The 72,089-nt window shown below is 43.3% G+C and overlaps 2 protein-coding genes across 3 annotated transcripts; one reads left to right on the top strand and one right to left on the bottom strand.

Annotated features, from left to right (window-relative positions):
* Positions 1-32,785: 32,785 nt before the first annotated feature.
* On the bottom strand, positions 32,786-60,732 carry tsc1b (TSC complex subunit 1b). Of its 2 annotated transcripts, none has more exons than XM_052052022.1 (22): positions 60,449-60,732; positions 50,108-50,328; positions 49,910-50,013; positions 49,422-49,574; positions 48,704-48,848; positions 48,363-48,517; positions 48,198-48,271; positions 47,929-48,107; positions 46,376-46,494; positions 46,042-46,207; positions 45,761-45,882; positions 45,364-45,451; positions 44,675-44,782; positions 43,840-44,479; positions 43,068-43,111; positions 42,071-42,237; positions 41,498-41,680; positions 41,305-41,415; positions 40,653-40,775; positions 40,339-40,541; positions 40,000-40,170; positions 32,786-34,409 (listed from the first exon to the last, which is right to left on the bottom strand). In XM_052052022.1, the coding sequence occupies exons 2-22, from the start codon at positions 50,214-50,216 to the stop codon at positions 33,731-33,733; spliced, it is 3,843 nt and encodes a 1,280-aa protein (XP_051907982.1). In that variant the 5' UTR covers positions 50,217-50,328; positions 60,449-60,732; the 3' UTR covers positions 32,786-33,730. The 2 variants fall into 2 exon arrangements, with proteins under 2 accessions (XP_051907982.1, XP_051907983.1); XM_052052023.1 differs by having other exon boundaries at positions 32,786-34,406.
* A 988-nt stretch (positions 60,733-61,720) lies between these two features.
* On the top strand, positions 61,721-68,477 carry gfi1b (growth factor independent 1B transcription repressor). The gene is made up of 7 exons (XM_052050146.1): positions 61,721-62,122; positions 62,386-62,468; positions 62,690-62,863; positions 63,446-63,666; positions 64,172-64,309; positions 66,182-66,347; positions 66,731-68,477. Exons 2-7 carry the CDS (start codon positions 62,393-62,395, stop codon positions 66,907-66,909), a joined length of 954 nt encoding a protein of 317 aa, XP_051906106.1. The 5' UTR covers positions 61,721-62,122; positions 62,386-62,392; the 3' UTR covers positions 66,910-68,477.
* The last annotated feature ends 3,612 nt before the right edge of the window (positions 68,478-72,089 follow it).

Raw genomic sequence — 72,089 nt, 5'->3', positions numbered from 1 at the left:
TTACTGTGGCATCTCCTCCCCACTGATGAGTAATCAGCGCGAGCATGACTGAGGAGTCACAGGGTGGGATGGCCAGACAGTGAGTTGGGCCTGGAGGTGGGACAGCAGCAGCTGCGGGGCTCAGACATGCAACAGCAGCCAAGTTCTCCCCCCCCCCCCACGCGCCCTCACAAACACACACCCACCCCCCACCCCCACCACACCGTATCTTGTCTGGTGAACATGACGATTAACATACGAGGCAAAGCCTCCTTCATTGTTCCGAAAAGTTCGATCAAAGTCTAGTTCAGGGGTGATCAACCCGCGGCTGCCGGGCTTTCACACGACAAGCGTCATAAACACCTCGGCAGTGACGATGCCATTCAAGCAAAGGTTCTAAATACACAGAACGTACTACGTCAATCATCAATCCAGTTACTTGAGTGACATAGAGGGCAACCAATCAGATGACTGCATCACAGCTCAAACAACGGCGCTAAGCGCTAAGCTAGTCAGCGAATGACCTCTGATTTTAAGGCAGGGGTGCCCGATACGCCAATCACAATCAAGCGGGAGCCAGCCAACTGGTCCCAAGTCAACCACAAGGGGTGGGAAAAGGAAATGGGTAGGAAAAACAGATTTGTTTGTTTGTGTCTTTAGCTTTAGTCCATTTTCGGCCAGTTCCGACTGTTGCTCATCGTGGCGTGCGTGTATATGTGAGCGAGTGCACAGGTGGGCACCCGCGTGCGTGTGAGCGTGTGTGTGTGTGCTTGCACATGCGCGATCGGGTCGATTGTGGAAAGTTGATCTTCTACAAAAGTCGATCTTTGGGCAAAAAAGTGTGCGTGTGCGCACACACGCGAGGAAGAGTATTATGTAGCTCTTTGCAGGAACACAGTAAAAAAATTGGCTCTTAGTCTCTGACTGGTTGGCCACCCATGGTCTAGTTTACTAATATCTATCCTTCGGTGTGCTGGATGAGAGGCCAAGTACAGTTAGCAGACTAGTTGGCAGGAAATCGCAGGGCCCGCATCGACACACAAGTCATACATAGGGAGAATTTACATCAGAGATGACCAATTCATTTTACAAAAGAGCCCAAATCAGGAAAAAGGAACCCTTGCCGAGGGCCAAGCCAACACGCAAGCCTCAACTTTAGTCCTACTATTTTCAATTTACTTCGAACAACTGGGGTCACAGGTGTGCTGGAGTCTATCTTAGCTATCTTCGGGCAGCAGGTGGGGGGTACGCCCTCAACTGGTTGCCAGCCAATCGCAGGGCGCGCAGAGACAAACAACCATTTGCGCTCACGCTGTAGACGTCGAGTGGTAGATCTTGCTTGCATCTCGTTTTTACCGGCGTCAACATGTGCGCACATAAAATAAAAAGTGTTACTTTCAAAATAAAAGCAACACATGTCACGATGGCCATTTAAGGCCATCTTTTGCATACCTCCTCTCTAACAGCAACTGTCTTCCCTCACCAAATCTATCAACCTCCTTTGAGGTCTTGCCTGGCAGCTACATATTTTTTTCAAATAATATAAACATTTTTTTTCTCAAAACACCCAAGCTTGCAGTTTGACAAATGTAATTTCTGGTTGGAAAGCTCAAACGGCATTGTTGTGCAACTTTCACAGAATTAAGTGACAAATAATTGCAAAGTGGAGGAAAAAAAAGTGAAACACATTTGAAAGGCGAGGAAATCAGTGCCAAACAGAGCTATTGCAGTTGACAACGTGCATCAATATATAAGCTTACAAGTGTGTATATATAAAAATAAATAAATGAATAAATAAATCTTGCTCAATTCGTCGACATAACAATACAAGAAATGGCACAGTCTCGATTTCCGACAGACTTTATCTACACTGAGTCACAGTCCCCCACACGTTTTCTGTCACACTTGATTTGTTGTTAATTTGCAGCGCCCCCACCCCCCCAGCCCCTCCCATTCAGGAGCAGAGACAAAAGCTCAAGGCACGGAACCTTCGTGTCTGTTGTGTGCCCACACCTCCAGCTACGTGACTCACACCTTCGCATACGCATCCAGCATCGGCGGGCTCCCATGAGCTGTAATGATCCCTCTGACACACATTGGGGCGCATCATTCCACAGCACACCATATCTTTGCAGCAGCTCAGGGCCCCTAAACCTCATTGCCAAGATGTTTTCGTCTCTGCGCCCGCGTGTGTGTGTGAGTGTGTGTGCGTGTGCGTGTCTGTGTGTGTCCGTGGCCATGGAAGTGAAGAGTGGGCAGCTTCCTTGGGAATTTTAAGAGTCAAGCCCCTCTAAATCTTCTTGTTTCAACTTGAGAAAATCAATAGGATAAATATCCTGTTTGCCTCCCTTGTACTTAGCGGCACCTGCAGCTCGCTCTGGTAACAGAGCAGAGAATCTCGCTCTAACCTCAGGCTATGTTTAAAATAATCCCCAACCTCCACCTTTTTAAAGCTCTGAACGACCAAGGATATCAGGTGCATACCCCCCCACACTTCCCCATCCCCAAGTCAAAAACCGTCTTGTGTAAACATTTGCCACGCGATAGGCCGAGCAGCGCCACTGGCTAAGTCTTGCGATCGACCTGCGCCTTGTGTGATTAGGCTGCCGAAGCTGAGCGCAAACCAGACACAGATCGAAGAAAGTACAATCTCAATATGGATGGGAGCTGTGCCGGCCACATCCTGCTGCTTTCATTGATTTTCTTTCTTTTTCTTGCCCTCAATTATATAATAGAATCACTGTTGCGGATTTGAACGCACATCACAGTATTGTGAGCATGCCCTATAAATCAAGAAAGCTTTTTTGACTCATATGAAATGGGGGTTTCATCGACTGCTTTGGCAGGCCCTCCGGAGAGATGTGCGCTACGACATAATGCTCCAAGTGTCTGACTTGTTTGATCTTTTCTTGCTTAAGGTGACTGACCATAAAGACAAAGCGGCACTCGAATATGAAAATTGCATTCCTGCAAGTGTTCGATTCAAGCTGGCGCAACTAAAAGGTAAGTGACTCAGCAATCAATTTGCTCTCTATGCAGTTGACTCTTTGGATTGGAAGTCATCCATTGGCAACAATGTCAATACAATGTCAATACAACACAAAGAATGATTCGTTTTTTGGTCTACTTTGAAGATTTGAGTCCACTCCAAGATCAAACTGACCACCTTTTGATTGCTATTTTGACAATGGAGCAGGGTACTGGCAGAAAAATACGTATAGAGACACTGAAAATTAGGAGATACATTTTGGAGTTTGAAGAAACAAAATAAACTGCTAAACAATTTAACATTGGCCATCACCATGAAAAAAGTGCTGCTAAGGAGTTCTCCAGAAAAGTTTTAGAGCCCTATTTTTGTGCCGCGTGCAAGTCTAGTGCAAAGTGCAGGAGAACCTTGTGCAAAGCTGGAATTTCCTTTCTTTTGGTATTTCTGTAAATAGGCGCAGGTTGAGATTGTGGGAAGCAACACAATGGAATTGTTTGCCATCCAATGGAGGAGGCTCCCCTCATTCCCAATAAATTGAGCGCACGAGAGGTGTGTAGGCTACAGGGCGGAAGGACTCAAAAATGATAATTGATTCAATTAATTGATACTGATTCCAAGGGACTTTGGTACACCGCCGTCATATTTATCAATGAAATACGATGACAGCCACCACACATGTCGCAGAGATCAGAATCTGTCGATTCCATCCATCCATCGATTTTCTACTGCTTATTGCACAGGTGCCAAACTCAAGGCCCGGGGGCCAGATCCAGCCCGCCAGGTCATTTTATGTGGCCCTCGAAAGCTTGCTCAAATCTGGACCGAAATATCAATTTGTCATGAGTGATACATAACGTGAGATTTTTCATTTTGTGACCTTGTTTATACTCACTTGAACAATAATTGAGCACACTATTATAACTGACTTGACTTATTTCAAAACTAGTCATCTTATTTTGTTGTGTACAAGTGATAATTTTGTGGTCATAACGGCCCTCTGAGGGAAGGTGTAACTCCAAACTAGCCAGTAACTAAAATGAGTTTGACACCCCTGGCTTATCGAGTCAGGTTGCGGGGACAAGAGCTTTAGCATGGAAGCCTAGACTTCCCTCTCCCCAGCCACTTGTTCCAGCTCTTCCCGGGGAATCCCGAGACATTCCCAGGCTAGCTGGGAGACATAGTCTCTTCAACGTGTCCTGGGTCATTCCTGGGGCCTTTTGCCAATGGGACCTCACTAGGAAGCCGTCCAGGAGGCATCCTAATCAGTTGCCTGAGCCACCTCATCTGGCTCCTATTGACGTGGAAGAGAAGTGGCTCGACACCTTATCTCTAGGGGAAAGCATGGACACCCTGTCCAACTAACTCCACCTTATTCAAATCCACCAAAATCCCACAACACCACCTGTGCCACAACTTAGACCTGCTTTTAGCTGTTCCAAATTCCAACCTACTTTCTGTCACCAAATTGTCAGGTGTGCCGGGGGCATGCTAAAACATTCCACCAATCCATTTTCTTTAGCCCTTATTGTCACGAGGATCGCAGGTGGGCTGAAGCTGAATTTGGGATAAACACCCTCAACTGAAATAAACCACGTTCTCGCATTGCTACTAAGTAACAGAAGCAGACTGATTTCAGGTGATACCCAGGTGACACGTTTTTGAAAAGTCATCATCTGAGAGACTATTAAAGATAGTGACAATACATAGTGTGTATATTAATAAGAAAGCCTATAAACGTGAATGGAGTGTATATAACCAATCGTTCTCAGCCATACCGTAATGCGCCTCCCCCAAGTCCATTTAATGTGGACAAGCTGATCTCCGACAGCTTGACTGACTGCATGTCATTGTAACCCCAAGTATTTCATGCACTACAGACCTGGTAAATTGACCCATGGCACTCTGCTCATACTAACATCACAACCTCATTTTCAATCATCCCACGATTGCCGCAAACGGGAGCAGCGTCATTATCGGAGTGCCATCAGACACCTGAGGGAGAGACGAGCGCGGCGACGAGGCGGCGGCTGAGGATGTCTGAAGGACGGATGTTAACGTTGACGGGAAGGAGGGTAACCCGAGCCGCGATGCTAATCTTACTACGCTGTGACATTTTGGGGGATAATTGTAGCGTCGGCTGAGCTCAGGTGAGATGTCGGCGATTCCTGGGAGATAAGCCCTGTCGTTCACATCGGTTTGCTCGTCTTCCTCTCAAATGTCCTGCCCCCGCTGCTTCGTATTAATCGCTTTTTCCTCTCTTATATCCTTGCCTTACTACATATGAATATTCCCCGAAACGCCTGACATACCCACAGTGAAATGCAGTGGGGAAGGGTCGTGGGCGCAACTTTAGCCGGCGTAATGAGGCCTAATCCCCGCTGACTTTGGCTTGTTTAAACAGCTCCTGGCTGAGCTGCTCAGTAATAGAGTAATTAACCCCTACGCCACCTCCTGCCCAGCAGCTCTGGTCTTCACCATCGAGCCCATCTAGAGTCTTCCCTTTCATTGCCGCACCGTTTTCTTGCCACCACATGTAAAATGACAAATCAGTGGATCAAGTCCCCCCCCCAGACAGACAGACAGATATCGATTAGGGCTGCACAATATATCGAAAACTGATAGTCATCGCAATAGTGGACTCTGCAATATACATATCGCGAAAATGTTCCATTTTCTTTCATCTGGAAATGTCTGCTATCATCCGATTTTGACCAATCAGGGCATTATTAACACTAAATAACATGTCCGGATGATCCAGTTACAATGCTTTAAAACAAGACCGGTCTGAAGCAGCAGGATCGTTCAGAATCGGCATGGGTCTGCGCTCACTTATTCCAACACGCTGCACCTCCTGTTAGCTGTCAAGCCAGTGATTGATTGTTTTTCTGGTCAGAAATACTTACGTGTTGAGTGTTTTTTTTTCTTGCCTTGTGTAGAAACACACAGGGCAGCACGGCACACAATGGCATTCGGTTCAAGGTTCAAGGGTCATTATAAGCACTGCGAACAACTTAAGGCAGACAGGTGCGAAACATATCTCCCTCCGCCAGTGATCTGATTTCCAGACAATCATACACGGCAGATTCTTTGTATTTGCTTTTGGTGGGCTCACGAAAACAATCAGCACAATCAAACAGACATCCCATCAAGCCGCTCTTCGAAAAACCCTCGCGTGTTCATGTCCCAACTCTTGCCGTCTCCAGCTGGCTTCATGCGGGGAGGTGCTGGGGGTGGGGGGGTGTTTGAAGTCAGCAGCCAGCGCACATTACAGCAGATGAAATGCTATCACGCACGGCCGATGAATGCTTTGTGTCATTAAGAGAATAAGGCAAACAGGGAGCCGAGCACGCTCAGAACCTTCCTGCTTGCGCGCCTTTCTGAGGGAAGGCAAGATTAAGGGGATGTTCAGAGGCTCTCGTCTGTCAAGACTTCAAAGATGCCATCGACACTCCTTGTTTCTGCCCGTGCAGCAACCAAATCGCACACACTATGCTGCCTCTGTGGCTGTCAAAGCTCCTCTGACATCCCCTTCATCAGGTATACGGGCTTTAATCCAGACACAGATAAATAAATCAACAGAGAGGGGTCCCGCACTTTGCAGCACCTCCTGGTGGCGGGGCATCCGCACAGCCAAAAAGGGCTCGAGGAGTCATTCGTTGTCTACTAGGGCACAACAAAAGACGAGATTTAGCCAAGATTTTTGTTCGCGTGGATTCAGCCCGGCTGGGTTGTCAAGATATGAGCTCGCAAGATTGGGCTGCGAGTCCTCCGGCACGTCTGAATGGAATTTGCCTATCGGTCGGTGCATGTGACATTTGCAAATGGAGGACCATGGGAAGCAATCTGAGCCAGCAATGGCGAAGCGCACCAAAAGAAGCGTCGGCGTGTACCCAATTACGACGGCTTTAACTCTTAGAGAAAGGAGCGGCGAAGAACGACAGCAAGCTGAAGACGCAGAGTGACGTTGGAGCTGTCGAGGTGCCATTCTGTCGGCCCTTTTCATTTTATTTTAACAGCACAAGCGAGGCAGACAGAGATCACCGCAACAGAAATGCGTTGTCTGAACTGAGAGGAGAGATCTGTTGATCCATTGTTCTGTTTGTTTGTTTTGAAGAGCGGTCTTGCAGCACACGCGGCACATTCCTTTCAGAATACAAAAGATGCCTTAGAGGCAACACAAGTGAAGTTTTATGCTGATGACTGACTGCGTGACAAACATCGGGTGAAAAACTTCCAAGTCCTTTCAGCGGGGTACCTGGATTATTTGTAAAAGTTAAAGACAAAAAGGAGGTTTAAAGACGGACAGAACACACACACACACACACACACACGCACACGCGCCCACACATCTAATTTATATCCTATAAGAAGAATGTGAGGTGCCCATGGGGCGCGTGTTAGTTGTGAAAAATTAAAGCAGACGGATTCAAACTGTCCAATTTCCACATCAAACAAACGCCGGGCTCCGTGCTCCTGGAGAGGCTGCCTCATTTCTAACACCTAGCTTCAGAAAGAGAGACCCCCCCCCACCTCCCCCTTCCCACCAACACCGTTCCATAAGCACCACCTCATCCTCCCCCTGCTGCTTCATCCTGAGTCCACCGCCGGTGCCACTTTTTTCCCCCTCTTTCTTCTCCTTTTTTTTTTTTTTAACTGATACTCTCCCTTTCCTCAATAACCCCGCTCTCTAATTCCCCTAAGCACTGTACCGGTTACACTAGCCACTGTCTCTCCCCTGCCTAATTATACCCTTGTGAGTCTATTAATCAACTTGTGAATTATTTAAGAAGGAGAGCTCCTCTGCCTGTAACTGGTTTTGACACTGCGAGAAGGGGAGACAGAAGAGAAGAGAGGCGGCGGGTGAGGGTGACGTGGAGGCTCAAGCGATGGGGAGCTGAATGATGGATACGAAGCGGGGAAACGGCAAGGTGTGTGAGAAAAAGCAAAAAAAAAAAGAAATAAAATAGCAATCGGGGCCTTCCTGCATATGTCCCCCGAGGACGGGGCTGGCTGGTGCCTCACCCAGACGAGACAAAACCTCCCCATCAGCATTCACCCTTGTTTGTTTTGTTGCCGTTGTTGTTTTTCCCCCATGCCACCCTCGATTTCAATGCATAACTTTTCATGATAAACAGGCATTCATGAATATATGGAGTGCAACTGTGAGGGAAGGAGCAAGGGGAAGATGGAGGCTGAGGTAAAGGAGGGGGGGCAGCGGGGGTTATCTAGACAGCACAATGCCTCCGCACGCACACACACACACATCAGACTTTTACTGTTTGACAGGAGGCTGCATTTCCCCGGAGCAGTATGGCCACGGTGATGATGATGATGTTTGTGAGCATGCTTCAGCCCTTTCTTCCTCTGGTCCCTCCCGCTGCAGACGCTCGTCATCAGTCGAGAGGAAGGCACGGCCAGACTAATGATTCCCATTGACACCCGTCATAAGTAGCAGCGGCAGGAAAAAAAAAACCTGACAAAGTGAGATCATCAGTATTTCCTGAATTTTTGGTGGTCTCCGACAGACCACAGGTGAAACGCTCACTGACCAAAACATCGCGACGAGTCAAATCAGTGTTGTGGTTTGACTCAAATTCCTGAACCAGAAGTAGGGAAGAATCTCTGTACTCGTTAGTTAGAATGCGCATCCCCACGAAGGCAGAAGCAACATGACAGACTGTCAACCAGATGACATATTCACCGTACAAGGCATGTAAAAAACGAATGCGAGAAGAGTCGCTCCAAGAAAGAGGCGGTCTCGGAGCATTTTTGAAGATGTTATTTGAAGGTAAAGTCATCGCACTCCTTCGAAAATATGTTTTCATAAAATTAGCAGGAAAGTTTGAGTTTGCTTGAATGGAGTTGAGCATGAAGGTGTAGCTAGCATTGCACACTTTCTCTTCCTGATGCGATGACCATTCAAAAACGCACAATGGCTCGGCATCAAACTTGAGTGTGCGGGTTCCAAACTTTTCTGGAAATAATCTCGAGAAAATGCATCATACGTCTTGTAGTAAAATTGTGACCCGATTCGGGGTTTTTTTTTTGTTGATTTATTGACTTTGAGTGATCCGCCATCTTTTCTCCTGAATCTAGGAAAACACATTGCCGGTGATTTCTGTCATTCTCTCTCAAAACTCCAAAGCACCCACTTCGGTTGAAAAGCAGATGCACGCCAGCGACTCTGAAGAGCAATCGAGTGATGACAATGGAGAGATATATCTCGGTTTACTCCCCTCGGCTTTACTGCATTTTATATCAAGTCACATTTCATGTTGAAACGTCAACTTGTCTGAGTTTGCTTACACCGTGTTTCGTTTGGAGCAGATAATATACAGTACCTTTAAAATGATTTCATATACTGCATAGTACCTCCAGTATGTAACTTTTAAGAAGGGAGAGGCAGACTGAAAGCAGAACATCTTTCTTCTGCAATTTGGCGCACATGGGCGTCTTAACTTATTCAGAACCAGCCAATTCTGGAACAAGTCTGAAAAGACGTTTAAAAACGTCTTTGGGAGTGAATGAGTTAATGAACCCAAGGGGGGCCTTGCACGCTTGTGTCCCGCACGTGTTGTTTGATGAACATGTGCACGAGGCGGATCTCATTTGGCTTGAGCGGCGCTGATTTGGGGACTGAGAGGCCACGAACGTCCACATGGCTCCATCTCTGCAGGATGTTTCTTAAATGAATTAAAAGTTGCTTAAGGCAGGCTGCACAAGTGGATGCCCGGGGCTCGGCTGCGACTGGCGCATTCCTCCATTCCCTCATTTGCTTGAACTAAGTGTCCATGACTTGAGGAGCTCCGGTTGACACCAAGAACGCTTTCCCCAAAATCCTTCAATGTATTCTCTTCGAGCTACACGCTTCAATCGTTGGAGTGCACGGACTGGGGATTCTATTGCAAGCCCTCAATGGTTCTGTGGGTTATACCTTCGAGCGGGAACTCCTCTGAAAAGTTAAAAACCGTATTACCGTAATGGCCTGAATATAAGATGGTGTTTTTTTGCACTGAATAAGACTGAAAAAATGGTGGTCGTCTTATATTCGGGGTCTAGACGTTATGCCCATTCACGACGCTAGATGGTGCCAGATATCATTGAAGCGAATGCTGAACTTGACTCCCCAGGCCAAAGTGAACCCCTGTCATGAAGAGAAACAAATAAAAATAGCGGTAGTACGAAGAAGAAAAATAAAAAATAGCGGTAAGAAGGAAAAGAGCAGAAAATAATAGAAGAGATAATGGAAAATGACGATCTGTCGTGACAATATGGAGAAAAGTGGGTCAAAGATCGGCCAGGTTAACCGGCAGCTGAGAAGAAGTTATGATGTCATTTACAAATGTGATTGCTCTTTAGTTTACATATTTAAATGTTCAGATATTAAGATTTGAATGCGGAAAAATAACATGCTTTTTCTCTCAAATATATTGTTATAATCATTTGTTTCAGATGTACTGTAATTATTTTCTGTATAAAAATTAATTTGGTGTTCAAAAAGTCTTTTTTCAAACTTGATTCTTGAAAAAGAGGGGGTCGTCTTATAATCAGGGCCGTCTTCTATTCGGGCCAATATGGTATGTTCTGACACCGTCAAGATGGCGACTTGCTGTCGACATGTGCGGCCCCTGACTACATTTTTGCCAAAAATGCTCCATTGTGCCACGATTTAAAAATGCTTAAAATGTGAGGGAACAGTATTTCCAATTCACTTTGCCTTGCAGCAGCAAAAAAAAAAAAAAAAGCTTTTCAAGTAAATTCCCAAATTAGTCAAGAAAGACATGAACTCTGCAGAAGAGAGAAAGATTTGTAGCAAAAAAGAATATTAATCAGGCAGGAGCAGAGGAGACTCTTGTGGGAAAGATGAGTCACTTTTGTTAGCCATTATACAATCATTTCTGACTTCACACAAACACTTAGATTACTATTATTATGTTCCAATTAAACTCAATAGAAAAGTCGGGCTTTTCAAACTCTTCTGAGAAATCTGCATACCGACTTTCAGGGAGGGGGGTGGGGGGGAGAAACAAAACAAAGGGAAAAATTAAAATATATTATCATCTTTTAAAAGTCCTTTCAAAAATAAACAAGACAAACCCAAACAAAACATAACAAAAAAGCCCCACTCTGTGCCTTCCGCTTTCTTTCCCCATCACTCGCCTCTCTGAGGAGGCGAAAGCTGAGCGAGCGTATTTGCATATAAACTGTGAGAGGCAGGGATTGTCATCCGCGGCGCATTAGATGCAAGAATGCGAAGGGAGAGGATTTTCATGTGCAAATTTTTAGCCCTCGCCAACTCCGAGCATTATTATTTCATCAGTGCCTAAGACGCAAACCCCTTCGTTCCCCGAACGCCGCCATCATCCCCACGGACACTTCAAGATTCTCACCAAATCCCGCCCGTCACGCCTCGTCCCCAGAAGGCCGCACTACTGAGTAGCTGTTTACTCCGGGGCCTACCGTTGCTGGAGGTGTCAGTCGGCGCCGCGACAACGATGAGAGCTCGACAAGAAGAAAGCACGGAAAGAGGACACGGACGGGTTGTGACCGGAAATGGCGTTTCTTGCGTGAACGGATTCCAGAAACCTGCCAGGATGGATGGAAGCTTGCCGGCTTTCAAGTTTAAAAGGGAGATTATAGCCAATTAGCAGTCCTTCTGAAAACCCTTTAGTGCCTGGGGAATTGCGGCTGATCCCAAATGTGGGACAGCTGTGAGCAACAAAAGAACAGTGGCGGGCCTTGCTTTTGAAAACACACAGACACACACACACACACACACACACACACACACACGCACACGTCAAGCACAACACTTTCAAAACACTCATATTCCATGCAGCTCTGCATAATCGCTCATGCAAACAAGCGGGGGGAAAAAAATCCCCTCGCCGATAGCAATCGCAGCAAATGATCTCTAACGCAACATTAAAAAAAATGAACGCGTGTAACTACAAGATGCAAATAGACAAACGTTCACCACGCGATGGCAACGTTCCCAAAGAGACAAAGGCAGAACAGACGGAGAGGTGAGGATGTTTTAAAAAAGGTGACAGTGAATCCTTTGGTGGGGTGGGGAATGTATTTCAGCTCTTTTAAATCAATTTGTTAGCTTCGTGTGCATTACGGAAAGCGCCGAGTGTTTTCCCCCCCTCCCGTAAAGTGCCATCTTAAATTTCTTTGTCTGACAAGCTTCGGCATTGCTCTGCGCACGGGAGGCAGAGCGAGAGGTGAAGCAAAAGGTTCAAAGCCCAGATGGGAGCAGCGCCCGTGTACGCCCTCAACCTTGCGCATTACCTCACTCACTCTCATGTCAAACACAAGGCAGCAAGAGGAGGAACACAAGTCGATTTATACCGGGACCCACATTACCAGTGTCTCTCGATGATTTCCTTCTTCCTCTTTATCTTTTCTCTTCCCGCGTTTCATACCACTCCGTTTCCATCTGTGTACCTTTCTGTCATGTTCGCCGTGCACCTGCGCGACACCCCGCCGCCCTGCCATCATCCTCCCTCCTCATCCTTTATCCCGCCGCACACATTAGCGGAAAAAAAGCTTTCTGACAACTATTTCAACTTGTGGGAAAGGAGATTCAGATCCTCCATTTGCGCTGAACAACTTCTCCTACAAAGGAAATGTCGGATAGCGTCAAGATAAATGACTGAAAACGATGTTTTGGTTCAACAGTTTAACAGCTGTTAAAAGATGAGACTTTCACTAAAGCGCTGGAAAACTGGTTAGGGGGAAGCGAGGGAAAAAAAAGCTTCACGTCAAACTGTGTGGAATCGTGGTTTTATCTCAGTGGCTTGTGTTGAGTATTTGCTGAAAATGTACGATGAAGAAATAAGTGGCTACAAATGGGCTTGGCGAGAGGTCTGTTTTCCTAGATGAAAGGTTCGTGAGATACAGTGGCGGATGCTGGTCTGTCAAGGAGGGGAAGCTCAATTTCATGCTACATCATAAAATGTGTCCGTTTATTTATACGTGGATTCTACTCTCCGTTCCTTTTCAAGAAAATGATCTGTGACCGTGTCATACCAACAAGGCGTCTTTTCCAGAGACTTAACTAGTGTCCTCCAACTACAGCAACTACAATAAAACCCACCAGAAATGAAAGATTAAATTGTCGCCAGTTGTTTTCAACAAAGAGAGTGTCGCTCAGGTGATTAGAAGAGCTCTCCAGTTCAACTCAGAACATACAGAATGAGAATTGAAAAATGCTTCCCCGATGCCGACGCCAAAAGATCGGTGATTGGCTCATTTTGCTGTCAATCAAAAAGATATTCCGCCTCAGACAGATCATCCAATCATCATGCAGAAAAGCTCAGCGTCCGGGTCAGCCGAAACACACCCATTGTCCTTAGACAACCCAGAGACGCTGAGCGTCCGATGGGCGGGACAAAACCGCCATTCATCCAATGACTCGTCTCATTTCAATACATTGGGACAACCTACACTGAACTCTCTCGACGCCCAGCGTCCGAGTTGTAGATGCTGAGCATCCACAGTTTAACCCTCGTAGTGCACCGCTTGCAAGAAATGTAAAATGATGTCTTTGAGTCAAAGGCAAAGGCATTCAGAAAAACACGAGAGAGCTGAAACTTATGGAGAGGTTCTAAAATGCCCTAAATTTTATGACGTCACCGGCTGATAATTCTCAGGCATTGCAGCAATAATAAAAAAAACGTTTTGATACCTTAATCTTCACAATTTACATATTTTGCACCATAGAGATCCATTATAATTCATATTTTTGAATGCATCGTAAACCTAATGTGTATACATGCATTTCACACGATTTTTATGTCAATCGCTTTGTTTTCGCTTGGACAGACGTAAGCATGCCACATTGTTGGGTTGAGGTCATTCCAATTTTGCAACTTTAGGTGGCGTCAGAGGATCGCAAATGAGTTTGCCTTTTTGCAGGAGGCTTCAAACCAATGCATTTTACATGAACACGTCTGGTCGGGATTGTTAGTAGGACTTGGTTGGGACCTCCAGACACAATTTTTTTTTCCCTTTTGCAAAAAATAAAGAATAAAAAATCCCAAAGAACTAATAAAAACTATATATGTATGGATAGCACAGATGCCTCTGAACATTTTGAGTGTTTGAAAAAAAAAGAATGTTTTTATAACACAAAATACATCACTACAAACATTGTAAAATGCGTAACTTAAGGCCTTTTTAATTTGGAGCACACAATTAAATAAAGCACAGCGACGCTGCGGGAATGAATGAGAAGAGGGTCACGTCGTAACCAGTAATAAGAAGCTGATTTGGAAAAAAAGTTGAGCGCGTTGAGAAGAGGGTCACGTCGTAACCAGTAATAAGAAGCTGATTTGGAAAAAAAAGTTGAGCGCCTTGTAGTTCAAATTTGGTCAACGTCATGTCATGTACACACATGTATTTAATCACTTATTTTTGGACATTTTAGGGGAAGCTGAGCTTCCCTTGCAGTCTTAGACCAATCGCCTGTGGTGAGATACTAATTGAAAACGTTGGAACAGTTTGGGATTTGTTTAGACGTCACTCATGTTCATGAAAAAAAAGAGTGGTATATTGTCCATTAAAAATGGCAAAAGCTGAACCCTCGCTGATTCTTAGAGCAGGCAAGCTAAGCGAGCAGCGTGTCTAAAATGTGATGCTTTGTCCACAATTATTGCTCAACACAACTGATAATAGGCAAAAGTATGGCGTATTCTGACAGAGGAAATTGCGGATCCGAATGCCTACGGCTCTTTTTGTGTACGTGTACGTGGAAGTGTGCTCCGAGGATGATATGTTTACAGTTTGAACCTCTCAGGAGAGTAACTCGCTGTTTTCATTGAGGCTTAACATCACCCTTTTACAACACGATGGGTTTTGCCTTTTAATGCCTCCTGATTAAGCACAGCCTAATCAAAGCTAATGACCTACTCATTAAAGGGCTCCTTAGCATTCGGAGCTTGCATGCTGGGAAACGGCGCTGGCCGGTCACAAATTTAAGAAATAAATTGGAGAGCAATAGGGGGGGGAACTGACCAGAAATAGCTACAAATTCTCTTATCAAACTTTAATTTAGGATAATCAATATTCAAGGCAACGGGTTTACCACAGTTTACATATGCATCAAGGATCATGAATTCTTAATGCTTTAAAAAAATTCCCAATGCCCACAGATTTTCACTCCCCAATTTTATAGCAATCTGGCAAATCAAATACGATTAATTATAAATTGAATCATTACAGCGCGTTTCGAAAACTCACGTTCAACAAATTGCATCCGCGACCGTGGTTCAACAATTTGCTCTCCAGATATTTCCGCAGCTCACATGTTAAATCAGCGAATGATTGCAAATGCACCGCTGGGCCGCTCTGTCGCCATTTTTTGAAAACATTTAATATACCGGAGAATCGCGCAAGGCTTCTCAACGCGAGATCACACAACACCTTGACGTATGCCCACCCAGCTGTCACCATCCAGCCCGCATCCCAAGACGGGAGCGCAAATCTGATCAGGATTTCCAACCACTGCCGCCAAAATACAAACGAAGATGAGGCAGGAAAGGAATGAAACAACACAATTTGACAACAGTAGCAAACTGTGGAAGACAACTAAGCAATGGCATCTCAAGGCAAGGGGAGGGGAGAGGGTGTTGGGTTGGAGGAGGAGGGTGCTCTAATGGGCTCTGGGAGAGCGGCAGGCCCGGCTGGGGGGGCCCGCAAGAGGGCCTAGCCTGTGGTCTTGCCTTGGGCTGGGCTGGCGCAGCAGCAGTCAGGTGGGCTGGCAGACTGAGGGCACGAAGGGCCTCCCCATGTGGCGGGCCATCAGCCCCTCCCTCTGCGCAGATGTTCGGAGCGAGGTTGGGGGGGACGCTTAACAAGCTGCGCGGCAGCACATAAACACCAGGATTCCATATTACCACGTACGCACCTGAGAGGGATTGCTGCCCATGTTGGTTCTAATTGAGTCGTCTGCAGTAGTTTTTCAGTCGGCCTTGAGCATCTGTAGGCATCACGGAGACAAAATTAAACACCCGTGCAAAATGGAGATGAAGGAACTGTGGAATTTACTACCGTATTGGCCCGAATATAAGACGGGGGGTTTTTTTGCATTGAAATAAGACTGAATAAGTGGGGGTCTTCTTATATTCGGGGTCTAGACATTATACCCATTCACGACGCCAGATATCATTGAAGCGAATGCTGAACTTGACTCTCCAGGCCAAAGTGAATCCCTGTCACGAAGAATAAAAATAAAAATAGCGGTAAGAAAGAAAAGAGAGGAAAATAATAGAAGAGATAACAGAAAATGGAGAAACGTAGCGACAATCTGGAGAAAAGTGGGTCGAAGATCGGCCAGGTTATCCGGCAGCTGAGGAGAAGCTATAATGTCATTTGCATTTGAAAAACCAGAAGCCATTCATTTACGAATGTGATTCCACTTTAGTGTACATATTTATATGTTCAGATATTAAGATTTGAATGAGGCAAAATCACATGCGTTTTCTCTCAAATATATTGTTATCATCATTTGTTTCGGATTTACTGTAATTATTTTCTGTGTAAAAAATTATGTGGTGTTCAAAAAGTGTTTTTTCAAACTTGAGTCTGGAAAAAGAGGGGGTCGTCTTATAATCAGTCTTATATTTGGGCCAATACGGTAATTCATGGTTGTTTCTCATGATCAATTAAATCTCAACACAAGTCCTCGGCGTTCGCACCGAGGGCTTTTGTTTTGGCTTGCCATCAAGAAAAGAGCAGGTATGGGTGTGAGTCTTTGGATCAAAATTCAACCTTGAGACTTGCGGTTCCCGACGTCCCATTTCAATACAGCCTACAGCGGGGAGGCAAGGATGACGGCGGCCTGGGCTGGACTCGCCCCATCCTGACCGGTGAGGCATGAGGCCTCTGGCATGACTCTCGGCATGTGAAGTGCAGCTTTATCACCTCTGCTTAAACATTCATCAAGTTCAACGTCAACGTTTCCAGGAGAGAACGGGGTGGGGACTGAGTCAATGTGCACATCACACCGAGGAAGAAGCAAAGCAGACAAGAAGGACGGACAGGAGGGCCGACAAAGCACACCTCAAGTCCGAGTCCTGCTTCTCAACACCAATGCAGGAAAAACTCAAGATAGAATTTAGCAAGGCACAGTTTCAAACCGGACAGCTTAAAACAGCCACTACCTCATATAGTTTCATCGCTTATCATCATAGCCATAGTTTGGGATGTTTTGCATTTAACGTGAGTCGCAAGTGCATGAAAAGGTGCCGCTGTAAACTCTCATGTGAAAACCGGTTTGATTTGGCAGCATGTGGCCGATAAAGTACAATAAGGAACGACGACAGCGCGGTTGTTTCCCGGAGATGTTTACAGACGTGCTGTGCCGCTCACGTTTCCGATCCAATTAACCCATATTTCTTCGACACAGAGGGCACTTGAAGACGGCAAAACAAAGTCAAACTTTGCCATATCGCGAGTGCCAAGCGGAGTATGATAGCAGATTTGAATTGGAAATCCGGCAAAGCGACAATAACAACCCAGTGCACGCACTCGGAAGGCAAGAAGAGGGCTAAATGAACAAAGCCTCGCAAAAGAAGAGTACAATTCTCGAGCTCCTGCCCCGATCCTCGCCGTTACCCCCACAAAGTACACAAGAAAAAAGAGAAATGGTATCATGCATATCATTCATTAGCAGCAAATAAAAGAAATTCTCTCTAATAGTGCCCCCAAATCCCCAAGCTCCGCGCACCACGGCGCGGGGAACTAAAAGAAACGGAGGCGAGAGATGCAAAAAAGCAAGCCGGCTCCCTCAAGTGCTTGTTAGGCCCAAATTATGATGGCGATGAATACATTTGGAAAATAAATAAGAAAATAAATAAATAAACGGGGAAACATTTATAGATCTAAGTATTATCAGAGGAGCCGCGGGTTTGTAGCCGAGCTCTCTGGGCCCGTTTGAAATCTGCCTTTGTTTTTCACTTTGATCTTTAACTGCTAACCTATCCGTCACTTCATCTGATCCCCCCTCCCCCCGCCCGTCCCCCATCCCCACCCCTGTTAGCGCCGCCTCACCTGCTTCCTCCTTTGAAAATTTGCTCGGGCAAGGTGCGCCAAAAGCACTGCCCGCTCTAAGTGGCAACCATAATCACATCATTATCACACCCTCCTCTGCGGTCCGACTCGTTTCTTCCACAACAATAATTAACATGCGGTACGATGGGGGGCCATCTTACGCAGCAGGAAGCGAGAGGAAAGGAGGGAAGAGAGGGGAGGAACAATGAAAGAAGAGAAAGAGAGAGAGAGAGCGCCCACATGCTATACTACTGTACTTTCACTGTTTTTCCCCCCCATTTTTTCCCCATCCCATGATTTACTCTCCTCATCACTAATCTGCTTGTAAGTGTCTTCTTCCCTTCTTCTTCTGCCCTCTTTCATCCAATTACATCTCCCGATTCGAGTGTAGCTGTCCTCAGAGTTTGTCATTTTCTCTATTCTCACCTTGAATGCATCTTTGATTTCATGTTTCACATTGCTTTACCAGCAACCAACCCCCCCCCCCCCCCCAGCCCCTACCCTGCCCCCATTGAGCCCCTGAGGGTTAAAGCTCAGAATTACTCCGCTGACCACCATTTGCAATTGTTACTCCCCTGTACTCATTTTTTTCCGCCTCCCAAATTTAAAACACTTCCCAGGGGCCTTGTCTGCGAGCCGCTTTTCTCAAAGTACCCCAAGGAACAAAAACGCTTTCTGCAAGCTATTTTGTCTCATACAAGTATGCACAAGCTAATGCCACCCCCCCCCCCAAAAAAAACTGTTACTTTGTAGATGCATCACTGATCAGTATATGTGGTGCATGCAGCAGACATATGCACCTCCCACCCCCAACTTTAGCAAGAAAAATAGTCATGCAGGGCTTATCAGAAGCTATAGCTAGCTATTAGCTATTTGTGCATCACCCAATACTCAATGCAGCTCTGCTTACCTTTCAACGGAGTGTTTCAGACGATGTACCGGTAAAACCTGGCTGCCAAGTCACGGGTGGAAACTTGGTTCAGGGGATGAAATTATGTAAATTAGAAAGAGTTTTCTGATTTTTTGAAATGGGCGTCTAATGAAACATGAACTGCACGACAAAAAAAGAAAACGTTGAGTGAACACAAAACTTCAATGCAACAAACCGATTCAAAATATTTGAAGTTTTACTTTTTGTGAAAATTGTCTCGCCCGCATTTCACAACAGAGAAATGCTAGTTTACGGAACAAAGTGTGCCTTGTATGTTCCCTCAACTACTTCACGATATAAGCTAAAAACAAATCAGCTAATCAGTTATTTTGGAGTTTAAACTTGCTTGTTTTTTTTTTGTGTGCTAACATTGTTACCCTAAATGACAAACGTTTTCATTTCAAAAGCGTTCCAACTTAAACGACTGTTTCAGCCCTGGTGTTGGTCAAAATCAGACGAACTTACATATTTTAGCAAGGCCTCAATCAGATCTGAGGTTGTCGCATTTAGTTTTTTTTTCTCTGCTCTCATGTCGTCTCATGTTGACCATGTCGTCAACCTTTGTCTCCATGTCCATTTTTACTCGACATCTCGTATAAATGTCCATTTTCGCTTCTTATTTCCCCCATTTTGCTAACAACCATCACCGTTTATCCACGTCAGGTCACCTCTCGTCTCCCCTTACTATGAACGATCTGGTCCCGTCTGCTTTCTCTCTAGATTTCCGACCTCTAGCGCCGGGACACCGTGTAACCTTGGCCTCCAGTTTATCTTATTATAAGACTCGTCCTAACATCCCTTCTTTCCTATACCTTCACCCCCACTACCCCTCCTCCCTCTGGCCCATCTTTCCCAGTATCCTTCCCTCACCTCCTCTGCTCCCCGAGCCCCAGAGTGGCTCGCTGGATTCTGTTTCATCAGACATCAAACACGCGCAACGCTCTCTGTGCGGGCAGGACCCGGGGACCGAAACATCTGCACAGGGGGACGTGCAGGGGGTATGTGTATGTATGTGTTGGAGGGAGGGTGGGGGGTACTTCGGCCTCGGAGGAGGGTGTGCGAGGAGGACGTGGCATGCTACGAGCAGATGTCACCGGGACCTGAACAGCAGGCTCGGGGGCGGAGGGAGCCGCAGGGAAAGAGCCGAAGCGAGGGAGCCAGCCCTCCGGCCCAGCCTGGGGAAGGAGGAGAGATGAACCAGTCCCTCCAAACATTCCACCTCTGCTCACCTTGCAACAAGGCTCCCAGACGCTTCCTGCTTTGACACGACAAGATAATTAGTCAGCTTGGTGCTAATAAGCTAATCATGACGCGTCTGTGTGTGTGTGTTTCCTTCCATTTTCAAATCAGTGTCCTCTACAGGCACTCCCCCGAGTCCTGACGGGGAGGCGGAGGAGCAGGCGAGGTGAACAATTACTTTAGTCTGACTTAGTCCCAGTGGCACGGAGAGAACCAAGGCTCTGATCCAGACCAAAGCAAAGACCTTTTTTTTTTTAATGGCACGAGAGAAGCTGCTCTTTCGGAGAGAGGGTCACCGTGGCTCTCGCATCCATTAACACTGGACATATTTCATCACGAGCTCCTTCTGGCAGGCGGGACTTGCGCAGGGACTGTGATCAGCCTGAGCTGAGCACAGATGCTGACACTCCCCCGGTTAGTGAACGCGGCAATCGGGAGCTTCTGCTGTCAATGAGTCATCAAAGGGCTTGTTTGAGAACAGCTGTTGATGCCAGTTCACTGCCACAAGCATTAACCCCTATTGAAATGTGATGGGGGGCGGCGATGGGGGGTGGGGGGGGGGGGGTGTTACTTCTTCTTACTGAATGGCTAATGGTCCTTTCGTCTGAATGGACATAGTTATGAATTACAAAATGGGGTTAAATTCGTATTGGACAAGGTTTTATTTACAGAACATCTTACTCCAGTCCTGAAGACACTGGCTTCCAATCAGCTGCATGATATATTTTAAGATTATGCGGCCGCTCGATGAACCACGTAACAGCTTAGGTCCCCAAATCAAGAAATTTGATTATCATGCAATATCAACCAAGTAGGGCTCTGACATCAGCAGCCATGTTGTCCATTTGTGGAGCCCAGAGTTCAAAAGAAAACATGGTGCATCAGTATTTTCTTGTTCTGCTGCACAGAAATGGAATAAGATGGCAACAGAACTGAAGTCAGCTCAGAGTCTAACTCATTCAGTACCAGCCAATTCTGGACCAAGTCTTAAAAGACGTTTAAAAACGTCATTGGGAGAGAATGAGTTAAATACATTTTTGTAAAAATGTGCATGTCTGGGTGAATCTTTTTTTTTACTGATTAAAATTTGATTTACAGTTGATTAATAGTTCATTAAATAAAAAAAAAAAGTCATTCAATTGGAGATTGACATGAATTTTACAGCATGTTTTCAGCTCCTTTTCTACAATTCCTCATGAATAGTTTGGAAATTTCCAGTGAAACGTACACAACAGAGAAAGCTCGCTCCTTGCCGTGCAACGGCCACCATTGTTTCGTCTGGTGGGTTTTTTTTGGGGGGGGGGGGGGTTGTGGAGTTTGACTTCCCGGCTGTGCTCGCCACCCACAGCTGTCATGTCGTCATCTTTATTATTCAGATTTCTGGGAGCCAAACAGCTGCTTTGCATGTCACATTGAATCACCGGCTCGCGCACAAACTCAGGTGGCGGAAAGATTCAAGACGCTCTTGAATTAGAGTGAAACGTGGGGCAGTTAACCGGTACCGCTTTAAACTGATAACACGATCAATCCGCAGTGCGCCAATGAAAAACTCAACAAATTCTTCTTTTGAAGTGTGCTACGGGGGCTGTTAGCATCGAATACTCAGAAAGAGCGGCCACTTGCTTGTATATAAATTAAATTTTTGAGTGAATAAAACATCCAGACTTTTTTTTTAACTACACATACAAGCGTCAAAGCAGAAATAGAGACAATTAATTCATGTCGCCAGTAACAATATTTCTCCTGGAACAAACTGCTGCAAATGAATCACAGGCAAGTGCGTAGTAGGCGCAAGGCTTTATTAGATGAACCAAACGCGTTGCTCTGTTTGACAGCAAAGTCACCGCACTTTATCACACTGCCGGTAATGAGAGTTAACTTCCTGGCATCTGTGAGAAGCGAGCGCTGCGCAACAACCTCCATGCATTTTTTATCAACGGCAATTACTCAGAGCCTTGTTGATATTTCCACTATTCGGTCCGACTGAATTGGTTGGCGTCGGAAAAACAGCGGATGTCTGTGGGACTAAATGGTCTGCGCCGCTCGAGATGATAAGGCTACAGCTGTCCAAATATTTATTTGACAAAGGGTAAAGCTAATGGCCCCGGGCTGCACTGTCGGGAATCAGTTGGCTGCTTTTGACAAGTCACCTCGACGACCATGTTGATTCCTAAACTGATTCCTAACTTTGTTACAAACATATAAGTGACATCTGCACACAAAGTTTGAAAAACACACAAAGAAAAATTTGAAAGTGAGTATCAGGTAATACCCGGTTCAATTTTGCGTACCTTGAAACATAAATTAGAAAGTTCGTACTGTGTAAGTAAAAGTAGACATCCCCCCCACCACACACACACACAAACAATGGTCTTTTATGATGAACTGGTGCACATCAGCAAAATGTGGCTTGGTGGCTCTGCAAGCAATTTTACAGGAAGACAAGAAAAATTACGATAGACCCTAAAAGAAGTGCTGGACTCTAAGACATTATACATACATACCTATACATTAGGGAAACATGACAGGACATCCATCTACGTTCTGCTCTGCATTATCCTCACAAGGGTCGAGGGGCGTGCTGGTGCCTATCCCAGCTGTTTTTGGGCAGTAGATTGAGGGGCACCCCGGACCAGTTGCCAGCCAATCGGAGGGCACACAGAACCGAAGAACCATCCATGCTCACACTCACACCGAGGGATCATTTCGAGTGTTCAATTAGCCTGCCATGCATGTTTTTGGAATGTGGGAGGAAACCGGAGTACCCGGAAAAAAACCCACACAGACCTGTGGAGAACGTGCAAACTCATTGCAAAACATAAAAGTACAAATTGCAAATAGACCAACATTACCCGAGCAAATCATCGAAGTTCCAACTGTGATCATGCACGTCTTGACACGAGACCTCAGCAAATCCTACTTGGCCTCAGTGTGCGTGACTTCTAATGCACCGGCTCAGTGCCCAAAGAATGAATCCCACTGGTTAATTTTCTTGTGATGCCACAAGAGGGAGCCAGGTCTGAAAGCAAGACGGAAGCATGTGTTTTACAGCCGAAAAGGGAACTTTGCCACGTGGGAATTATGAACAGTTCCAAATAGCAGTCAGTGTTGGCACAAAACCTTTAAGCTTCTGCTAGAAAAAAAAGGTCAAAACTATGTAAATGCGTTCCCACTAAATAGGCAAACATGAAGAAAGGAGCTCAAATTGGGATTTTTCTTCAATGCCACCAATAATGACAATGTGACAACGCATGGCCCCCGTGTTGTCTATTTATACGCAGCAATGAACATTCTCAATCAATCTCAATTAGCTGCAGTTGTATTCAATTATCTTTGGAGACTGTGGGCGGTGATAAAAGGCTGAAATCTCAACAAAGTCCTTGACAAGCCACAGCTCATCCGAGTGGATTGACAGGCTGACTTCTCCCTCCATCAAGGCGCAGAAGTCCAGGGTGGCTGATTGCTACAGTCTCGGATTTGTTTGTAAGTGACAGGTGCGGAGAGACCTGCCGGGGTCCTGATGGTGCGCTGCGCCATTTATGCAGATTAACACGTCAAAAGTACAAATGAATAAATAAACCGGGAAGCCGAATCAGGCATTTAGCCTGAGGGGATGCCATCGTTAGTAGATTAAACAAAGTGACTAATCAGGAAAAACAATCCGCTACTGAAGTAGAGGAAGTCAAAAGATGCCAAAGCCTGAGGGTAAAGAGCTAAGTAATTGTAATTATTTAGCTACTGGAAAACAAAGACACAAATTCCTAATCAACAGAATAGTGACAGATGAGATTTTTTTTTTTTTTACAGATATTCTGCACTATGACAAGGAGGGCTGAGTATTTTGATCAAAGAGAAAGTGCTTGTCTTTGCACATTTTTTTACATGTTGACATGTGGGCGAATCACATGTTCGCCGGGACGGAGATTTTCAATTTGCAAACGACAAAGGAGCCACTGGAAGCGAATCACTAGAAAGCCGAGTATTCCCTCAGCTGCCATCGGGGACTGGTGCCCGCGACGGACACCTTAGGGGAATACTTTGGGTCAGTCTGCAGAGAGAGGGCCGATAACTGATAAAGAACAAACGAGACTTTTCTTTGAAATCCAGATGAGCAGGTCCTCTCTCCAAACCCATGAATCAAATGTTTCAAATAAATTGCCTGTTTTTTTTTGGGGGTGGGGGGGTTCTTTATGATGTTTTTTGGGGGATTTTTTTGTTTTTTGTTTTAACCTTGGATTGAACCTGTCAAGCTTGGATAGAACACGGCTCTAAATTCCGCCCAAACTGGCCAGAAAGGTAAAAAAAATTAAAATTAAAATTAAAAATTTGAAAAAAACAACAAAAAAAAGGTCAGCATCGCCCAATGTCACAAAACTGCGATGAATTGTCACCAAAATTCACATGCTCATCTCGACTCACGCCCACCTCATCCATCCATCCATTCGATCCGCTTATCCTCACAAGGATCGCGGGGGGTGCTGGAGCCTATTCCAGTCGTCTTCGTGCAGTAGGCGGGGGACACCCTGAACCGGTTGCCAGCCAATCGCAGGGCACACAGAGATAAACAACCGTCTGCGCTCACACTCACACCTAGGGACAATTTAGAGTGTTCAATCATGTTTTTGGAATGTGGGAGGAAACCGGAGTATCAATCGTCCCCAATGTTTGGGATTTTATGGGTATTGAGTGTTTTCCTCTCCATAAAAAATAAATAAATGAATACATAAAACACTCAACATCAGTGATTGGTTGCGGGCATACGAAGAGATATACGCGTGAACTTTGGTGCCAACTGGTTGTAGTTTTCTTACATTAAAAGACGTTGAGATTTTTCCTTGCAGTGAACGTTTATGGAGAACACAAAAAGGTGAATGGCCATTGAAATCCAAAACACTGTGGTGATTGTTTGGATATTTTCAGAGGTCATAGTGGGCATGCATATTTTGGTGACTGTTGATAGCAATTTTCTGACATGACGCTTCAAAATAAAAAATAAAAAAGCATCACCCAGTAGCTCTCAGACCCCCTCCTCCTTTGACCTTCTCACCGATCCAATGCCCGAACCTGAGCTATTGATTTTGCGCCATATCTGTTTACTCCTGATCTGCATACTTTCACAGCTGCTTGGAGAGTATCATTTGCCCCGAGGCGATCAGCGGAGCTCAGCTTGTTCCAGTCTTTGATCATCGTTCAGCCCGCGGATTAACATATGCACACTCCCTTCCTTCCTTTTGTCACCGAGCTCGATAATAAATCTACGGCCTTCCTCTATCTTTCTTTCCCCTCCCTCGCCGCAATACGGGAAGAAGCCATGAATCAATCACGCCGCTTTACGCCTCGTGTCCGACATGGATGCAAATCACAGAGGGATCTGCGGGTAAAGCTGTGCTTATTAAAAGCCAATTCCTGACTCATTACAGCCCGCTCATGCACACAGTGCCTGTCGCCAAGATGAACAGCAGGTAGGGCCGACGTTGGTGCAGTTGCAACATTGCTGGAGATGAAACAGACAGCTTTACCCAATTCGACGGGAAGCATTTCTTGTCTCAACACAGACCAAAAGGCTTCGTCGACTAAACTCGACACCGTTCTGATTACTGCGTTTCGTGCAAAATCGCTGATCGATTATAACGTCATAATTTGACATCATCGATCGCATCTGCAAGCCAAAAAACAACAACAACAAAAAAAACAACAACAACAATCTTGTTCGCATTCTCCGTGCTGCCATTGTTCATAGTCCAACGTTTTTCACCACACATTTTTTTCCAGCTTTAGAAAGATATGGAAATTTTAATGGCGTTAATGATGGTAGCATTGTCGGAGGTTACAGTTGAGGGCAGAGATTTGCCTTGCAACCTGCCCTTGCTGAGCGGGAGATGTATAATGAAGTGTGATTTGAGGAAACTACAAACCCAGTTCGCTTTTTTTTTTTTAAGGGTCACGATTCGATGGTTTAACATCGAGAATGACTTTTGTAAGTAGGACACTAGATAAATGTGCACGAAGCTGAGCTGTAAAAAAGAGAAAGTGTGTGTATTTCCAGGCAGACAGGTGACTTTTTTTCATTATGAGCATCCTATGAGATTTCTCTAATGGCCATAGTTGAGATGCACACCTCACTCCCCATTGCCTTTTTTATTTATTACGACCTAATTATATCAGTGCGTCAGCTAACCTGCTCCTTGCCCTAAATGCCATCATTTCCTCATGGCTGATATTCCCCTTTCCATGCCGTGTAAACTTTCATCACATACTCTTTTCAATCAGCCGAGCAGCTGTTCGTTCAATTTATTTACAGTTTCATGTCAACTGTTGCAAATGGAACTAAATTAACACATCTGTTCCAGCTTATAGTCAAACAAAAGTGGAACACCATTTGTTTGTAGAGGCTGGTTGACCTCTGATTTCGTTTGGATTTAGAATCAGCTAAGTTTTGGTGCGGGTGGTGTAATACAACTTTGATGGATTTGATCCAGGACGCAGAAGGACGCATAAATCTGGGGTGATGGTAGTCTCAAAGTGCTCACTCCCCAGTGACCAACTTAACATCATCTGCAAGTGGAAATCTTGCTTCTTTAAAATCTATTTTCCATGCATCAACCGGCTGAGATGGACTCCAACGAGTCTTTCTGCCATAAAGACCGTGCACCTTTCTCTGCGCTGAATTGATAGAGAATGAGGTGAGCCGCTTCTATTGGATGGCAAACAATTCAGCTGCATTCTTTCCCACAACACAAACACCCCCCTCTATCTGCACCATCGACCAAATTACCAAAAGTAAGAAAACTTGTGCACACGATTAGAAAACTGTGTTCTTAGTTTTATAGGAAGACTCACTTATAATTCCTCATCCTATACCAAAGTTGCCAGCTGTGGTTAATGTCGGCTTGCTTTCACTGCACATTACGTAAAAGGCACATCTAGTGCATATAAGTTAAGGCGATGGGGGGGGGGGGGGGGGCTTTGATCAGAGAGACGGGAAAGGATGAGTGAAGGGAGGCTACATTCAAAGAAGGTTTTAAGACTGCACACTCCCCTTTTGACTGATGCTTTTTAGTGCTGCTACCTTGTATCGCTATGCGGCATACACAAACCACAGAGGTAACCATTCAGATCAGGGTTACAACTGTTTCAATTAAATTCATCACCTTGGAAATAACGGCTTATGTTGTTCACCCGCTCTTGGTCCTGCTTAGTCCATTCGGGATGCAAAGGATGAGGCAGGGAGTTTTATTTATATTAAAAAAATAATAATAATAACAACATAACAACACAAGTTCAGGACTGTCGGGATGAGGAGAGGTGGAGCAAGATGTGAACGGGCCTGCCAGGTACCAGAGCTGAGGCCCTATTAAAAAACTGAAGCCCAGCAAGTCGGACACGATCCATCGCCTCACCTCGGGAAAAACAACAACCCCGCTCACCCTGACAGAGAGACAATCAGCCATGTGCTACTCGGGGTGAGGTTGCAGTGACCCGGCGTGCCGAGATGAAGCCGCTTCTACACACTGATGAGCACTTTGGCAGACATCAAACGTCGGCGCCGCAGAACCATGACCTGCCAGCGCCACCTTGTCTCCTGCTATCTGTTTTTGAGGTTGATGCGGGCAGACAGATCGGCAAATATCGATCACGCCACGTAAAATCCTCCCACTGGGTTTTGCGGGGTGATTATGAGCCTCAGGACCCAGAAGAAGACCGTGTAGGTGTGTGTGTGTGTGTGTGTGAGTATACATTTGGGATTTTCATAACCCACCTGTCACACCGGGCGAGGAAAGCGGACCCGCATTGTTTTGTTCAGGTCTCTCCAATCATCGGTGGAAGAGAAAGACATCTCTGAAGAAACGCCCGGGCAGACAGGCGGGAACACTGCAACATAGAAGATACACAACATAGAATAATGCATGTGGAATCCAATCATCGCAATTCAAATGATTTGAACACCTCCCCGACCTAGCTCGCCTCTTCTTGCCTGTCTTCTGTTGAGGTCTCACAACTCGCCGACAGGACTGGGAGCATTCAAAATGTTTACCTTCGGAATGGCCCATTATTAATTAAACTGGTGGGGTGCAATTTTTTTGACAGGGGCTCCCGAGGCAGCAAGTAACGTGGATCTTGGCGCTGACCTGACCCAGCAGGGAGAGCGACTGCGTGGCTTTGAGGTGGTATTGATAGGGTGGGGGTTGGGGGGGTGGTGTTGGACGGGTGATGGGAACAAGGGGGGGGGGGCATGCTGGCTTCATGCCGACAGCTCGGCCTGCCGCGTCTGCGTGCCCGCTTTGAAGTGTCACCTTGAGGGAAGAGCCGATGGCCAGGAAGCCAGGAGGGCGGGAGCGGCGGAGAGGAGTGGCATGCTTGGCATAGCCAGACACGCCGCTTTAATATTGCATGGGCTCCCGTCCATCTCTCTGCACACTTAGGACATTCCTTCTGCTTGATTTAGTTTGAAAGTAAATCTTTGTTGTTGTTGGGATTTTTTTTCCACCTCCAGCCCCTCCTCTCGCCATGGAGCAGCTCAACACCTGTGCTGGTTTTGTGCTCATTCTTGCCTGAACAAATGTCAAGCTCTGCAGTCAGAGGAACTTTAGCAAGCAGCTGCATTATGGCAGCTGACAGTGTTGCCTTGGGCCTGGCACATGGCGACTTACGCCAAGAACATAAAATGTTCTTCCTTCCAGTCTGCGTTCAGATATAAAAGTAGCAAACGTCGTAAAGCCTCCTCCCCTAAACTGTGGCTGCTTTAAGCCAGATCAAAAAGATAGAATTATCTCATTAAACAAAGTTGCTAGAAACACAGACTGCCCTAATATTGAATTTGCCCCCCCGCCCCAAAAAAAAACAGAGTACAATAATTGGGCAATTCAAAATCTGCAATTGCTCAAATGTCAATAAAATGACATTGACGAAACTTCAAATTGTGTCTTTCCATTTAGAGCTGTGCGTTTTGTTGGCAACGTCGTGAGAGAATCGAACACGGTGGTCGCTTGAGGAAGTGCACGAGTTTATCAATACAATCTGTTGACATTCTTGTATTTGTTTGTGGTTTTTGTTATTGTAAAGTGTCCTTGGGTGTCTTGAAAGGCGCTTATAAATAAAATGTATTATTATTATTATTATTGAAGTGAGGAAAGAACATATTTTACCCCCCCCAAAAAAAATCTCACTGCATCCACATTCGGCCCAGTTCACAAATAGCAGTTTTAACTCCCTGATTAGCACCGACATCTGCAGCCTTTCATCTCTTCCTCCATCTTGTTTTTTTGTAATCAAATTAACCCAAACGGGCATCTTTTAATGGCCGTCCTTTTTTATTTATTTATTTTTTTAAGGAAAGCTGAAAGAGGAGTGATAATTAAAATAATTAAACCGCTGGGACTAGACCGTGCATGCGAGTCTCTGGTTTCTTTCTTTTCTTCTCCCTTTAACTTTCTGCCTAGCTTGCTTACTCAAGAGAGAGGCAGGCTCATCATCTTCACTTAAATGCATTCAGTTGACTCTCGGAGGTCCAATTGTTTTTTTTTTTTTGCTCCCCTTCCAATGCCAATGACCAAATAGGACCTGATCTTAGAAGTTCAGAGCCGTCACATCAAAATGGAAATGGAGGGGGGTAGGGCATACAGTATTTCTAAACAGCATTTATACGGCAGACATATATATCCATTTTTTTTCGAGTCTGCATGTTTTATATGAGCCTGAAGATTAAAAAAATGGGAGAAAGTATGCTTTGCTCTAATGATTATTTATTCATGAACTTTTAAGCTTTTAATGAGGACAAATGAAGCCGTTTTTCCAGCGTGTCAGTATGTAGTATGCTTACCACAAATATTCTTGTTGAGCATTTTCTTTTGGGCTGGCTGTCCGTGAGGAATAAACACTCACATTTCAAATCCACAGCAACTTGCATTTCAGAGGAAATCAGTTGATCTCAGGCTCACATTCGTATCAAACCCTATACAACTTTTCATGAGATGATGTGATGATTCTGATGATTTATTCATTGTCACTGAAATTTGTAACCAAAGCTAAAATGTGATATTTTTAATGGTTGACCACTGCATGAATTTAGTCACGGCCTTTGACAGCAAAAATATTCCAATTTCTTCCGAACTTTGAGAAACAGAACAACTTCATTGATCAATAACCTCCTGAACTTGACAAGTACAGTATACTCTACGTCATATTAATTATTGAAACATAGCGTACGTAGCTCATTCTTATTCATCGGTGAAATACATTTGTAACTTCTACACAATGAGTAAAAATAGTAGGTTACATAGTGACGCCTGATTTCTATTTTCCACCAAAGGTGTACATACATAATATTCAATATTATAATCACACATCTTCAGATGAATTCAAAACTTTCTGTCAAAAAGAATCTAATGAATTCTTGCATGAGAGTTTTACCAAGAGCATGAGCACCGACGCCTTCCGTGTAGCGCCGTTCCAACTTTACACAAGTTGGATGTCTTTTTCAACACCTCATATTCTGTATTTTCATTTCATTCAGATCATTTTCACAGGGCTTCATTTCAAGTTGGCATACACTAAAAAGTAAAAAAAATCCTTTTACTGGAAGTACTTAAGATTTATATTTAAATTTTCATGGAATCTTTGAGAACATTGAGGAGCAATTTCACATTTGCACTGACATCTAATTTCTCAAGTAGTGCCTGAAAGCACAAATTGCCATGGATTCCCTATGTGCCCAATTATCCTGCATCAATTTTCTTGACCTGGTGGAATGCTGGTAAATTAATCATAGCACTTTTTTGGACTCTCATAAAACACATATGCAGGCGTTTGATAAAGTAATCATACTTGGTTATGCAAAAAAAAAAAAAAGTATATTTCATCTCAACAGCAGAACGAGTGTACCAGAGGCCTAATTGGGATTCGGGGGCTGAAAAAAGGAAAGGGAGAAAAATATATATAATTTAATTCAAGACTTCTTCTTTAAATATAGTGCTTTTTAAATTTTGTTTTTCCCCCTGACCCATTACTGATGTCTGACCATTATTTTGTACACAATGAAGAGGACAGGGGGGTATACATTAACTTCTTATAAATAAAATGAATAATGCCGTTGAGTATTCGGTTTACTATAATTCACGTTGTGCGGAGTGGTCAAATTATCAACAATTACGTGCTTCACATCATACCGTACTGACCTGACCCAACCTGCTGATCCCATGAACTACGTCCAAGATTTGGCGTCAGTTATTGAAGCGACAGTGCCCTCTGCTGGAAATAAAGAAACCAACACGCATCAACGTGAATAGGCAATGCCTAAAGTAATTTCCTCTCGAGAAGGATACGGTTCAGTAAGAGATACTGCATACCAAAAGCAAAATGAGTGTTGAACGTTACAAATGTGGTCACATTAACAGACATTGAAATCAACTGCTGGTAACTAAACAGGGCTTTGTTGATAAGACACTGATGGGAATACGTTTTCTTCCAAATATATGTAGATATACAGTATTGACATTTTTAAAAATTCGGATTTTATACTTTTTTTTAACAGGGACGTGCGTAAAATCAAGTACTGTATATGCATTGCAAATGGATTAGCATTGCTTAGCATACAGGCTGCAAGGCTAATAGCCTACATTTTTCCACGGACATGGCACAGAAAATATCTGCCAAGAAAAATTCACCCAACGCCATAAACATAATTAGCAAAACAACCTAAATTATCCATATCCCTCACCATCATTTTTAAGTGCTCGCAAAATACATGAGAAAGATCTTTTGGGCATGCAAACCAATTTTTCAAGTTCGAGAAAGTGAAGTGAGAAAAAGCCCAACATGTACTAATGTTCAAAACTAATGTTCGCAAAATATTTTATTCCACAACTTTACTGTTTTGGTCCACAGGTCCGACCCGATTCTGTTATTGGTCAGTGGTCCTCAAACGTGTAATATTTTAAGTCGCCGTAACATTGTGCACAGTTTAAAAGTTGTATTTTTTTTAACTAATGAAATTACAAGTCAATTAAAATGAATTGGATTGTACCGAAATAGTTTCTTCGTCCTCTTAAACATGAACACAAATTGAATGGTACCTTTGCAATGAGTCTTTTGCATACCAGTAGAGGGAGTCTACAATAGTACCTGTACCACACCAAATAGTTGCTGTATAGGCATTTCTGCTCGTCAGAAAATAACAAAACCTACCAGCGCTTGATGGCGATTATAGGGGCCGTCAAAATCCAACTAGACATTTTATTTTCCATTTGAGTGACCATCAAACACAAGCAGTTAGCACACTTGCTTCACACTTCTGAGGTTGCGGGTTCAAATCTCAGCTCCGGCCATCATGAGTACAGCTTGCAGATGCTTCCAATGCTTGTGTGTGTGTGTTTTCTCCGGGTATTCTGGCTTCCTTCCAAAAACATGGCACACAGTTTAATTTGAGACTAATTGTCCACAGGTGTGAATGTGAATGGTTGTTGGTCTCTCTATGTGCACTGCGATTGGCTGGCGACCAGAAGTCAGCAGTGATACGTACGGATGCCTTACGAAAACGGCAGAACTAAAAAAATTGTGTAGGCTACACATTTGAGGGGCAACAAGACAAAACACTATTGTAGTGCAAAACATTGAAGACGACCTTTATTGTTCACAGTTAAACACAAGCCACTGCTTTAAGAACTTCCTTTTTTGCCATGTCATCCATTCAAGAGTCCCTTCAGTTTGTGCAGATTGTACCTTCCGCCTTAGGTTGTTGTAATTACTACGGTTGGCATTTAAAGTGGATCAGTGAACATGCTGTAGATAGCGTTGCAGAAGGACATGACAGCAGGAGATCTTTGTGGACAACAGGATTTAGAGAGAAGACAAGAAAGTCACCGACTGTTGGTGCAGCAGTGAAAGAAAGCGTTTGGATGCCAAGGTGTGGGCATCCCTGACAAAGTGCAAACAAACACTCCTTCAGACAGATTTTGATCAGTAACCTTGGAATTACGAATGGGAATGTGACTTCATAATTACCGACAATGATATGGTCTGGGTTTGTCGGTGAAAGAAAATAATGATCCTTGTTTTGCTTTAAATAACTGATCTTGGGAAGGGAGGTGGAGGGATATCCTATCATTTGTTCAGTCAATCAAATTCGAAATGTTTGCGCCATCTGTTTGCATTGTGAACATTAGAACCCACAAGATCATGGTGTAGGCCGGTGCCAGAGATGCTTTGTTTGAATGGAACAAAATGGAAAGATAAAAACATTTTGGAATCGTCGTTGAACTGACCATTTAAAAAGTGCCTGAATCTCCAAGTGGAAGTTAAATCTTCTGATCACGTTCTACTTGTGTTATCTAAGAGCATCTTGGGCATAACCGAATTCAGGATGAACGGCTATTTAAAAAAAAAAAACAACAAAAAAACAAGTGGGGCTAGATCCTGTTGTCCACTCAGAGGAATGGCGCAAATAATACTGACTTTCAAAGAGTTACTGACGTATGGCTCTTTGACCGATTTGTAAATCCTCTCAAACTTTAGCTTTGGACGTTGCGGCTCAGTTGTGTCTCTTAACTGTGCTCATGATGCGTTTCATTGTAGTCCATGATCTTGAGCTGTTGCTGCCGGGGCCGCGCAGTTCCCAACGGGACCCGCCCTATCCTCCTCCGGGGGCTTTCCTGACTGGGGGCCTGCTGTCTTGGCTCCAGGGATTTCTTGGCCGGTGCATGGAGAGGAGCAGCCAAGGATGGAGTCGGAGTCAGGATGGTTGGAATGGGAGGGGACGCAAGGCCGAGGTGGGCGACCGAACCCGGGCACGGCGGCTCTGCGCACAGCTCAGTCTTCAGACTGTGGGCAAGGCCGGCAAGCTGTGGCGGCTGCAGATGCTCGTCCTCCTCGTCCTCGTCGCAGCACTGACTCTCGCTTTTGTTGCGAAAGAGCTCGCGTGCCCTCATGCCAAGGAAGCTCTTGGCACTGGGGTAGGAGCCTACGGTAAGGGGTGCGTCAGATGGTGTCAGAGTGGCAAGCCGGTTGGTGCGGGGGCAGGACAGGGGGAGGTCCACCATGAGGGACGGGCCTGACTCCTTGCTACCATTGACCGAGTTGGCAGTGCTCTTGGAAGTTTTGCTTGCTTTGAGTTGCCCTGGTAATAAAGTGCTGCCGTTGCCGCAATGTGAGTCATGTGGTGCTCTGCTGTCCCTCTCTTCATTGGTGCAAGTTTGACTTAGTCCATCGGTCACCAGGATGCTGCTAGGGAGAAAAATAGACATTCAACTACAGAATTTGGAACATTTTGTAAATAGGATCAAAGTCATGGTTGCGAATTAAAATACCAATATTAGTGCTGCCAAGAGATTAAATAAATATGTAATTAATTGAGCAAATTAATCTATATTTTAACTTTATCTAAAAATTGCTGAAAAAAACCCTACAGTGAAACTCCTCTAGAACAAAACCCAGATGGGAGAAAATACACTCTAATGTGAAAAAATCTTCATGCACTAACACCATTCCCATTTTCCTGCCCCCCATATGACCAAAAAAACCAAACTGTTGCGCTATACGAAATCATTTTCTCTGCTCTAGGGTCGCAAACAGATTCACTACAACGAAATCTGATCCAACAGCGACCTCTATTGCTTTGTTCGGAAACGGCAACAGCAACCACCAAACTGGTTTACATATCGAACGATGTTTATTTCGGTCACAGCTCCGAGTTTCCTGAACGCAACATACTCATAGCTGCTCTGCCATTGGCTTACCGCGCATCATCCTGGCCTCCGATTGGCCAAGAGGGACCTCACTGTCTATGTGTAGATACTGTAGCTAGATCCGTGGAAGATAGAGTGGAATGCATCCGATTAGCTGCTCAGAGTAAATTGCTTATGGATCGACGGACATTCAAATAAACGAACGTTTCCTCGAATGCTTTACTTGTTATCATGCTAAAAACCTTATGCTAACTGGAGCGCTAATTAGAGATAAGGTGAGTTCCATCGCGCTAACTGTGGCCATCGAGGACTACGAAGCGTACCGTGGCTGACTTAAAAGTTCATTGCATGACATCAGCTGAGCAACGCTGTCTTGGGTGACGATCGAGGGAAGGTTGAGTTAGAGACAGTGAGATAGTGGAAAGAAAAGCCAGGAAGTATCTGTTATTGTTAGATTCGGACGCAGCATGAACGTTGCATTGCTAAAATGGCTACAAAACGGACCTTTGGATGTCAAGCAGCTAAGAAAAGAAGCACTCCGATGCTGAAAGAGAGGGTACAAGTGATCAAAATGCAAGACAGAGGAAGCAAAATAAAAGACATTATCTAAGAAATTGATGTACTGTAAGTGAAAGTGAATGCTGAATCATAAATTTCGCAATTTTCCTTTTTTCTCTCTACACTAACTATATGAAGTGTCAAATAAGTGTGTGCTCATACTTATGCACTATTGGAATAAAAATAAAGAGTACACATACGATTTTGTGTGTGTGTACACACGTTTGTGTGCGTTTCCATTTGAGATCAAAAAAGTGAAAAAGCCCCCGTTGTGAAAAATTTCTTGCTGCATACATGATTTCATCGTAGAGGAGTTTCACTGTATTTTCGTTTTAAATTAATTACATTATTGAGCATTGAGGCAGATCAAAAGATTCACATCACCAAAAAGTGGTATGATAAAGTATTTTATTGTTTTTAAACAGACTTGAACAAATGCAGTCCAAGCCATTTACTTTCTGCTGTATTTGAGACTACCGTATTTTCACGACTAAGGCGCCATTAAAAGTCTTAAATTTTCTCCAAAATGGACAGGACGCCTTATGGTGCGGAGCGTCTTTTGTATGCGCCGAGTTCCAAAATCTGACTGACAACCGACACACCGTTTATATAGAGAAAAGGCGGAAGTGATTGTGGCCAGGCATGCGGGAAAGAAGTCGGCCAATCAGGGAAGGGTGGGCATGTATATATACATATATGGAGAGGGAGAGAGAGAGAGAGGACAGGCATGCTGGGGAGCAGTCCGCCAATGGGTGAAGGGTGGGCGTGTAAGTGGACGCTAGAGGGACGCTGCAAGCAGGTACCAACACCTGTATGGAGTGTGGCAATGAGCATTGTTGCAAAACAACTCCGGTTTTGGTTTCTAAGAACCCCCTAAAATAAATTCGACAAAGAGACACGCCTACTAAGCTCAGTTCAAAGTTCAAGCCATCGGTTATGCTTTTGGCATGCGTGCCCATCTCACAGCAGCGGTGAAAAACCAAGTCAAGCAAATGAACTCTGAGCTTGCCGTTATTCCCGGAGGCTTGACTAAACAACTCCAACTGCTGGACATCGGCATCAACCGGGCGTTCAAAGTAAAGTTGTGAACGGCATGGGAACAATGGATGATCGATGGCAAACACAACTTTACAAAGAGTGAGAGGCAGCGCTGGGCGAGTTACGCCACAATTTGCAAATTTTGATGGATTTCTGGGTGATGATTGATCGAAAAACGTGAGAACATTGTACGATGGCTAAATAAAATACACCCGAGCTCAGTTCTGCTTTCGTTGCTTTTTTAAAAACGTGTTTTTAGCTTGTATCTGTATGTCTTGGCATGCTACAGTATGCTTCAAGCTAACGTGTTAGCGTGCGCGCATGCATGCCGTATGTTTAAGCTGGCGTATGTCTTACCACTGTAAAACTGCGCCCATTAATACAGTGCGGTTTGTTTATGTGTAAAATACAGAAATGTCACCCATTAATGAGACTGCGCCCAACCGTACGGTGCGTCGAATAGTCGTGAAAATACGGTAATCCAAATCCTACCTACAACATTTAGTTTCGACCACCAGGGGGAACATCACCGTTTTGTTTTTGTAAATCTCCAATTACAAAACAAAAATAAAAGAACACCAGGTCCATAAAAGTGCTTAGGTTAACATATCAAAAACAATAAGAACTCTTTTCTGAGCAATACAAGTACTGAACACGGAACTTGCTTCAGATGATAAATAAACTCACTTCCTCCCAACATTCGTAATATTGACTCTTTCCTTATTCAAAACCCAGCTCAAAACCCACCTATTCAGACTTGCCTACCCGCCTTAAATCTTTCTTCCTTTATTTATTATTTTATCTGTGTTTTACTATTGGTCTTGGCTGTACAGTGTCCTTGAGTGTTGTGAAAGGCGCTTACAAATGTGATGTATTATTATTATTAAAATAGACCGTTAAAGCACAGTGCTGTAAGTTAGCACTTCAGAAAGAACACTGTTCATCATGACAAAATAAAGTGCTGAAATAAACGTCTAACACTTCTTATAGGCTACAGAGCACACATCAGCTATGCTGACTTCATGCGTCATACGTGGGGTGTTCTCATCGAGTTTAGTTTGGTGAAGAGCTTTGCTATGGCTCCGTCTAGTGCCAACGCTTTCGGTGCTAACGTTAGCCGAGGCTGAACTCGCGACTGGGTGCTTTGCATTGATGTAGAAGGCTAAACTTGAGCTGCTTCGGTGGTAAGCAAACTCCTTACAAATTAGGCACAACACTCTAGCTTTATCAATAGTCCCGTCAGGGCGTTTTTGGAATGTAAATTGTCCATTCATTGTGCCGAGAACTCTTACATGCTCCTCCATTTTCACATCTCCTCACCGCTGCTTACTGCCCAACTGCAATGGGAGCCAATCAGCTTATGTAAAACAAGCCCAAACATAATGACAGCCAATCAATGTTCAATTCAATTCAACCAAACAGTACCCTGGTTTACTCCTACCCTCAGACAACTTAAATCAAAAGGCCATCAACTTGAAAGATTATACAGAAAAACTGGACTGGCTATTCATAAAGAAATGTGCACTACCCACTTCCTCCATTACAAGGACTCAAGGACTAGAAAAAAACAGTGGCTGCTCAACTTCACACCCATCTTTCCTCCAATAACCTCTACGAACAATTTCAATCTGGCTTTCATCCCCTCCATAGTACCGAAACTGCCCTCCTCAAAATATGCAATGACCTTCTTCTCTCGGTTGACTCCGGTTCACTCGCCATCCTCCTCCTGCTTGACCCCAGTGCAGCCTTTGACACCATCTCTCACGCCATTCTCCTCGACAGACTCTCCTCCATTGGCTTCACCAGTACCGGCCTCTCCTGGTTCTGCTCCCATCTTTCTGACCGCACCCAGTTTATCCAGCTCAAATGTTTTAGATCTCACCCCTTTCCCCTCACTTCAGGTGTTCCTCAGGGTTCTGTCCTTGGCCCCTTGCTATTTCTAATCCATCTTCTTCCCCTTGGTAATATCTTCAGGAAACATCACATTCACGTTCATTGCTACGCGGATGACACCCAGCTCTACCAAACCTAATACCATACTTCCACCGTCCTCCCTATCCAACTGCCTGCAGGAATTACAATCTTGGTTCACTTCAAACTTTCTCAAACTGAATAGCAATAAAACTGAACTCCTCCTCATTGGCACCAAATCCACACTAAACAAAATAAACAATTTCTTCATTCCCTTTGACAGCTCCTCCATTTCCCCCTCCCCTCAGGTCAAGAGTCTGGGTGTAATCCTTGATAGCACCCTCTCCTTCACCTCACATATCAACCACATCACTCGTTCTGCATATTATCATCTTAGAAACATCCACCAGCTCCGCTCTTCTCTCACTCCTCACTCCACTGCTATACTTGTTCACGCCCTGTCACCTCTCGACTCGATTACTGTAATTCCCTCCTGCTCGGTCTCCCTAAAAAAAAAACTTCTATAAGCTTCAGCTCGTCCAAAATTCAGCCGCCCGCATTATCACGCTCACACCATACAATATTACACCCGTCCCTCCAACATCTCCACTGGCTCCCCATTTCACACCGCATTCAATATAAAATTGCTCCCCACATTCAAAGCCATCCATAACCTAGCCCCTCCATACCTATCTGACCTCATCCATATTCCTACACCTGTCCGCTCTCTTCGTTCCTCCTCCTCTCTCTCCCTCTCTGTCCCCCGCTGCTCGGCTCGTCACCATGGGAAACAGCCTTCAGTCGCTCTGCTCCCCAGCTCTGGAACACACTCCCCTGCTGACCTTCGCAATACAGACCCATTAACATGTTTCAAATCCAGCCTCAAAACACATCTGTTTAGACAAGCCTATTCACTCAGACCATAAAGCCATTATTTTTATTTTTTGTTGTATTTTTATTTGATGCTGTTTTTAACATTGTATTTGTGATTTTAACTGCTTGTTGTAAGTTGTCCTCGAGTTCCTAGAAAGGCGCCCATAAATAAAATGTATTATTATTATTATTAATGTTCGCTTAAGGTTGTGACTGACAGTTGTTTCTCCACCCTCAACAACTCGAACACAAGAAGCTACCACATAAAAAGGGATATGAGAAAAAGGCAACCCACTTACAGAAACAACAAAGTTAGAGATTAAAATTTAGGTTAACGCGATTAAAGAACACAATGTGCTAAATATCACCATAATTAATGTGAGAATTTGACACCTCTAACCAATATAAGAGTTAAAAATAAAATTTAATCCAAGATGAGTTTATGCAACCACAAACTTAGTTTTGATGTTGATTTAAAAAATGTCTTTACTTTTTTTTCCTCACTTTATTTATTAATTTGACCAACCGACCAATGATCCCACTGGACAACATTTGGATTTACTTCTATTTTCTGTGACGCAAATGGATAGAAGCAAAATTAGTGCATAGTTTCCAAAATGAGAAATGAGAAAGATCAATCCTTCAAGAGGACACATTTTTTACGGTTAGAATAAGATGCAGAAAGTCTGGTGTATTTGACTGCTATACAATGAAATTTGGCTTTGCTGTACTGAGTTCTGCTCCCAAACCTGGAATCAGCAGGTGTGTGTCGGTCAGATCTAACCCCTTGTGGCAAACCAGCACTGTTAACCGGAGCCTCCATCTCCACTTTGCTGTACAGTTGCAGGATTTCAATCTGTAGCAGTTGCGTGATTCTCTGCTGAGCCTGGTACCTGCTGTCGGAGGCCTGCAGCTCTGCCCTGTTGTAAAAAGCAGAAGATGTGACAAAAAAAAATTTAAAAAAGTGGTTGAACTTGAAAAGTAAGGACAAGCTCAATTAAGGAAAAAGCATAAATATGTCATTGCCTTTAATTGTGTGCGACATTTGAAGAGGTTGTAGATTTTACATTGGGAAACTGACAACTCACTTTGCTTGACATTTCACATCCTCCAGAAACTTCTTCTGCTCGGCAATGAGGTGTTCCTTCTTGGAGAGGAGGGTCTCCAGCTCAGAGGCTCTCTGGTGTGCTGCCTCAAGTTTCTGGCCCTGAACCAGCAGGTTCTGTCTCAGAGACTCCATCTCCTCTCTATAGGACACCTGCAGCATCTGGGCTTCATGGGAGGTGGGTTGCTGCGCGTCACAGGAAATGTGGGAGGGAAAAAAAAAAAATAAATGCCTTGTGTGTACATGTTATTCTCTACAACAATCCATATCCGCGAAGAAGCCATCTTGTCAGCCCACCTTGGTATTATCTGCGCCTCCATACTGCAGTTCCTGCATGGACAGTTTGTGTGCCTCCCCGAGGAGCAGCAACTGTTTGTTCAGGAAGCTCATTCGCTGCTGGGTGCTCTCACTGTTGTTTAACTGAAGGATGCATCAGAAGAAAAAAAAAAGATGACAGAGGTCAATAAGTAAACTGCAGTTGACCCCCGCACACTCTGTTCACCATTCACAGGTTCACATATTTGTGTCTTTTAAAAACACACACACACACACACACATTTCCTGAATCAACACATGCTCGAGAATAACAAAACCTCAGAAGCAAAAAATAATAATTGTGGTTGACCCCAAATCACAGAATAAGGGGCTTCGCCAAGGCAATCGAACCTGCCCTAGAATATCTGCTGTTTGTAGATTAGTTGGATGAAAAATATGAGGCAAGATGCCTGCTTGCCTCGTTACTGTCCCACCCATTGCTTTCTTTCTTTATTATTTTTTTTCCCCCTCCGGAGAAAGAAACTCGGACAACCTTTGGTCATCTCATTAGGATGGTTTTCACGTCTGCATCCTAAAAATGCGCCTCCAAAACAATGAAATGGCTAACCACTGCTGACAAACGGTCATTCTGACGCAAACATACAACAGTGAACCACACGTTAAAAACATTTACCTTGATGCTCATCTGTTTGAGCAGGTGCCCAGTGTGACAGACTCTGTTATTTGCCCCCTGAAGCTCTGCCTCCAACTCACCCAGCCTTTTCTGACACTCCTGTAACTTGCTCTGCGGACACAGAAAAAGAAGGCCTGAGAAAGAATTCTAAAGCTCGACAATCAGCGGACACGGTGTGTATGATCGCACATACCTGGAGGTCCTGGTTCTTGGTGTAGTATTCGTCTCGTCCCTGCTGCAGCTGTCTGATCTGACTGTGCAGACGGGTCACCACAGTCTCTCGGTCGTCCCACAGCTGCCTGTAGCGCTGCTGCTCCACCTGCAAACTCTCCCTCAAAGACGAGATGTCCACGCTTTGCAGGTTCAGCTGGTCCTTCTACAGAGATTCGAGCGACTTTATGTAGGGTAAGGAAATACGGCGGCTCCCTAGATCAGATCGACACTATGTGACAGCTAAGATGCGAAGTGTGATTAAAAGCACACAAGATTTGAGTCAACATAAACAGTCATTGTGCAAATGAAGCACTCAGTGCCAACGCGCTTCCCATGACTTCGATTGAGCAAAGAATAAAGTCTTTATTTTGAACCAAGCCTTCCAGCTTTATGTGCTTCTCGGGAATGCAAAGAAGGGAAGGAAAACAGTGCTGTCAAAATGACTGTGGCTTATAAGACATGAAACACAGTTGTGGGTCTCATTGTTTGGAATGCACAGACAACTGTCCGCTATTTTGATTTACGATCAGCGACACGGCTCATGCACACTGACCATGGCATTGTTCTGCTCTTCAAGTGCGGTGGCGTTGATGATGCGTCGCAGGAGGCGTCTGTTGCGGACGGCGTGCTGCTCTCGCTTGTAGCGCTCGTAAAGCAGCTGGTTGTGCAGCAGGAGCAGCTGGCTCCGCAGCATGTGAAGCTCGTCAGATGGAGCCGACCCTGATTCAAAAGGGAAAAAAATAAATTAATTAAAAACGACAACATTCATACAGAACAGCAAAGGGGCTCTTATGTTTTGGGCCCATTTTAACTGACTATGTCTAATGTGGCTCAGAATTGAGTTGACTCGTCACGTCATCTTGTGTGGATTTTCATATTTTGCAATGTTTTGTTGATAACCAATATGGACGTTCAACCTCCATAAATCCAGACATATATGCTCTCACATCTGTTTAAAAATAGGAGATAATATGTTTGTAATGCAGCTCAGTACACGGCAATCATGAGGTCACGGGGGAAGGAAATCCTCATTGCTCCGCTTTATGTGAATGATAACCCCTACTTTAGACTGCTGCAGTTCACGCATTTCATAAATTTGAAGATTATATAACTTATGGTAACTTTATAAACATTAAGCATTGCATAAATGTGCCACCAGCTTGTACTCTTGAAGAATCGAAAACATCAGTGTTGCATAAGTGGTGTAGAAAACTGGGATAACATGCAAACTCCAAACAGGAAGGTCAGAGCCAGGATCGAACCCAGTACCTCTGCACTGTGAGGTCAACGCGCTAACCACTGACCCACCGGGCCCACTTCGGAATAATCAATAATAAAAATAATGAGATTGTGCTGGATGTGGCCTTATGCTTTGGATTTCCAAGACATGTAGTGTGAAACACTGAACAAATCCTCCCCCAATTAGAATTTACAAGACACGTCCCAACACTCATGACGCATCACTAGTCATGCTGACTAATGCCCCATTACAGCATTCGGAGTATCTTCTTCTATCCGTGAGCAACATTGTAGAAGAGTGAGTGAATTACCTCCAAAGTGCGTCCAGTCAGCTGATTTACTTGGCAGAGGTAATCTGGAGGAGAGGAAGGGAGAAAAACATTTCTGCAGATGTTTTGTTTCCTCTGGAATTCAAATGATGTCGGTCATGATCATGACGACCAAACATAAGCTGGGAATGCGAGTTTTTGTTACCAGTTGCAAAATAAGACCCACAAATACAAATAAATGCTGATGCTAAACTACTGTGACACTTCTTTGTTTCGGTTTCTGGGTAACACAACTGATGACATTGTTTGAGAAGCCCAGTCATAGTTAGAATGTGAACTGAACTCTGACAAAGAGTGGCGACACTTGTGTTGTTTTTAAACATTTGATCATTTGTTTTGAGATTATGATGTGAACCTGTGCATGATAAATTCACCTTGGCTGGCTACATTTCCATTACATTTGGATTTTCCTCTTGAGGGATTATACTTCGTCAAGTCCAAAAGATACAGTGAAATGACTATAGTATCACGCTGGGGGCATTCAGTTCTCGTAGAATGTTAATTCCGTGGATTTACAAGACAGTCAATTGTATACTTGCAGATGAGTTTGGTGTGGAAGAATATAAGAGCCATTGACCTCAACCCCATCAAACATGTTTGGGTTGGATTAGTTGTTGACCCCAACCTCACAAATGCTCTTCTGTGGATGAGTGGAGCTCACTTTCACAGAAGAGTGACTCCATATTCCTTTTCTGTAAGTGACTTGGTGTTACTAATGACAAAAACAAACAAAATTGTAGATATGACATCTCACCGCTTGAGGACTTTATCGTGGGCGTCACTCCCCTGCTGAACAAGGCGATCCAGCACCTCTAGTGGTGAAGCAGTCAGAAGGCCATCCTCTTCCCCGTCCTCCAGCCCCTCTTCATGTCTTGAGAGCCTCTCTCGTGCCGCTTTGTGAACGGCCTCAGATGTCTTCCGGCCTACGTAGAGAGAGGCCGCCCTGGGCAAAGCCAGGTCAAATAACACTTCGTATGGCACTGATGCAGGCGTCTTGCCACAGGGACTAGGTGAGAACATCCCAAACTTTGACACCTCCTCTTCTGGGGCCGAGGGGCTCCGGTGCAGGTGGTGGTCAATCGGGGTAAAACCTGACAGGAAGGGCCAGGACTGATCGAGGCCGATGGCTAAACTGCGACTGTCTCCCGCTCCCCCTCCTTGTTCGCTCCCAACATCGCTGGCGCTTGTGGTATTCTCCGCTTTGTCTGGCGTACACGCTGCATGGTGTGTGTCCGGGACGGACCCGCCCATTTGGCTGTTGGTGACGATCTTGTCTTGTGTCTGACAGCCAGTCAGGGTCTCAGTGGTTCGGTAGAAAGGAGAGTCGAAACCCCTCAGGCCTGAACGATCCTGTTTATCCTCTGTAATCTTGAGCAGCTCCTCTGTGATAGCCGCTACAAATTTAAAAAAATAAAAAACGGGAAAGCGAGAGAAAGAGAGACAGAAGGATTTTGAGTAGGTGCCAAGAAATGGTGCAACACACAGAAACTGAGCAGTCCGCTTTTGTGATCTCTGTCCAAGACGTCTACCCATGTGACTCAAGAAAAACAAATGAAGTTCTGAAAAAGCATAAAAAGGCCTGCTCTCACCCTCCTCCTTTTCTTTTTCCGTTCTCAGCTGAAGCTCCAACTCCTGTAACTTCATGAAAACCGAGAGCTCGGTCATGGTCATGGATACATTTGCAGCATCGGCAGCATCTGATTTAAAATAAATAGAAACTTGAGTCAGTCTTGCGATAGATTTCAGGAATGACAAGGGTTCAGGAGAAAAAAAAACACTAAGATCTTTTAGTTATGTTGTGAAAGGTGGTCAAATCTTAGAACGTGACAGAATCAAAACTTATTTGGCAGCACTAAAATTGGAACTGACTGCCACTCGTCTATGAGCCAGATAAGATTCAATATTTCAGTCGAAGGCCGATGAAGACCCTGACTCGATACTTAAATGTCATCTTAATAATTGCTTAGTCATCCACCCATCCAGTTTCGATACCACTTGTCCTCATTAGGTTATGGCTGAGCTGAAGCCTATCCCAGCTGACTTTGTGTGTGAGGACCGCGGCTAACCAGTCAGTCGCAGGGCACAGATGGACCATATTCACACCCATGACCAATTTAGAGTGTTGAACAAGTTTTTGGGCGAAAACCGGCGCAAAATCACAGCAAAGCAGACTGCTGACCACACTTGGCGGCCGGCCTTCGAGATCAGGAACTTATGCTGAGAATTCCCATTCTGTCTGCTTCATTACTTTGTGTACATGTGATGCATCGTAACAAACCTTTGTTTGTGGCGCCGCTTTTCTCTGAGTCTTTCACAGGTTCCTGTCTCACCAGTGCAGGTTTACCACTGTCGACGTGTCTGCGATCCTGAAAAGTCACACGGTTTGTTTTTGACTACACGACTGTTACATTTATTTACATTTGCTATTTTTTATCACAAAAGGCTCACAAAGGGCTTCACAAACCCTTGTTGACAAAAGTGCACACAATCAACCAGTATTTTACACCCATCGCCACGTTTTCCTCTTATTTGTATTGTGTGCTAAAGTATCAAGCACAGACATAAGTGGGAAAAAAAACGGACTTCTCTTTTCAGTTCAAAATTTTCTTTTCAAAAGACTATCCAAAACTAGTGACGAAAAGTCACTCTGTATGTGCATGTGTGTTTTAGCTTACTTTTCTCGGTGGACTGGACTGGACTGTGTTGCCTGGCAAGGAGATGATCGGAAAGTCATCTGCTAGAGTGGGTGGTGGTGATGAAGGGGCTGGAGTACTGGAGGCAGACGTTCCTTTCCCGCCTGCTCACATGAAACACGCAAACGGCGCCATTAAAAAGATAATTCTAAAGAGTTCTTACTCCAAATCAAACTTAAACCAGCTATTGGTGGGTTCATCACTTCAAAAGTAATTCATGAATAGAACTTATTAAGGACGTTTGTTTCAATGTCAGGATTCACCTGAAGTGCAGTGGAAGCGGCTGGGAAGGTGCGAGGCACTGTGGGAGAGCTCAAAGTTGGGCGACATGCCCCTGGATGAAGGGGGCGTAGCCATTCCACACAAAGAGGAGGGGCTCCACAGTGGGTCCTTCCCGCCATAGGAGGAGTTAGGGTCATAGGTGGAGCTCTGTAAGTAAATAAAAAGCTCTTTTCATCGATGGTGGGTGGGAACTGTCTGTAACGTATTCCCTGCGATAAACCGGTCTGCCTTTACAAAGATAATATTGCCCGGTACATATCTCTTGAACCTCTCCACCCTTGAGGATTATGAGCCTTCATTTCCTGATGTTCTTACCTGCCGTTTGGTGGTCTGTGGGCTACGGTTGGTTGACTGTGTCCCTGAGAAGGGGGGCAAAGACAGGGGCGGAGGCAGCGGCTGCCGTGGAGTGGAGAACGGAGTTGATGAAGAGCTTCCTGTTGTCAAGTAGACAAAGAAGTTTTCAAAGCATTTGAAATCATGGTTCCCATGATATTTTCGGCTGACTGTTAATGAACCAAATTTTAAAAGGCGTCACTGTAAAGATTCAAAATTGTAATACGGTAATCGGGGAGAAAAATACATACATATACAAATAATATAGATGTGCAATGGTGCTAAATAGTGCATATTTCCAAATCACATTTCATTTACATGACTACACGAGGGTACGTTAAATTTACCAAATCAATTTAATAATTGACAGCTCCTTTGATTAAAGCATTTTTCCTGATAAGAATTGTGGAATTAAAATTTGGTTTGAACATAATACATTTAATAATGACAATCCTTGTCTAAGCTACCACCGTCAGAAGAAAAAATGTAGGTGTCAACACAAATATTTTGTTACTGTAATTACTCCGTGTTTGTAATGAATCACTTTTCAAAGTGAATATACTGAACACTTTTTCTTAGGAAGACCTGTTACTGACCGAAACGTCCTCTTTTAACACTTCAAAAATCATATTATTGGTTCGACGAATAATACCTAATATAAAGTGCTTTTACACAGACAGACTTGGCCCCCCTGACACCTGATCTTAAGTCAACACTCTCAAACTTGGATCTGAAACTGGACAGTGATTTTAAACTGGACCGGCAAATTGGTGCCGTTGTTAAATCCAGCTTCTGTCATCTTAGGCAGCTGACTAAAGTAAAACCTCTCCTTCTTTCTCACGAGCACTTTACTGTAATGTATTTTACTTTGGAGTCAGCCAGTCCTCTATGAAGCATTTCCAGTTGGCCCAGAATGCTGCATCTTTAAAACTCATCTCAAAACTCATTTATTACTCTTTGACATTTGACTCGGCATGACTCAGATTTGATCTTAGATTTACTGTTTGGTGCTTTCTACTGTCTTTGTTAGTAATTTATTTTTTATTGTTGTATATATATTGGCTCCATGTACAGCACTTTGTATACAGCGATGGTTGTTTTAAAGTGCTCTATATATACAGCTAAGTTGAATTGAGAGACACCTTCATTTTTAGCGAGCTCTCAACACTGGAATATTTCGAACTGGAATCAGGATTATTAACCCTTTCATGCACCATGTAACTTGATAACATGATAAGCTGTCCACTTCAGTAACCGCTGTGCCTGAAAGGATAATTCAGCATTTTTTTGGTAGCTACAATTATGAGATGGCACTGGACTTCTCTTAGAAGTTAGAAAGATCTTTCGATTCAGAAAAGCAAGTAATCAATCAGTCATCGTAGTCATGAAATATCAATGTAAGTGCCTATGTTTGTATAAAGTAGTCAGACAATTGAAGGATGATTACATTTTATCATTAAAAAGATCATTCCTATGCAAAAGCACATGTATACATAATATCACCCCCCCCCCCCCAACACTCTTTTTAAACTAACCATAGCTGCTATAGAGGTCTGTGTAGGGGCTGGAAGTGCAGTCTTGTGGTCGCAGGTGAATTTGAGGGTAAAAGTTGTCAGGCATGGTGGCATATCCCTCCTCACAGGAGGCCTCCTTCGGGTCGAGAGACACTTTGGCACATTCAATGACGATATCGTGGATTTCATACTTTTTCCACCTACAGCAAAAAATAAATTAAAACTAATCAAGATCCCCAACCAAACATTTGACATGCCTGGAAAATGCTGCAAAACTATGCGAGTCTTACCTGGTGGGGTCAAGCTCATGATCCTTGGTTCCTGTCACCAGTTCAGGGTGGATACGCACATGTTCAAGCATTGGCTGAGTAAAGAGGTTTGAAGCAATTTCGATCAATGTCACCAAAAGAAAACTGATCACGTTCTCAAGGACAGGCAGTATGGTACGGCCTCACCTTGACCACTTCTTCAAATGTTTCCATGTTTTCCTTCATGCTGTAGTGAGAGCGCAGGTAGGACACAAAGTTGCAAGGGTACATGCCATACAAGCGGTGGAAGAGCGAATAAACGCTGGCGTGTAAGTGGATCAAGTAAACCTCAGAAACGTGACCTGGATGGATTTAAAGGGGGGAAAAACACAACACTCCTAAGCAAGAGGGAAAGCAAGACCCATGAGATTTTCCAGCTTAAGCTTTTATCATCTCCCCTGATGGACTGTGGTTTCTCGAATATCGTGGGTGCAAATAACGGTGGGCGGAAGTGAACTGTTTTGCAGGAAATGGAATGCGTATCTCACCCGGATTCTTGAGGTTCCAGGATGCCAAGCGGCCAAATATGTCAAAGTACTCCCACAGGTGTTGTTTTCCCGCTTGAGGAATCATTGGAAGCAGCGTGATCAACACCAGCACCCCAGTTATCAGCACCACCACATCTGTATCAGTCTGACAAGGGAATCAAATGCGGATATAACTGAGCTTTGAAACGCTATTAAAAAAAAATATTATTATTTTTGCTTAACCCTTTCATGCACCACTTAACCTGATAACACGATGAGCTAGTAACCGCTGTCAGTCAAAGGGTTAATTACCCTTGTCTGGATGATGAACTAAAGTTAGTCAATAAAATTTATGAAGCGGCCCGCCCGACTTGTTTAGGGAATTACCGTTGTTGTCTCTCCTCGTCATTTGAGTCACAAAGGAACCGTTGGCACAGATCTTTATTTATTTATTTATTTTAATAGTAAGGTTGCATTGTTTTTTCCCCATCATTTTTGAACAACTTCGTCATCCACTTGCAATTCAAACGCTGCTCATAGCTTTGATTGATTTTCGTAAACATTTCCACTCTAGGAAATGATATTCTATGTCAGATTGTTTTAGCTCAATGCTTTTGTTTTTGGTAGAGAAGCATCAAACATTAGTGCAGTTGTTGTTCAAAGTCTATTTTTTAAATCTGCACATCATCAGAGCTGGTGAGAAATGTTGGTCATATCGTCTCGCACATTTTAGCGGTACCTTTAGGCATTTGAGCAGTGATAGCAGAAGAGGGTATCGGGCAATCTTGTGGATCCAGGACGGCTGCTTGCGAATGACGTGGCCGAGCAGGGTGAGGGTGGGCAGCCGACAGGCCTGTTTGGTCATGCACTCGTTCATCTTGTCCAGAAGGTGCTGCGGTGGCAAGTCGGGATGTTAGCTGATCAGGCCGACACTTATGGGTAGCATTTTATTTTCCCCCATAAATCAAATTACACTATTATATACCGGTAATTGTAATTCAAGAACATTTTTAAAAAACATTTTGGGTAATGACCTTGCATGTAAAGGCACGAAGGAGCTTCACACATGTACCCACATAGTCAATTTTGAAAGAAGGTAATGAAAGGTGGTGATCGGCCAAATCAATAGATTTTTTTTGTCATCCCACTCTCATTTGTAGTTGCATTTGAAGTAACTGCCGCTTAATTCAAATGAAGCGGCGTGAATAAACAACCGACTTTTGTCACCTTGTCGTGCGGCTCTCTGACTGAGCAGAGGATATGCATGGCCTCTGATGAGTTTGTTTCTAAAAAGTAGTCCACCAGCCCGTTGAGCAGCACAGACCCTCGTTCTGCAAATATATTGACACAGCCATGACGCATTTTGACACAGACATACAAGCGGATAGTGTTTTTTCTTTTAAAGAAGAAAAGTGATTATTATACCAGTGCTGAGTTGCTCATTAATAAGGCCTCTGATCTCTTCCAGCTGGTGGAGGTCGGAGGTCTCCAAGAGCGGGAGGAGGTCCCCCATGCTTGGCTGTTCCCTTGCCATGGTGGCAGTGCTCTTGGTGGAGGGCGGTGTCCTTCTCACACCGTGTCTGGGCCTTCCTTCCTGCCTGGAGGACTCTCTTGGGGCCACCCACCAATTCAGTCTCCAGGCACCTCTGGATCACAATCAATTATGCCAAAAAAGCTCACTATTTAGTCAAGAGAGGACTCGGGGTGAAGGAGAGTCTCACTTTCCTTCCTCAAAAATGTTGATCAAAGGCAGACAAGTATCTGCTATATGATCTATGCCAGATTTGTCCATTTTTCATGGCTACATGCATGGCTACGGTTACGTTTCTTTGGAAAATTTGAAAAAATTGAATTCGCACCACCCCCAAAAAGCTCAGATTTGATTCTGAAGCCAAAATGCACAGCCCTAAATCCATCAGATTTAACCTTTATCCACTGAAAGCACAAATCAGGCAGAAAAGTCCCCTTGGGAAAATGACAGTAAGCATGTAATTATTCCCCTGAACATAAGCTGATAATCAACACTTGGGTGGGTGAATTCACAGAGTGAGGTCATGGTGAAGTTAATTCGCGGTTACCAATTTAGAGCTCAGTCAAGATTTGCATATTGGGAGGAATTGGTTGTCATGGTCACTTTGGACCTTGGAAGCGAGCAACAGGCAGCAACAGGTCAGTAGAACCAACAAGAGACGCCCTCGCTCTAATCTCGAACAGCCTAGGAATGCTCGGGAAGACAAAAAGGGCCTTTATTTATCGATTACATTTGGCTGAGTGTGAGCTGTTCGCAACAACCTCCTTCCCTTACTCACAAACATGCGATGGCTGTTTGAAAGTGCTCTATAAATACTGTTGACTTGACTTGACAAACAGCTCATAAGGGCACTCCACTGTCAAAATAAAATAAAAACAGTCTAAAACAGTCATTCAACTTTGAAATATAAATGACTGAGATTAATGGCAACAGTGGGAGCTAGTAAAACTAAGCAAGGAGGTTGTTTGCGCCAAAACAATTTTCTGAGTTGTTTTTATTTATATCTTCAGGTTGGAGTACAATGCAAAGGACAATTAGTTCTGCAATTTCTTATTTCTTTGTTGAAAATGCAGGAAAGCCAATTCTCACTCTTTGAGTAAAACTTCAAATATTAAATTTCCCAATTTAAAGTTTCTTGCTGTCAAATTTTGCATTCACCCAACTTTTTTTACAGTGTGATTTTTTGATTACACTGCAAAAAAAAAGTTGGTGAACTCAAAGCAAAAAAAAAAACTAATTTATACTAATTTATGTAAATGAATTATAAATTTTGAATGTTGAATTTATGCCATTCAACAAAATATTTTGCTGCTGTGCGAATTGGCATTCCCTGTATTTCACAACAAAGAAATAAGAGTTAACAGTTATCCCTTGTATTGGGCTCCAAGTTAAAGTCAGAAAATTGCTTTGGAGCAAACAACTTGTTTGCTTTGTTTTTTTACTAGCTACCGTTGTTGCCATGAATGTTAATAATTAAATGTACTACATATGCATGTGTGTGTGATTAAAATATGAAATTAGTTGGAATGTCTTTTATTTCCTCCATTAACTTATGAAACACATTGTATACAGAAAACACAAATATGCGAACACGCGTAACGGACGTCAATTTCAACGTAATCCTATTGAGCCACAAAGCAAAGAAATGAGGCAAGATGACGACGAGGACTGCAGAAGGCAATTCCAAATGCAAAAAAAAAAGACTTGACTAAGAAAAGTAAGATTACCATCAATCAATTTTCACCTCGACTAGGGCAGAAATGTGGGCGTGTGTATTTCATTTTGTTCTGAAGACTGTCGACTGAAATGATACAAAATCCTGTTACAGTACGGTGGTACTTCGGCAGTACTGGATTTATTTCCCGAACAGTAGATCCTTGTAGTTTAGTTACAACTGCATGTTTTGCCAGACTTGCCAGACATTTTACTTAAATATGGTGCATAACCAGACATTTCAGTTATGGGGTATCTCAATTTGAACACTAGTGGGAGCTCTATAGAAGGACCACATATAGTAGATAAAGACAAAATAAGAAATGAAGAACTGCCAGTCCGGTGGATATCCTCAGGAGACTTATCTCATCATATGGCCTCACAATGGCTTGCTTTTTCGACAAGAACAAGTATGATAAGATACATTTGAGCAGGCCTGCTTTGTTAAATCGGTAGCCGTTTTGCTTCATTGACAGATAAGCCAGAGAGGTAAACTTGTGAGCAGATTCATTTCCGAATATTACACTCGCTTGTCACCTCGTTTTTTTGTTTTTGTTTTTTTACTTTGGGGAGAGGGGGGGTTCTCTCATCACTCATGACTCTCTTTGAAGTAGTGTCAGCTATGAGGTAAAGGTGACTGAGTGGGATTGACACAAGTGCAGAGCAATTTAATCAATGACAGTATCATAAATGAGAGATTCAACATCATCTTGGAGAGGTTTGTTAATGCATGGCCATATACAGTATGTTAGCAATGTAAAATATCAACTTCACCTGTCAAGTAAATTCAAATATATGTCTCTAAATACATGTTTGAAGATAATTGATGCAAATTGGCGCAAAGACGAAACTATGTTGTAATAAACTGCAAACAGCAGTTGATTACGACATTACAGTAGCTTCAAACTGTTCTTCACAATATCAGTTCAGGGGGGGGGGGGGGGGGGCGTGACGCACTTGGGCCTTGAGCAGGAATCTTCCCTCCCCCACCCGACGAGGAACTTAACCGCCTTCATTGCATCAGTGGAGAAGGGTCCAGCTGCAGACCCGGAGGAGGCCGATTCAGGAAAAGGTAGTAACAGGCAAGTAACATTGCGCCGGATATGACATCAGAAGGATGATGCCCGATTCCGAAGTAAGTCGTATGTGGATCGTAAAAAGTTTATAAGGCTCTGTAATTGTAAGATAATTTAACAGCAAAATCAACTAAAAGTAAAACGGAGTTGTGCTATTTTAATGCACGACAACAACTACGACGGGTTCAGTCGACGAGCGTCAGTGAAAACTTTATGCTAACTTGAATCCCGGCTACACTCACATTCTCACGACGATAGAATATATAGCGCAAGTGAGGATGAAGTGTTTTAGCACTCCTAGTTGTTTATTAATTAGATGATAATGTCAAAACGGCGTTAACATTAATAATTTAATTTCGGATTAATATATGTATGTTTGTAAATGGGTAAATACTGGTCATTTTTAAAGGGCTTTGGGCTACGTCAAAGAAGGGCTAAATGCGCAATATATGTGCATTCAATTAAAAATTGACTGCGCATTGTGTCATGTTGATCAGTTTAAAATATTAGATTTAAATGCATCTGTGCGAATGCAGAATTCTACGTAACATTATTTTCCCTGTACCTCTATATTAATGTCCTCGTTTCTTTGTGACTAATAAAAAGCACTGGGAAAAACACGCAACGTCGTATGGGATCCCCAATACTTTTGACAGTAGCAATTTAAAAAAAATCCTAGTTCTATCATGGCCTTAGTTTCCTGTAGAATTATACGGACATAGATGTCACAATTCATTATCTTTATTTTCCAGATGCATGTCACAGTATAACGAGGGATATCTGTCCATGAGCTGCAAAAATGCAACACATGTTGCAATATGTACCACTGTCCATTCTGCCAGCCCGCATGGTTTAAAGTAACCGTCATACTACTGCAAGGTAAAGGACCATGTGGAGGGCCATTTTAACTGAGCAGTATAACATGAAGGTAAGTTTGTGAGACACAATTTGTGTGAGTCACAGTATAGATCTTTTTTATTTGGATGGCTCCTAACCAATCACTCAGTGACCTGTTGTCGCTGATCATTTACAAAGATGTTGTCTATGATAATTGTAAATGATTCTTTAAACCCTTTAAGCTCTATTCTCTATTACAGGGTATATATACCATTCATAGATGTGGGCTACAATGCCGACCAAAACTGCACTTTCATTGCATCTATTGCCGTGGAATAATAATGTGCCGGGTACCCTTCATAAATCACCTTCGCATGTGTAAGGAAAAGCACCCTGCTTTAATGGTCTCTGCTGCTGCTGCTCAGGCGCTTGCATCCCCACGACCCACCGCTGTCTCACCTTATGTTGCCCCAACCATCACTGCCCATCCCTCTATTTCCCCACCCTCTGCTGGACCTCCGCTGGACCTTCTACTACTACGCCAACTGCTGATGCACCACCGTCTGTGCTGCCTGATGTGGCTGCATCATCCATTGCCCCATCTGTTGCCTCACTCTCCACTGCACCTCTTGCTACTGCGCCATGTGCTGCTGCATCCTCTGTGCTGCCTGCGTCTGCCCCACACAGTGCCTCGCCACCTACAGTGCCCATACCGCAAAGTGGACAGAGGAAAAAAAATCCGTCATCGACAGATGATGGATGACGGACAGACTCAAAAATGTCTCATCTGCCGTATTGTGTTCAATAAGAAAAACATTAAAGAGCATATTGAAAGAAAGCACACTAAAAGGCAAAAAGGATGTGACAGCAATGCACCACCTCGAGAATGAGTGCATCAATCCCATTAATGGAATATATGCTGTTTCAAAGTCTCACTGTGGTACTTGTAGTGGTATTTTGCAAATGCCCTTTTTTTAACCTTAACTGAAGATTTACATTGTATATTGAGGAATGTTATTAGCTACCAACAGAAAAATGTGACTTGTTTATCAAGCTTTGTCATTTCTAAATGGTTTAAAAGGAACTGGCATTTGATGCCAATTTGAAATCACAAAATGACCACGAGGCAACTTAAGCAATTTCCACAAAATTGTCAATAGGATGTACTCAATGGCAAGCCAAAATATTTTAAACATGAGTGCCTGAAGCTGCCCGTCTACTTGGACACAGAGGAACACCGGGATGGTCCCTTTTAGAAATCTGAGGGGCATCGTGGATCCAGAAGGAACTCCCAACAACATTGTGAATGAGGTGGACTTTTTGATGGATGTTCTATTCCCAGAGGTAAAAGGGGCATTCACATGGCACACATTTGCTCCGGCGCTGCACCGATGTATTTTGTTGCGATATATTTTGCACCGCAGCAAATTGTGTGGAGCGTTCACACGTACAAAGCCGCTGAGCGTATCAGCACCGGCACAGCGTCGGTGCAGCCCCACTTGCGTTCACATGGCAGTTTCTGCAGCGGAGCAAAACGACAAATGAGCTGTCACGTTGGTTCTTTTTAAAACTTATACACAACGCAAGCGACTACTGGACAGGCACGTCCTTCTCGGTCTCCGTGCCTTCTGCTCGAGAGTGACTGCCCCCGAAAACGATGACTTCAATGACACTCAGAAAAGCAAACACATAATGCGTGAAATAGAAAATCAAGAGAGGAAATTACAAAATAAATTATATGGGGGCCGGGGGGTTGTGAAGACACAACAAAGGAACAAACTACACTAACAACTCGGAGACAGTCCAATCTCCTACAAAAGTAAAGATGTTACCAGCCAAGTCTTGTGTTGTCATCAAACAAACACATGACGGAAGTCCGACAGGACGAAAGCAACGCATTCTCTCCATTCGTACGCTTCACAAGCTTTTGCTCTGGAGCAAATTTAACCAAGTTGCGTTCACACGTACAAATTTACATCGGTGCTGCTTCGCAAACGAGCATTTGCTCCAGAGCAAATTTTTAGACCACCTCCCTGAGGTGGATCAAATTTGGTCCGGTGTAAGCTCTTTTCCGGGGCTACGCAGGAGCTAATTTGCACGTGTGAACGCTCTACTGGGGCAGCCCCGGCGTAGCACCGGACCAAATCTTGCTGTGTGAACACCCCTAATGTTATCGCCAGCTGCTCCACGCTTTCAAAATAGATACAAAAATATCAATGTTTTTTTGTATTTGTAGATTGAAAAATTTTAGAAAATATTTACACAATTTACAAATCCTTTTCTCTTGATAGTCTATTATTTATGGTCTCGCCGTGACCCACAAGGTCTCAGTGGCATATGCCGAACACTTATTTATTGTTGGATAAACGTTACACACAAAGTAAGAGTAAACTGTCTGATTCTCTTTCAACTAAAATGAAATTAAATCCTTACACTCTTTCTCATGTACCAAATAATACATTTCAATACATATCAGTTTCTGTTGCATTTCATGTTTTGCAGCCTTATTTCAGTTTAAGAGAGGAATTTGAGCAGAGGACCAAAAAAGGAGTTGCGACAACAAGGGAAGTGAGTGAGTGAGCAATAAAGTGCTTTTTCAAAAATACTTTTTGCTTTACCTTGGAATCCTACAGTGCTTTAGAAATGGACATGGACCATTTAGGGAATATAGGTATACATTTTGGCAGGGATACAGAATCTGGTTTTATTTTATCTATTTTTTGTTAAACTTAAGAACAGTTCCATCAAGCTTCATACATGCTGGTTTGAAGTTGTGTGATATTGATATTTTCAGAATTTGTTTTATTTATTATAATGCATAGAAAGCCAGGTGTTTTGTAATCATTGTATTATATTAAAACCTCATGAATTATTGATTTTGCTCGTCAAACCTGTTATGTTAACCACGGAGTGTAAGAGCTACTAATTTTAGTTGTATTGCAAAGTAGGTTATCAAATAAGTCAAAGTAATTCGATCTCAAATTAGTTTGATAGAAAAAAATTAATCTTAATTTTTAAAGAAAGATAAAATATTTTAAATTCCCTATTACAATTAATGAACATTTCACTTTCATTTGCAGTCGTATAGTTAGTTAGTTAGTTCCGCCAGTTCCTATTTGGAACACTGGGCGACGAGTTTCCTCCATTTGGTCCGGTCACTGGCGACCCTTCTTGCTCCATGCCAGCTGACACCCATCTCACTGAGGTGTTCTTTGGCAGTCTGTCTCCACGTCTTCTTCGGCCTACCTCTCTTCCTCTTTCCACCCTCTGGCATCCAGTCCATGGCCACACTTGCCGGTCTCTCTCTTAGCAGTCGGAGTACGTGGCCGATCATTTTCCTTCTCCTTTCAGAGACAATGTCTGACAGTTCAGCCACTCCTGCCTTCTTCATCACCTCCTTGTTGGCGACGTGGTCTCTCCATGAGATCCTCAGGATGGATCTCAGGCAACTCCGATGGAAGACATCTAACTTGTTGGTTATGTTGGCTGTTTTCATCCATGTCTCACAGGCGTAAATCGCTGTTGGCATAACCACTGACATATAGAGGCGTAGCTTGGTGGTCGTAGTGATGGCTTTCGATGACCAGATGTTGCGGAGGCGTTGGAACACTCCCGCAGCTTTACCAAGTCTACTGTTGACGTCTTTCTCCACACCACCTGTATTTGAGATGTTACTCCCAAGATATGTGAAGCTGTCAATGTACTCTATGTCATGTTGGTGTAGAGTGAGTGGTTGAAGGTGTTGGTGCTGTCCGACGGCCATGGCCTTGGTCTTTTCCTGGCTAATTCGCAAACCGACCTTAACTCCGTGCTCATACAGATTATTGGTCAACTCCTGGAGTGCGGGCTGGGTGTGACTTAACAGGGCCAAATCATCTGCAAATTCCAGGTCAGCTGTATGCTGTATGTATGCAGTCGTATACATACATACATATTTACTGACATACATACATACAGTCTTGATAAGTGTACTGTATAGTTAAGATAAATGTCTAAACTCACCACAGCCACTTTAGGCAAATCTTTGTCGCAGAAGAAATGACATCTACCAGCATACGACAAAATGAAAATTCCAAGAACGGTTTGATATTTTCAAGATTCAAAAGCTTCATCTTATTGACTTTTGTCATTTTTGACCAATCACATTGGCCAGGTTTGTTTACGACTTGTCTAGTAGTACGGTAGTCTAGTAGTTAGCACATCGACTTCACAGCGCAGAGGTACCGGGTTCGATTCCAGCTACGGCCTCCCTGTATGGAGTTTGCATGTTCTCAAACCCGGGCCTGCGTGGGTTTTCTCCAGGTCCTGCGGTTTCCTCCCACATTCCAAAAAAATGCATGGCAGGCTGATTGAACAGTCAAAAAAATCCCTAGGTGTGAGTGTGAATGGTTGTTTGTTTCTGTGTGCCCTGCGATTGGCTGGCAACCGGTTCAGGGTGTCCCCCGCCTACTGCCCGATGACAGCTGGGATAGGCTCCAGCACCCCCCGCGACCCTAGTGAGGATAAAGCGGTTCGGAAAGATGAATGAATGAATATTTAGCATATTATGTTTTTTAATTGTGTTGATCTAAATTCTCATCTCTAACTTTATTGTTTCGGTAGGTTGGTTGCCTTTTTCTAATATCCCTTTTCATGTGTTCGAGTTCGAGTAGTTGAGGGTGGGGAGACAACTGTCAGTTACAGCCTGAAGCGGACATTGATTGGCTGTCATTATGTTTCGGCTTTTTTAGCATAAGCTGATTGGCTCCTACTGGAGTTGGGCGGGTTAAGAGGAGCGGTGAAAATGGGGGAGCATGTGAGAGTTCTGGGCACAATGAATTGAAAATTTACTTTTCAAAAACACCCCGATGACACTCTTGATAAAAGTAGAGTGGTGTGCCTAATTTGTAAGAAGGAGTTTGCTGACCACCGAAGCAGCTCAAATTTAGCCTCCCACATTAATGCAAAGCACCCAGGTGTGAATAAATCCACAGCTAATGTTAGCAACAAAAGTGTTAGCAATATCGGGAGCTAAAGCCAAACTCAACTCGAGGAGAACACCCTGCGTACGTGGTATAAAGTCAGCAGAGTTGCTGTGTCCTCAGTAGTCTACCAGAATTGGTTCATGTTTATTTCAGCGCTTTATTTTCTCATGATGAACACTGTTATTTCTGAAGTGCTAACTTACAGCACTGTGATTTAAGAGTCTCTCTTTTTTTTTAATCCGAAGTAAGTTCAGTGTTAAGTACTTGTATTGCTCGGAAAAATGTTCTTACCGTTTTTGATACGTTAACCTAAGCACTTTTTATGGACCTGATGTTCTATTTTTATTTTTATTTTGTAATTATTTTACAAAATAATTTGCAAAAACGAACAAAATGGTGATATTCACTATGGTGGTCAAAACTAAAGGTTGTAGGTTGGACTTGGGACTAGTTTCAACTACAGCAGCAAGTGAATGGCTAGGACTGCATATGTTCAAGTCTGTTTAAAAACAATGAAAGACTTTATAAAGCCACTTTTTTTGTCTTTACATTGCCTCAATAATGTAATGAATTACAAATGAAAATAGGGGTTTTCTCAGCACTTTTTAGATGAGGTTAAAATATAATTTAGATCAATTAATTACAGATCATAATCTCACACTTTTTAATCGCTTGACAGCACTAATTAATATTAATGATTACAATACTGATCAAAATAAATCTTCAATGCATTAAAACAAATTTGAGTTGTTGCTGTGTACAGTGTACAAAACCCCCTAATTGTTTTTAGTCTTGCATGCAAAATAAAACATTTACATTTATTTTTCAAAATACTGTGATATTACTGATTTCCAGGATATTTGATAACCATTTACTAATGTGAATCCTCATTAGGTTTCATCTCCCATAAAGAAAAAAAAAGGCTAACACCTATCACGCTAATTTGGAGAAAAGCTCAAATATCACAGCAATGATGCAAGCGATGAATGCAACAACGGAGTTATGTGCAGCCAAAAAGAGGCTTATATATACACACACACACACATATATATATATATACATACACATATAGATAGATAGATAGATAGATAGATAGATAGATAGATAGATAGATAGATAGATAGATAGATAGATAGATAGATAGATAGATAGATAGATAGATAGATAGATAGATGATCTTGAAGGTGATACATAAGGCTAGGCTGCAATGTGTTTTGCTTATGTGACAAGCGCGTGTGTGCACTGACCACTGCCTGCTGCTGCTTGGCGTAAACAACTCACAGAGAACAATGGCCAGGGTTTGCTTTCCATCATCCGATTATACAAATGTGGAGCCACCGTCGCTCCGCAACGTGGGAACAGCCTCAAACCCAACACCAGACGTAGGGAAAGTGGCACGAAATGTTATGGATCAACTTGTGGTGACAAACAATTACCTAGGTTCTTTACAAAAACAAGCCAGTCCTACCGCCAAGAGCTAACGTTAGCTGGCAGCAGCGACCCAGACTCGCTCGGGATTTAATCTTGCCTGTCAGTCATAGTAAATCGTTGGAGGGCGAGCCACACAATTAGCAGTTCATAAAGCAACACAAACACGTAGAGATTATTTTTAGAATCGGGAATTCAAATAATCGCAGCTGTTTACCTGTTAGAGTAGCTTCACTCCACAGGGCGCCGCCATCTTGAACACCTCACAGCCCATCCCTCCACGATCGGCTTCCGCTGAAAGACTGCATGGAAATTAATCCCACAAACTAACGCCCCGAAATACTCTTCGCGAAACCAAGTCAACTCATTTCTTATTAATCACTAAGCATCAAACACGTGGCAATGTCAAATTCTCGTTGATATTAATTTTAATCCACGCTGAATAAAATCATTCACTCCCTGTCAGGAGTGTTTGTCCCATCGGCTTTTTGGCGGATGTCTGAAGTTTGAGTGATGCGGTTTCGCGTGACCCACATGTTGACAGCGCACGCGCAAACACTTCACCAATCACACCGTTTGCTGATCAGTGAGTGGTACGAACACATTTAAATACAATAAACCCTCTACAATATGGCATTTTGACAAGTAAAAAGTTATATGCAGTGGTGAGAAGTAACAAAGAACAGATATGATTCTCTTTAGTTGATAGAGTTAGTTTGGACTACTTCAGTGGAATTTTCAAGTTACACCGGTCAACAACAAAAACAAAACAAAATTAACAAATGTTTATTTGCATCTCCAATCCAAAATGTAATTTTAAAAATGCGCGTGCGTGTGTGTTTTATTTATTTTAATTATGTTTCATGTTGGATTTTTATTGAGGTACAGTACCGTTTCGGCTGCGGTTTTTTATAGTGCACTCCATGGAGTTTAGTGCTGCAAATTGAGTACTAGGCATAGTATCAAATATGTCCACAAGATGTCGCCCTTATACTTCTCCCAGTTTACGCTCACATTCAATTATTAGGATTGTCGCGAATCCCTGCAGGTTTTCAAAATTTCAAAATAAGTAATTTAATTAGTAAATGCTGGAACGAGGTAGTAGTTATCACTACCAATCCTCTTTTATCTATTTTCGTTGCGGGGTACGCCACTTGTAAATTATTCCTTGCGTCCGGCAAAATAGACTGAAACACCTTACATTTGACGATTGTATAAACCAGTAAATAGAGAATTTAAAAGTCAACACATTCTCCCAAACTGGTTTGGTTTGTGTATCTTTGGAGGTGCTCGGTCTCATGTGACCTTGATGGCATTTAAATATCACGTACAAGACTTTCATAATAGTAGCGTGTGGTACAGTTGTCAATCAAAAATTGAAATCACAACAAAAGTGTTTCGGGCAACAATACATTGTTTGTCTGTACCTGTTGCTGTATATGCAGAATTGCAGTCGAAATAAGCAATATATATTATTTTAAAAAACATCATGTACCTAAAGCTCCATTTGCCAGTAGTGACGCATCGGCCTCTGTATTAAATTTTGCCAAGTTTGTATAACTTCAGCAGTTTCCTTTTTCTATTCCCCCCCTCCAGCTGTGTGTTCAGTGTAACTGTACAAGCAGGAGGCCCCGTGCGTCTTCTACGCAAATTGCCTTTTCAGGTTGGCTCTGCCATTGGTTGAAACCACAGTCAGATTCCCCGACGAAATTATCTGATTGGAAATCAGAGAGGGGAGAAAAAGAAAGAGCAACAATTAAGTGCGATGCTTTTACTCTGGTTTGCTTTTGGGGCTTGAAGGAAAGGATTTTCTTCTTTTTGCGGGACACATTATAAGGGGTGAACGACGAAAAAAATATATTAATTATTTTTTTAACTGGATCTTGTTGAGGTGAGTTGTTGCTATAACGCAAAGGTTTACACACATTTATTTTTCGCCTTACTTTATGGTCTAAAATGTGACATTTTAAGATGTAATGTATATGATCAATTAAAACAAATAGCGTTTTCATTGATTTGCGTGCTATTTTTAATAACATTGTTTCCAAACATTTTCGTTTTGACAAAACATGAGCAGTGTTTAACAGAAATCGAAATAATTATTTACTTAAGACTTCCTTTTAGCACAAAGCAACGTGTTATTTGTGCTTATAGAGACAACATGCCACGATCATTCCTGGTGAAAAACAAACGGAGCACGTCATTTAATGTGCATAGATTGTATGAAGATGAGACAGGTAAGTTTGAAACATGTGATATAGAAAAGGAAATATTGCCATAAGTTAGCTATTTTTAGTCCTCTCATCAATATTCACCACAGTCCAGTTCACGCTCATTTCTGACAAAATTATCTCAATTTGGAATAGGTGATGAAATTTCAAATTTGGTTGAATTTAGTAACTCCGGGTTTTTATTGAATAATCAAAGTTAAACAAACTGCATTGTTTTGGATTTAAAGGTGTCTCACTTCAGAGCATAGACTCTCCAGATAGGCCTCAGTCGGAGAGCCTGCATTCCCAAACAGACAAAAAATTATTAGAACAAGAGGAGGAAGAATTTCAGAGTCCTTTACCCGTGCATGCAGAGCCCACCAGCTCCCCTGAGGCACACACAAAGCCCTACTACCAAACAGGTGAGCAACGCATTTTCGTGCAGGCATGACTATAATTACAGATGTTAAACGACAACGTGTGGCAGTCAAGTTCCAGGACTCGTGTCATTTAAGTTATATTTCACACACAAACTACAAGTTTTCCTCCCCAGTGTAGGTCATGCGATCACCCTCATATATACAAAGATTGTGGGGCATTCGTTCAATACACGAGAAGAGGAGCGTGTTGTGTTACGACAACTCGTAGCTCACACTTCCCCATGACAAAACACCTTCTCACAACGCTCTGAGCATCCAAGAAGAACATCCCCACTCACCCAACCTGTCTCAGTGTGATTTGTTTTTTGTTTTTACCTCTCTTGGCCAAGTAGTCAAGGGAACCTGTTTGGAGGACCAAGATTTCCATGACAATTGAGTAGTGCAGGATCCCGGAAGAAACCTTCCAGAAATGAATGAAGGCCTATTAAAGAAGGCTGAGAAAGTGCAATGGACTCTCGGTGCATTCGGGCAAAATTATATCTGAACTCCAGTATATCTTTTGACAAGAATCCTGGACCCTTTCCATCACACCTTGTCAGTACATTTCTTTTCTTTGCTCCTCAGATCCTCAGATGGGAGAATTTCCTTCCTACTATAAACCGACATATTCCTGGGAGCAAGTTCACTCTCGTTATCAGTTGGGTTTCAGCCCCTCGATGCTGCAGCATGCCGCCAGTGTGTACAACACGCACATCAGCCGCAGCCCACAGCACCCGCAGCCTCTGGACTGTAGTACACACTACTCGCCAAGCTCCAACACCTACCACTGTATCACCTGTGATAAGGTAAGTTAAGTGTAAAACTCATCCAATTTAGGAGATTTGGCCCTTGGATTAAAGAATAGATATATTTAGGTGAAATGACATTATTAATGCTAAATCCTATTGGTAAATCCTATTTCAACATTTGGAAATGAAAACAGGGTGCGTCAGTAAGTTTGAGTTCATTATTTGACAACTTAAATGTTGTCAGCATCTGTTACTACCACTTAATGTATCACGCGAAAAGTCTATACCACATATCTCAAAATTTTCCAATTTATATATATATATATATATATATATATATATATATATATAGCCTTTGACTAAAAATAAATCATATACAAATAAATAGATCAATAAAAAGAAACAAATAAAGAAATATTTATTTATTTATTTATTTATTTATTTATTTATTTATTTATTTATTTTATTTTATTTTATTTTATTTTATTTTATTTTATTTTATTTTATTTTATATCTTAAAGTTGTCCGCCAAGTCTGTTGACATATATCAACTGTGCTCCAGGTATTCTCAACGCCTCACGGCCTGGAGGTTCATGTCAGGAGGTCCCACAGTGGAACGAGACCTTTTGGCTGCAGCATCTGCAGGAAAACCTTCGGCCACGCAGTCAGTCTTGAGCAACACATGAACGTCCACTCCCAGGTAAAATCGCTGAAAGACTGATGATAAGATAAAAAATGTGATAGAATGCAGATTGTAATTTATCATGTGTCAGATCACTCTTTTGTACGTGACATACTGAGAAGTAATTGGAATTACATGCTAATAGGGCCACATTTGGCAGTTTTGTACTGTATGTTCTGGACTGGCATCTTTGTATCAGCAGTTGAAATCTTCTCAAAATGTATCCGAGCTTGGATTGGAAAAAAAATCTCCAAAACAACAGATTTGGTCGCAACCATTCACAGTGGAGACAATTGAAACGCCGTATCACTTCTAATTAGAACTATAAAACTTTCCAACATTATCACATTTACTCAGTTGGCTGGACTAATTTCAGTTGTATTTCTGTTTAGTTTTCATAATTTAAATAAATAAATCTAAAAACAAATCAAGAAACAAATAAAGAAATAAATAAACCCCATCTCGTTCATCCCCTCCATGAGCCGTCATCTTACCATAGTAGAGGGGTTTGTGTGTGCCAATGATCCAAGGAGCTAAACTGTCTGGGGATTTAGGCCCCTGGCAGGGTCACCCATGGCAAACAGGTACTGGGCGAGGGACCAGACAAAGCATGGCTCAGAGATCCCTTATGATGATTGACAAATTTGGAACACTTGCTGGTGAGCGGCTGGTGGCCAGGCCTGCACCCCGGCCGGGCTCAGTCCGAAAAGGCAACGTCTGTCCCCCTTCCCGTGCGCTCACCTCCTGTGGGAGGGAGAAAAGGGGTCGGGTGCCCTGTGACCTTCGGGGTCAGAGACAGAAATTAGGGACATGGAATGTCACCTCTCTGACAGGGAAGGAACCTAAGTTTGTGTGTGAGGCTGAGAAGTCCCAACTCTATATAGTCTGGCTTGTCTCCATGCCCATCTTAGGCTCCGGTACCAGTCCTCTTGAGAGGGGTTGGACACTCTTCATTCTGGAATTGCTCAAAGTGAGAGGCGCCAGGCAGGTGTGAGCATACTTAACGCTTCCCGGCTTGGTGCCTGTGCATTGGGGTTCACCTCGGTGGACGAGAGGGTAGCCTTCCTCCACCTTCGAGTGGGTAGACGTGTCCTGAATGTTGTTTGTGCCTATGAACCAAATAGGAGTTCAGAGTATGCACCCTTGTTGGAGTTCTTGAAGGATGTGCTGGAGAGCGCTCCCCCTGGGGAGTCCATCACTCTACTGGTGGACTTCAATGCTCACGTGGGCAATGACAGTGAGACCTGGAATGGCATTATTATCCATAATGAGCACCATTTTTAAACCTAAGGATATCAATACGTACACTTGGCACCAGGACACCCTTGGTTGCAGTTCAATGATCGTCTTTGTAGGCATGTCATCGGATTTGCAGCCATTTTGGACACTCCGGTGAAGAGACGGGCGGAGCTGTCAAATGATCAGCACCTGCTGGTGGGGGAAAATACCGGTCTGACCTGGCAGACCCAAAAGTATTGTGAGGCTTTGCTAGGAGTGCCTGGCAGAATCCCCTTGTCAGAAAAAGTTGAAACTCCCACCTCTGGCAGAACTTTGCCGACATCTCGAGGCAAGGGACCTCGAGTGCAAGTGGACCATGTTTTGTACCTCCCTTGTTGAGGTTGCCGATTGGAGCTGTGGCCGTAAGGTAGTCGGTGCCTGTCGTGGTGGCAATCCAGGAAACTCTGGTGGACACCGGTGGTAAGGGACGCTATCAAGCGCTGAAGAAAGAGTCCTATTGTGGTGTGTGGGACTCCGGAGGCGTTTGACAGGTACCGGCTGGCCAAGCGGAACACAGCCTCAGTGGTTGCTAAAGTAAAAAGACGACGTGGGAGGAGTTTGCGGAGGCCATGAAAAACGACTTCCACATTTTGCGTGTCTGCCTTCGCACAGGAAAAAAGTTTTGAGTGCAAGATGTGCGGGAAGTCCTTCAAGCGCTCCTCCACTCTGTCCACGCACCTCCTCATCCACTCTGACACGAGGCCGTACCCGTGCCAGTTCTGTGGGAAGAGGTTTCATCAGAAGTCTGACATGAAGAAGCATACATATATTCACACAGGTATGACTTGGCTGACAAGGTTTGAAAATGAAGCGTGTGGCTAGTGTAATTGTCTGATTGTAAAAGTAGTGTTTCCAAGAGTATTGTCACGACTGATGAAGTCGAGAACAAAAAAAAAAAAGACAGATGAGCAAAATCTCACCTTTCAAGTAGCTGCCATTGCAATAGATGTGGTTCAAGAATTAGATACAAATGTAAACATTATCTTTATGGTTGCTCCCACCTCAGGTGTGATGACAAAACCTGATTTTCCAGAAGCAGAGTGATTTGTATAAAGCATACACCTGCTCCTTTAAACAAATAATTAGAAAATAATCCAAGATTTTATGGTGCATGTGTGTTTTGTTTTTTTGTTTTTTTTAATCATTTGTCTGTGTTCTCAGGTGAGAAACCCCACAAATGCCAAGTGTGTGGCAAAGCGTTCAGCCAGAGCTCCAACCTGATCACCCACAGCAGGAAACACACAGGCTTCAAACCATTCGGCTGCGGCATTTGCTCCAAAGGCTTCCAGCGCAAGGTGGACCTTCGCAGGCACCACGAGAGCCAGCACAGTATTAAATGACATGTCTGCAGCCACCTTCTATACGTGCTGTATACATCCAGGGGCACGTCTAAGCTCTGACCTTGACGGCTGCTCAGCAACCCCCTCCGCCCCGACTCAGGATCTCAAGCGTACAATATGTTGCCGTTTGGTACCCATTTACAATGTAACTGAACTTAATGACTTAGTTTTTGTTGTTTGTTGTAGTGTTTAAAAATAATTCAAAATAAATAATAGCAGCAGGCTTCATTATGAGCCACCTGTTTGGGGCTGGGCCCTCTAGTTCATGAAACCTGAGGTAGACTTAAATTGTAATTATTGAGTAAATAAGGTGCCTTTACAACTTCCCTATTTCTAGAAAAAATGCGATTCCCCACGATATATACAGTCATATTCATTTCGTTAAGTCGATCCCTGTTAGAAATACATTTTGCTCAAGGTTCCACACTTGACAGTACTGTATTTTTTTTCTTTAATCACGATACCTAAGTGAACATTAAGCTTAGCAACATCCAACCACACATAATATACAATACAATACATCTTTGTTGATTATAGCGCTTTCACCTATGATGAAGATAACGGAATATAAGGGTATATATTTATTTTGCGACCATCCACTGCTTCAGCCTTCATTGGATGAAGACAAAATGCTCATCATAATGTCACTGAAGACATCATTCATTATTGTTATTTTTTTTAAGGGGCAGTTATCCCGTGATGACAATGGCAATTTCAGGACACCTACAAAATGTTCAATACACTCATGAAAATAGAATATACATGATGAAATGATTTATTTATTTGATTACCGTATTTTTTTTTAAATCAAATAACGTCTTATGGACAATAAATCAAGTTAAAAAATGTTAACATTGCATTTAGTAGAGCAGTGTATGGGATATGCCAAAATCATAAACAGTACATCCAGTTCGGGGAGGGGGGGGGGGGGGCGAGATGCAAATCATTGTACTGATATGTGGCTGATGATGAAACCAAAGACGTATAAAAGAGATGCTGACCTTATCTCACATTGCTCCCTTTACATCAGATACATCTGATCATAATATTGCAACGTCTGAAGCACATCTGCTATTATGGGGAACTCACGAACTCTGAAATTTCAATTTCGCAAACTGGCACACTTTGCCAAATGTACTTTTTTCCCATGGAGGCCACAACACTCACGGCCCTCCGAGGCTAACCAAACAACCTCAAGACGAACACGAATTTCAAGCCCGAATACTACGTCACAGATCTCTGGTCATAAAATCTGCCCTTAAACCATTACGAGTTCCTGTGCTGCCAACAGAGGCATATTTTATTTTTATTTTTAATGATGTGCCACGAATGTTTCTTGTTGTTGGAAGCAAATGTTCAAAAAAAAACAATGAAATGTATTTAATTACTTCTGTATCGAGGTCATATATGATAAGTTTTCTGCTTTCAAATGTTGTATACATTTTGGGGGGATGTGTTGGTGTCTTTTAGGATCCAGGATTATAACTGCACGTGAGCTCTTTGCTGGCGTGTTTAAATTGAATGTAACATGAGAATTGTGAATCTATGAAAATAAAGAATGGGCTGAGGCTGTGGTTGTTCTGTCCTGTTCCCTCCAGGGTAAAATACATGTCGACTGTTGGTCTAGTAAAATGATTTGATAAACACTGTCAACACATCTCTTCCAGCTCATTCTGGTTTGCTTCAAAGTGTTTGAGCTCACTCATTAGGCCTGGAAAAGGTCACGCCAGCCCAGCCAGTAAAATGAAAAGACTTCTCGATGTATTTTTGCCGTCCTGACTGGACATTTAATCAAAATGCACAACATGCAAGGTGTTCTTTTTTTATTTGGGAGGTCTCACTGTCTCAGAAATTGTTTCTATTGAGCAATCTGTTTTACAGTTTTGCACCGCATCCTATGAGGTTGTTCACAATTGTGATCTGAAGCAAAATATCGCAAACAATACAAAACACCGGAAACACAAAAGTCAGAATAATAAACGTGGTGAAAACAATAACTCATAATCTTTGTGAAGAGATTTTATTTTTTGAAAAAGATGCAATTTTGCATTCAAATGACACAAAATTAGCCAAACAAAAAAAAAAGTTCCATTCCTTCCTTCTCTTATACTGACAACTCGAAGTGTAATCACAGATATAAATCAGAATTACACAAACCATCAGGTGAGCCTTTATTAAAGTTTGGCCACCCACACCTGCACACGTCCACTGTTGTTGCTTGGTCTGAAAAGTGCACTGAGGTGACTGGGATACAGGGATTAGCTCATGGGCTCTGAAAAAGGGATTGATTGCTCAGTCAACTGTCGCCACACCCAGCCAGCACATTGGATTTACTTTTACAAACAGTCTCGAAGGAAAACTCACCACCTTCCTCAAACACCAAACCAGTTAACACTTTTAAGATGCTTCGGGCAAATCTGATCATTACCAGGGTTTGTTTACTCGAAGAAACAGGATGAGGCATCGTTGGAAGCTTTGCCACCAACCACTGGCTACAGTAATTTTCGTGCATGTATTTTTAAATGCATTAAATTTCGACTCTAATTTGAAGCCGCGCTGCGTACGCGCAATTAGTGACGGGGTCAGATGGGAATAAGCATTACGGCATTGCTGCTGCCACATTATGATAACAGTCAGCGTCATGAATCTGGTCTAAAATGGATTTAGCATTGTTTAAGGCACAGCCGAAGAATAAACCATGGTAGTGAAACAAAAACAAGTCTTTCAAGGTGTGGATGATTTTTTTTTTTTGCAGAAATCAGTGTCGGCATGGGCAATGGAGCAGATGTAGAGGCTTACTGTCTGGCAAACAAATCTGAGGTCTTTATGCAAATTTTGTGGATATCACAGAGGAAACAAGGCCCACTGTGTCTGTGCAACAGTCACTGCGGGGACATCCTGGTCGGAGTGGGACTGAGCTAATCAAAAGCCAACACATGTAACCAACAGAAAAGAGAGGAGGAGGAGGAGGAGAATCATTGTGGGAGGGACGTGCAAACAGGACACAGGTTGTGAAGAGGGGAGGGGTCGTGTGTAGCCTCAGGAAAAACGGGAGAAAAAAGGCCAAAAGACATGCGGCATTCACCAAGAACATTCCCTTTCCACTGCTGGGATAAAAACGTTATGTATAAAAATATATTAGATTTGTGTTTCTGCACAAATGCTGAATAAAGCAGAGATACCTGCTGTATTTAAAACTCTGTTCATATAGATGTTACACCTCTTCACATTTGCATGTTGCTCCAGGTGTTGTAAAAGTTGCAAATATATTGTGCTTGATTTGCTTTCTAACTGTGCAGCTGCGTGTCACGAAAAGGTTCACTTGTGACACTGCAGAAAAGGGCAAAAGGTTCATCCTTTTTGGGACGCTGGTTTATAAATGTAACCCTTTCATGCACAAATAATGATAACCTGCATCCTGATAACCTGATAAGATGTCCACTGTAGTAACCGCTGTCACTGAAAGGGTTGAGAAAGTTAAATCTGAAAAGGTAAGGATTATTGCAATGACGAGATTTCGAGTCTATGGCATTTTATAATAGTGACACCTTCATCCAACTTCAGCATTGTGCCTCCGAACTCCTTCAGAAACTCAAGACACCCGCAACAGCCCAGGAGATGGATCTTAGATGCAAATTTGTCTTGCAAATGTTCTCCATGCAAATGAGCAGAACCTGGTTTGTGCAAGCATGTGCCCGAGGGATGTCGAATTCATGGAACGCAGAGCGGAAAACCCGAGAAAAAGCGTAACTCAACAAAGGGGTCATAACAAATATGCAATGTTGCTCGATCTCGCCAGCGGAAACAAATTGAATGTCGCTTTTACACTTTTGTGGTCAGGAATTTAGGAATTTGTTTGTATTCATCAGTGTTCGTCCATACAAATAGAAGACAAACTGTCAGCAGATTTCCTCCATATGACGAGAGAAAGGAAGTTGCCGTATGATTGTGTTGCTGTAGTCGCAGTCATGTGCAGATGTGATACTGTTTGATTGCCAGTCTCACTGTGTTGTGGCCCAGCATGTCCACAGATAAGTGCAACAATGACATGGCTGAAGGACACTGCTGCAGTGAGTGACGGCAGGGGAAGATCCAAACTTCCTGTTTAGTCACCATACAGGAGACATGCAACATGACCGTCGCTGTATAGCATATTACATCATGGGTATATATATATGCACACGCACATGCACACGAACACACACACACACACACACACGCACACGCACACGCACACGCACACACGTGTACCTGCATATACTAGTGGGATGGTGATTATCATTAATTATTAAGTTAATTGCTAATTATTTCTGATAATCAATTAATCATTTAGAGAGAATAATTTCAGCCACAAGACAGTAAATAATCTCAGATTTATTTTGTCCTCTTAGAAAACAGATGGATTAACATTGTCTTTCATCAAAATAAGATATTTATATTCATTTGCTTTTATAATGATCAACTTTTTGTGCCTATTTTCAGACATTCTGAACAACACGTATTCAACAATAAACAAGGAAAAATAATTGTCTTAATGTTGCATTTTAATCTAAATTGATATGTGAGTGGATTGAGTCAAAATCATCCTTGGTCTGTGTTTTAGTGCATACTTTTTTTTTTAGATATTTTTGTCCGACAGGTTGCCATAAGATTCTAATGTATGTGAAATGGGTGCCTTGGCTCAATACAGGTTGGGAAACATCGCTTAAGCGACCCAAATTTTGCAGCGTGACCTTACACACGTACACATTACACACCAAATATGGGCAGATTTACCACATTTTATCTTCCCAACTGTCAAACAGCCAGCTGCAAGTTCAGAGGCTGGTCGTGCAAAAGCTTCGACAAGTCATAGGGGAGTGTGCCGCATGAGAAGCAAGTGTCAGCAAAAAAAGAAAAAAAAAGAAACATGAAATCTGAGTGCCACAGGCTCTTCCAGTGAATGCCAGGCAGCAAAGTGTGTCTGATAATGCTATCATGGCCTTCACACACTTTAACGGTTGGACCGGGCCAGCCAAGAGGCAGGGAGGAGCGGACAAGGCTTTGAGAGAGATAGCACCAAAAGACCTAGGAGTGTCAAACATTTCCTTCGAAACTAAACTAAAAGAGTAGTTCATCACGTCAACATGTCACCACAGCACGCAACTGATTGTCAGTCAGTGCCTTTGGTAGCCTCTTGA

This window comes from Hippocampus zosterae, chromosome 18 (genome assembly GCF_025434085.1).
Source record: "Hippocampus zosterae strain Florida chromosome 18, ASM2543408v3, whole genome shotgun sequence".
In the NCBI taxonomy this organism is placed as follows: domain Eukaryota; kingdom Metazoa; phylum Chordata; class Actinopteri; order Syngnathiformes; family Syngnathidae; genus Hippocampus; species Hippocampus zosterae.
Note: the sequence above shows the minus strand (reverse complement) of the source record. Positions and strands in the feature narration are given on the sequence as shown.

Bases quoted from the DNA above. Each gene is read 5' to 3' on its own strand.
- tsc1b (XM_052052022.1), bottom strand. From the start codon at position 50,216: ATGGCAAGGGAACAGCCAAGCATGGGGGACCTCCTCCCGCTCTTGGAG. The intron at 44,480-44,674 runs GTGAGAGCAGGC...TTAAATTTGTAG, and splicing joins GGAAAAAGAAAAGGAGGAGG to CGGCTATCACAGAGGAGCTG. The intron at 40,776-41,304 runs GTAAATGTTTTT...TGCATCCTTCAG, and splicing joins TCAAACAGATGAGCATCAAG to TTAAACAACAGTGAGAGCAC.
- gfi1b (XM_052050146.1), top strand. From the start codon at position 62,393: ATGCCACGATCATTCCTGGTGAAAAACAAACGGAGCACGTCATTTAAT. The intron at 62,864-63,445 runs GTGAGCAACGCA...TTTGCTCCTCAG, and splicing joins AAAGCCCTACTACCAAACAG to ATCCTCAGATGGGAGAATTT. The intron at 64,310-66,181 runs GTAAAATCGCTG...GCCTTCGCACAG, and splicing joins ACATGAACGTCCACTCCCAG to GAAAAAAGTTTTGAGTGCAA.